The 72,089-nt window shown below is 47.0% G+C and overlaps 1 long non-coding RNA gene across 1 annotated transcript; it reads right to left on the bottom strand.

Annotated features, from left to right (window-relative positions):
• Positions 1-35,489: 35,489 nt before the first annotated feature.
• LOC109564726 (uncharacterized) lies at positions 35,490-66,008 on the bottom strand. Its single transcript, XR_002181531.2, has 4 exons — positions 60,518-66,008; positions 45,004-45,412; positions 38,654-43,141; positions 35,490-38,250 (listed from the first exon to the last, which is right to left on the bottom strand). It is a non-coding gene; the product is annotated as an uncharacterized lncRNA (long non-coding RNA).
• Between the last annotated feature and the right edge of the window lie 6,081 nt (positions 66,009-72,089).

The following is a 72,089-nucleotide window of genomic DNA, read 5'->3' as shown; positions in this document are numbered from 1 at the left end:
TAGACTTCATTTTAAGATGAAATAACGAGGTAATAGGAAAAGGAAGACAGGCGAAAAGCAGAATTATTATAAAATAACTAAAAACATAAGAGGTGAATTAAAAACCACTTTGGAAGAAGGTAATGAAAAATAAACTTGATGACCCTGAAAAACAAATCATCCAAGTAGAGAAAGAACTTGGCCAGCTCTCCTGGGATGCAAGGAAAAAAAATGGATAAAGAGATGACAGTTACGAGAGACAGACATGTAGGAGAGCTGAGGTACAAATGTTAGAGCTGATTGTGTTTGGTTGTCTGCTCAAGCAAACTTCCCCCACCCCCCCAATTCCCATGCAAACTTTTGGCAGGGTGAACCAAGAAGGAAGTTGGAGGTACCATATTGAGAAGAGGCAGGGCATCTGACCATTGGTATGGTGGTGCCCAGTTATACAGAGAGCTGGCAATTACACAAGCTGAATTTTTGGCACTCTGGCTACACCAGAGCCTGCCGGCTCAGTTTCAGCCTTGTGAATTTCATGTCAATCTGCAGCATCACGGAGGTATGACGCACAGGGCATGGCTGCCTGGAGGATGCTTATGCCAGTGCAAGGTACCAGGAGTTCAAGGAAACTGGGTCACTGTAAGGACCCAGAGCAGGCTCATGGGGCCAAAAGGGAAGTGAGCAGGCAGCAAAGACAACTTTCTCATTCTGCAAAAGGGGAGAATAGTACCAGGCAAGGAAGACTGGTAGCCTATGAAGAAAGAGCTTTGCTCAGTGGAGTTGCACATTCAGGACTTCTCTCGAAAATAAAGATCTGTCAGCCCAGAAACCCCAGCAGTTCTAATGAGGCTGGATTCAGCAAGCAGGTAAACTGCAGTGTTTGGGAGATGTAGAGGGTGGCTGCCACCTCAGCCTATCCCTTGTGTTCCCCAGAGCTCGGCCCCAGGATGGATTGTTCAAGAAAGTCTGCCCTGGATGCAGTGACCTCTGAGGCTCGGCTCCACCCCTGGAAACACACCTCCATGCCCCTGCTGGAGAAGGGGAGAAAATGCTGATTTTGCAGTCACAAATCTAAAGTTCTGACCTTGACATGCTTGGTGACCGTCCCTTAAGATCTTAGGGCAAGGTCTCCATGGGGGAGGAATCCCTCCAAACCTGGCCCCATCTCTCCATTTCCTTCGCAGAGTTCTGTGACATCAGACTGAGGCATTCAGTGGTAAAGTGCTCTGCAAAGAAGAAAGTGATCCAGTGATGGGGGTTTGTTGTTCTTTTCAGTCACTCGGTCGTGTCTGACTCTGCGACCCCATGGACTGAAGCATGCCAGGCTTCTCTGTCCTTCACCATCCTTGGGGAGTTTGCTCAAACTCGTGTCCATTGACTCGGTGATGCCATCCAACCGTCTCATCCTCTGTCGTCCCCTTCTCCTCCCTTCAACCTTTCCCAGCATCAGGGTCTTTTCTAACGAGTTGGCTCTTCGCATCAGGTAGCCCAAGTATTGGAGCTTCAGCATCAGTCCTTCTAATGAATATTCAGGGTTGATTCCCTTTAGGATTGACTGGTTTGATCTCCTTGCAGTCCAAGGGCCTCTCAAGTCTTCTCCAACACCACTGTTCAAAAACATAAGTTCTTTGGCACTCAGCCTTCTTTATGGTCTAACTCTCACATCTATACATGACTACTTGAAAAAACCATACCTTTGACTAGATGGACCTTTGTCAGCAAAGTAATGTCTCTGCTTTTTAATGTGCTGTCTAGGTTTGTCATAGCTTTTCTTCCAAGGAATAAGTGTCTTTTAATTTCATGGCTGCAGTCACCATCTGCAGTGATTTTGGAGCCCAAGAAAATAAAGTGATGGGGGTTAGGAGGATTCTAAGGACATAGCAAGTGGAAAGAAAGAAAGATTATTTTAGAACAGGGATAGAGGAGGAGGGAGTAATGTCAGAAAGCCAGCATCTTACTTAGAAGAAGAAAAGAAAAATTAAGTCTCAAAGGCTTCTTAGTGAGCAGGAAAGATTCCAGCAAGTCCTGACTCTGACACTAGCTCTGGGACCACCCCTAAGCCCTGTCTGTCCTGATTCATGTGATGTGTGTCGTCAGCTTTGAAGTGATGGCATGTGAGATGCAGAAAGAAAATCTCAAAGTTTTATGTGTGTGTATGTATGTATGTGTGTGTATATGTATAAAATGAAGGAAAAAGGGCAATTTTCCATCAGTTTGAAAACGTGGCCTGTCGAAGGAGGTGAGACTAAAAACGGAGTCCTTCCCCTTTGGCTGTACACCTGCAGACATAGCCTGTGCTCTGATTTCTTTTTCAATCCCAAGGACTATTTCTCTAGGCCAGAAGCAGTCCTTCAAGGGACACACAGCAGAACCAGACCTCACAAGAAAGGAGCCCAGGCCTGGAGGCAGAAGATTCAGGAGCAAATGCCTTTTGCTGTGTGTGGCAACAGTGTGCCTGCCCTGGGCCTCAGTTCCCCCTTCTGTAAGATAGGCAGGGTGGATCAAAACATTCTCATCCCTCCCATCACCCTTCTTTGAAAAACAGAGCTTTGACATGTGCTCACTGCTATGTTTAAAACAGATAACCAGCAAGGACCTACTGGACAGTACAGGGAACTCTGCTAAATATTATGTAATAACCTAAATGGGAAAAGAATCTGAAAAAGAATGTGTATGTATTAGTCATTCAGTTGTATCTGACTCTTTGAGACCGCCTGGACTGCAGCCTGCCAGGCTCCTCTGTCTATGGGATTTTCCTGGCAAGAATACTAGAGTGGGTTCCCATTTCCTTCTCCATGAAAAAAAAATTGAGGCATATATATGTGTAACTGAATTACTTTGCTGTATATCTGAAACTGACTACATTGTCGATCAACTATACTCCAGTATAAAATTAAAAGTTTTAAAAATAAAAATGGGATAACAGAGCTTTAGTGGAATAATTAGAGGAAGGAAATCTTCTGTCAAAAATATTTCAGTTGTTTTCAGATATCCTGCACAAATATATTTAATATTTTATAAGTGCATAAATGTGGTCATATGCTTGTGTGCTCATCTTTCTTACTCTTCTTTGTTTAGCTTGGCTCCTGTCCTAACTCTGAAAGATCTTGTAGGACCTTTTTGTTCTGGTGATCTTATTTCTGAAGCTAGAAAAATTCCAAGGAAAGGGAAAACGGTGCCATGGGGCCACAGATACCGTGGTGATAAGCGGTGAGTCAGGCTCCACGTGGGGTGTTTCCCGCTCCTCTGGGATCCTAATGAGTTTGCTTTCTCCTGCCTGTCTAGCCTTTCCTGCCCCCACTCTGACCATCACCCCCATGCTAATTCCAAAGCAGGTCAGAACTCAGATCTGAAAGCCAGGTCATATCTGAGTTTGACCTCTGAATTCCCTGTCTTTCATGGAAGCTGGGGACCAGAGAAACCACCAGAATCATTTGGTCTAGGCCTCTCTATCAAGGCAAGTAATCCATCCTCCCTGGAAAACAGCTACCTGTGGAAAGCTTGTCCCACCCAGCTTCCTGTAGGGAGTGGAGGTAGGTGCATGCCCAAGTTTTTCAGGCCAACTGGCTCATTTCTTTCCACCTTAGGACCCCCTGGAAGTTAGGATGCCCATATCTTGCCTCAACTCTTAGCCATCAGTTCAGCCAGGAGCTACTCCTACCAGGCAAGAGAAAGAAAGCAAAGCAAACCCCATGAAGTTCAGCTCAATGAACAAGCCATTCACAAAAGAAACAGAGTGACGAGGAACATGTGAACATATTTTACATCTTGGTAAAAAGCAAGGAAACCAAAATGAAACAGTGGTGCCCTTGGCACATACGAAAAGGGAAGAGGTACAACTCCGGAGAACCAAGGGCAGTGGGTGCCCATCAAGAGCAGCAGACCCTCTGTGTGGGGAGGCCCGGGGTTAGGATGGGTGCAAGGCAAGCTCACAGCAGGCACTCACCTCTGGACCCATCAGTTCTACTGTCGGGTCCCTCTCAACCGAATAATAAAGAATGGATTCAAATATCTGAATTCAGGAATACTCATTGAAGTTAGAAAGAACCTGCTTGTCCATCAAGAGGGGATTGGTTGGACTGATCACAGGACATCTGTGGAATTTTTTCAGAATCAAAGCGATACAAAGGTATCTGGTGGTGGTGCTGGGTGCCTGCTCCGCTCATGTCCAGCTCTCTGCGACCCCACGGGCTGTATAGCCCACCAGGCTCCTTTGTCCATGGAATTCTCCAGGCAAGAATACAGGAGTGGGTTGCAGTTTCTTTCTCCAGGGTGCCTTCCTGACCCAGGGATCAAACCTGTGTCTCTGATGTCTCTTGCACTGGCAGCCAGATTCTTACCACTGAGCTTAGTTCACCATTTCATTGCAGGGAGAAAGAAGGGTGCTTCAGAAGGGAGGGAACTCAAGATACCTAAATCTGTCCAAATGGATGACCTCTCTGCCTTCTACACCCAGATGAAGGCAAGCAAGCTGCTCAGGCTCACTCCCCTGCGTGGCTGACCCCACCCATTCAGCTCCCCACCCCTCATTTTCTCTCTAGCTCAGTCCTCAGCCATTTCCAGTCCAGATCCAAGGTTTGACTTAGTTCATGGGAGAATTAAACACTCCAAGAAGCACCAAATGGGTTGGTGAGGGAGAGGAGTTGGACACAAATCTAAGGTGGATATTCCCAGAAGGATGGGGCAAGATGAATGATGAGTATACTTGTTATATGCTAAGAACGCATTATCTCATTGAATTCACATGAGGATTCTGTGAGAAAAAAATTAAACCTGGGGAAAATGAGATGCACAAAGGTTACAGAACTTACCTAAGGTCATGTAGCTAAATAGCTGTGGTCTTGGAATCTTGAACCCAGTCAGTCTGGCTCCAGAGCTTACCTGTGTACTTGGTCATGATGCCACAGGAGAAACTCACAAGAATTCAAAGTAGTCTGTTGGGCTGCCTCCTGCAGAAGAAGTTTCAGGTGGATAGAAACCAGCTGCCCGGGCAGCTGTGAGTTCATTTCCATAGGGGCTGGAGGGTAGGGGGCTGGAGCCACCTCCTCTGATTCCTTCAAGGCTAGAGGATCGAGGCCTTTGGGTCCTAAGCCCTGTCACTCAGAAGTGAAGCAGGCTGCAAGGGTAATGGCCACCATAGGTCCACGAATGGAGAAGGAATAGGTTAGGTCAGGAGTGGGGGTGTCAGATGCTGATGCTCAAAGCAAGACAGACACCCACCACCAAGTGAGAAGGCAAGGCAGCAACACAGAGCACTGGCCCCAGTGACTCTTGCCCCAGCAGGAAGCATCTCACGTCCCCTCTGCTGGATCAGAAGCTGGGCTCAGGCTGAAGCCTGTCCAGAGCTGCCTCGCAGAAGGAAGTGAGCCATGGCAAAAAGCCGTAGAAAATATTAGTAGTGACATTTATCAGGCAACTTGTGTGCCAGACTCAGCACTAGACATTCTACACAGGTTCACCCTTTTCACTTTTAATCCTCCAAACCACCCTGAGAGGTCTGAATAACTAGCGCCATTTTATAGAGAGGCAGTGAGAGCTGAAAGAGGGGCAGTGGCTCACCCAGGGCCGCTTAGCTTCTGTGCAGCAGATCGCATAGACCGAACTTGCAGCCTCTCACCAGGCAGCCTCTGTGGGAAGGAGATGGGGCACCCCTCCATCAGGCAGGCCCTCTTTTCCTTCCCTATTCTCACCACCTCCTACCGAGGCATTTCCACTACACTCTTGCTCTTGTTCAAAGGTCAGCCCACTCAGCTCCATGCCCCTGTTGGCAGCAGCCACCCTGCAAGCCTGAATGATGCCTTATTCGTCTGCTCTCACAACCATGCTGTGAGATCAGGCAGGCCTGTTATCCCATTTTACTGTCAAGAAACTGAGGCTCAGGGAAAACAAAATGGTTAAGTATCAACAACCCATCATCTAGGAAAGGATGGGACAGACCCAGACCTCTAAACCCAGTGTCCCTCTGGTACACCTCACGGCACCACCTGTCAACTCAGATATGTTTATACCTCTGCAGACCTTCAAGCTTCTGTGGCTCACAATGGCCAACTTACAAGGACTGCCTGCATCAGGGCTCTGGTGCCAAGACCTGCCAGGATTCTGCAGGTCTCTCTGTGGTCGTCCCCTGGCCAGGAGCCATCTTGCCCAGTTACTGAGCAGGGACTCTCTTCCTGAGGTGTCCCGAGGCAGTGAAGATGCTGCAAGGCAGACCATGGAGTTGGTAGTGGGTGTGTGTGGCCCCTTGGGTGGCGAGTCCTTCTTCAGGGCTCCTGCAGCTCAGGAGGGCCTCTCTGATAGAAGGGTTCAAGGGGAAGACAGCTGTCCACCAGCACTGTGCCAGGCAGCCCCCACGGTCCCGGAGAGCCGTGGTACCGAAACCACAGGAAGGATTCCCAAGAAACCACAAAGGCCTGCAACTGGAACATCCATCTCTTCTTCAAGAGTTTGGTTTCTGTTGTCTAATGTTTCTCCCCCTAGGAGACAGCACAGGTTCACTTGGGATTTGTTTCAATCCCATTTGACAAATGAGGAAACCGAGGCTCAGATAAATAGCAAGCTTCCCTGATGTTTCAATGGTTAAGAACCTGCCTGCCAATGCAGGGGATGTGGGCTCGATCCCTGGTCTTGGGTAGATCTAACATGCCATGAGGCAACAGGGCCTGGGAGCTACAACTACTGAAGCCTGTGTGCCTAGAGCCCTGCTCCCCAACCAGAGAAGCCACTGCAATGAGAAGCAACGAGAGCTCACTGCAACCGGAGCAAGCCCTCTCACAGCAACGATCCAGAGAAGCCAAAAATAAATAAATAAGTGAAGTAATAAATAGCCGGTTAGGAAAGAGCTGGAGTGAATACAGATGGCTGCCAAGTCCAGAGTGACCCCTTCTGCTGAGTGCCATGGCTCACATTGTCCTTCGACCCAGGCCTTATCTGGAAGTCTCCCTGGCACAGACTAGACAGAGAATTTGGCTCTGCACCCACCCTTGTGAACGCTTGATTTGTACACCATCAATTTTAACTCAGAGACTCAGACTTCTGGAAAGGGTGGGGTTGAGGGAATTCCAAGACATTTGATTGACCTGGAAGGAATTTCAGAAGACAGTATTGCCTCTTTCAACTCTACCCACAGACAAGAAGGTCTGCCTGAGTCAAAGACTTGCTCCATCTCACTAGGGTGGTTTGTCCCAAGCCCTGTCCCCCATTCCTTCTTTCCCTCTCTGCTCCCCCTCTCACACCCCATCCTGAAGTTTCCAAGGGAGCAGGGAGGCCAAATTCCACAAGGTTTAAATCATAGTTCCATTTCACTCTGGTAATTGGCATTTTCAAAGAGTCACAGATTGTGAGAACTTGAAAGGACCTTATTGATGGATTTGACTGACTCCAACTTTTAATAGCTAAGGAAGATGAAGGCAGAGAGGGGAAGGGGGGTCACTGGGGTCAATCACTGGGTCAGCACAGAGTTTGAGCCAGAACTGGGAACCCGAGTCCCCTGGGCACCACCATTCCCACTTTCCACTCCGCATCACACGGTGCTGTCACTGGAACAATGCACAGGAAGCAAGGGGTTCAGGCACAAGCTGGGGACAAATCCACATGCCATCAGGGCTGCAAGGTCACGTCAGAGGAACAGGAGAGCCAGGACAAGTGGGGGAGGGGGTGACAGCCACACAGGCTGCTGTTCTGCCCGCTCAGGATTTCTGGACATTCTGACTTTAAGGACATCTATAAAATACAACTTTTAATGTGAAATATTCCCACTTTTAAATAGAGAAACAATTCAAGTTTAAAATGAAACACCCGAGACTAACTCACAACTGGCGATGGTGTCCAACTCCAGCTCCATTTAATAGCTGAGGAAACTGAGTCACAAAGAGACCACACACAGACCCAGGTCTGGCATGGCTGAGTCATTTCTGGGAATCCCACTTCCGGGTCACCTGTCCTCTCACCACTAATCTTGGGATGGCATTGCAATTACCTGGCCCCCGACCCTGACTTCTCCCAGGGGACTTTACCCTTGGCCCTCTATTATGTTTTCCCTGCGGCCCACATTTCCAAATCTCTGAGTATTTTTTCCCTCAACACGTCCCATTAAGACTCCAGAGTGGGCCAGAACATTCCGAGACCCATGGAGGCTGGGAAAGGCTGCAGACACCCTTGCCCTCTGCCAAGCCCTTCCCACATGCCATCCCCTGCCTCTGGACATTCTGCCCTCCGCAGCCTAGCTCAGAACAGCACAGCTGACACTCCAGAAAAAAAATCTCATAAAGCCAAATTAGGAACATGTCAGTGAAAGGGGAAAATGAGATCATGGCCACCCTGCCACCTTCCCCGGCTGGCTAAATCTGTCAGCAGGCCGTCAGTCGCCAAGTCTTCACTGACCCCTCCTGAGTGTCCAGTCCTGCGCCTGAGACCAGGGCATGGCGCAGTTACAGGAGGAGATGACACATAGCCTCAGAAAACTGGAGGAGAAAGTTGAGTGCTAAGATGAGCATTGCAGATAAGAAGGGTCTGCTGAGCTCCAAAACGGGGATGGCTAAAATAAACAATGGCACAGCCGACAGATGGGTCTGGAGCTATCTCGAAGAATAGATAGAATTTGTATAAATGGAGAGGAGGGGATATTCCAGGTGTCAGGCAGGCACAGAGGTGGGTGAGATGTGGTGGGTTGGAAGAACCTGGAGGCTCAGAGGCCCCAGCTGCCGCAGCTCTTGGATGAAATCCTTCATGGTTCTAAGCTCTGCTTCCTCATCCACAGATGGAGGCTTGGGCCAGATGAGCCCAACATGTTCTTTATTCTTGAGCCGAAAATCTGTGTTTAATTCTCCAAAACTCAGCTTACACCTGATCTATGTACTCTTGGACTGAATGAATGAGTCATCGAATGATTTAACATAAACATCAACCCAATGAAAAATGTGTAAGAACAGATACTAAATAAGAAAATTTTGGATTTACAGTGTTTCAAGACATTTCCCCATCACCCTCTGTGGCTTCTCCACAACAACCAGAGAGGCAGATAGCATGGGTTTCATTAATCCCATTTTACAAGGAAGGAAACCAAGGCATGGAGTATGTTGGAAGGGGTCAGTGACTTATCTGAGGGGTGAGTTTGGGAAGGACCTGAGCCCTGTGGCTCTACTGTTCTGGGCTCGCTCTCTTAGGGGCCCGTCTGCAGCAGCGAGCATCCCGTAGTCCCACTACTGAGCATGGGGTCTGCAGTCAGCCCACTGGGCCTGTGCCTGGGTGGAAATTCTGGCTGATTCAGGAGGGTTGTGAGCAGCCCCTCTGCCCGTGGGCCTGAGCCTCATACTCATGAATAGCACTTATCAGAATAAAGCTGAAATTTTGATCTCCCTCTGAGCAACCCTGCAGTCACCTCTCAACATGTCCTGAACTCAAGTGGGGCAAGAGAAAGGGGTGTTGTTTGTTGTTTCTCCAAAACCTCAAAAGAAATGTTAAGCAACTTAGATAATCGAAGACTGTACCTGGGGGTACTCTGGAGGTACCTTCATCCTCTTTCCAGCAGGAAGAACCCTATCAAAGAGGGATGGGAGGAGTGGGAGAAGTGGCCTGGTGGGCCAGAGACAGAAGACTATTCTCTGATCATGAAAGTCTGGGAGACTATAATGACTTAAAAGCCTATCAAATTCTATTCAGCAGGACTTACCAGAACCACCGATATGCTGGTGTGCATGGTGGATCTCCAAATAGAAATAGATAAACTGTGCATCAATTTCCAGACTTACTGGGGTACAGGGTTGTTTTTTTCTCATAGGTCAATATGAGGGTCCAGTGTTCCACCATTCCATATTTGGGGAAATATTGTTCCTCATAGACTCTTCCCCTCACTCCCAGGTCAAATTCATAACCAATCTCCTGCTGCCTGAATTTGGCTCTTCCCTGTGGCAAGGACTGTGGGATCTGTTCTCCCCATGGCCTTGGGAACATAACTAAAGACTGTTCCCTAGGCTGGAGGTGGGTGTGGCAATGGAAAAAAATTCTATCAATGAGATATGAGGGGAAGTGGTGTATATAAGTTCTAGATCATGCCTGTCCTTAATGGAGATGGCATTTCCTCAACTTCCACTTTTCCTCTTTCTATAAACTGAACTCATGATGTGATGGCAGGTGCTATAGCAACTATAATGGGCCGTATGATGAAAGTTGCTGATAGAGAAGGGCAGAGCAATAAGACAGATGGATCCTGGGTCTTCAAAACCATGAAACTGCTATATTTAATCTGGTCTCTTAAGTTATTACTGCTACATGAGGGAGAAATAAATTGCCATTGTTACTTTGGCCTATAGCAGCTGAACTCATTAAATTTGTGTAACTACTTCTCATCATTCTTCAAAACCTGCTCAAAGGCCACTTCTCTCAGGAAGTATCCCCTGATTATATACCAATGACATCTTGCTTCACACACCGCATCATCCATCCAAGAATGTGCTGCCTAGACCAAATCTTGATGCACTGAATTCAATTTTATTTAGTGTTATTTGTTCCAATATAGAGCATGGCACACATCAGGAAGCGTGGAAAGATGGCTATTGATTTGGGTTATGTGACCTTACCTGATTCACAGTTGGTTTGGCGTCTCTTTCATTGGCATAATACCTTCCAGATAGTTCTGTATGCCACTGCGGGGGGGGGGGGGGGGGGGGGGGGGGGGGGGGGGCGGGGTCAAGTCACAGACCTCTGTTGCCAGCATTCACAGCATATGACACTCAACTGAGACCCAGAGATCCATGTTACCCAAAGAAACCAATGGGAAACAAGGCCAGCCAGGTGGGGTGTGTCAGGGACAGTCCCGGCGCCGAGCCCTTAAATATGACCTGATGTCAGAGGACTGTGTGACACGTAACCCAAGAAAGGTCCTGCTATAACTGGATTCTTCCGACATGGAAAAATGAGGCAGGCTGGCTGCCGCCACCACGAGGAGGTGACAAATGTCTGACCTCGGGTGTGAGGATGACCGATTCCATGCTGTCACAGGGAGAAATGCACACCTGTTCCCGCTGGAACACAGTCAACCCTGACCAGCCGCCCTCGGATAGACCAGCTGGAGTCCTGGAAAAAAATGGATTGTGTTAGCTGTTACACAACGAAGCTGTTGAGCAGCTGCTCAGGATGGAATAGTCTGCCTCATCAAGTAGTGAGCTCTGTGGAACTAGGGGTAATCAAGCCAGATGACCCCTGGTGGGGATACTTTAAGGAGATTCTGGCCTCAGGTTTGGGAAGGGGATTACACTGGATGACTTGAGGCTTTATGATACTGTGGTTTTTCAAACTATGGTGTGAGTCTCCTCTCAAGTGACTTCATCTCAACATTTCTCCCTGGGAACTTACATAGTGCCTGAAGTTCCACCATTAGAGCGTTATTCATTGGAAGTAAGGCATCACAATTTCCTGAAGATGCCTGCTAAATAAAGGGATGTTACATACTGTTACACTTGCTGATTCTGTGAACTTCTTTAGCAGATCCTTCTCCCAGATGACTAGGGGCAATGGTTACCAAACCACTGGTCACCACAGCAGGCGGCCCTTATCATTCAGAAGGCAATGTGCAGCAAGAGTGTGCTTGGGTATGGTTGTGATGAGAGAGCAGAGGGCACAGGAGGAGCTGAGAAAGCAGAAGTGGCTGAGTACACCATCAGAAACACTCATCCGATGCACAGCTTGACCCACAGTGACCCCGCCTGCTCCAACAGCCCAGCTTCTGTAAGGCACCTTACTCTTCTCAAAGGAAGGCCAGGACCAGGAGTCCGGAGCCCTGGCCACTGCGGCTGGCTGGCTGCTCCCTGGCAGTGGGCCTCAGAAATGTCTCTGCTTCTCCCTGCAGAGCCCAGCTCCTGCCAATGCCAAATAAGAGGAGACACATACAGGTTTCCAAAGGTGTTTTCCCCGTGATGGGGTCTTGGGCCAGGGCCAAGGCACCAGGGCTGGCTTTGGGGCCACCCAAACCTAGTAAAACCCAACTCTGCTTTTCCTGAGTGGTGCAACATTAAGCAAGCTACATAGGCTTTACTGAGCCTTAGTCCCCACCTCTGAAAAATGGGAACAGCAATACTAGATCCAAGAATTAAGATGGTGAAATATGAAATTACTTCACATCAACAGGGTGGGTGATATCACTTATCCATCATGTCATTTTACTACTTAACACCTCAGTAAGAGAAGATAGGCTCCACCCATTAAAGGCAGCTGAGACTTGGATTCAGAGTCAGCTGCTGCCAGCCTTTGCCCTTTTCCCAAAGAGCCAGCAGCTCTGAGCTCCTGACAGCTCAGACCTTGGCCCTCTTACTTCCTTCTGGTGGCCCCATTCAGAAAAAGCCTGGGTGGCAATGGGGCTGTGCCTCTGGCTGCGGGCATGGGAAGCCTGGCCCCCCTCCCAACATTCTCTACCCTCACTGGTCATCCTCCCAGAGTGGCCTCCAGTGGCCAGGGTCTCTGCCCTCTGGGCCCATGGGAACCAGCCTGGGACCAGATGTCAATGTTTTCAACCCCACCCCTTCCTTTCTCCACTGCCCCTCTGCTCAGTGGTGGGTAGTCAGGCAACTGTGGGCTTGAAAGCCTGCCCGGCCACTAACTGCCATGTGCCCTAGGCTGGTTCCTTAGGGGCTCTGTGCCTCAGTTCCTCATCTGTAAAATGGACATGAGCAGCACCATTTCCCAGGGGCTCTGTGGAAATCTAAACGTGGAAGTCAGTGCCCAGCGCCTCACAGGCCCTCTACAAGCGGGAGTCGCCTGTTTATCCTTCCCGTCCACAGCTTACAGCATTGATTCCAGGAAGAAGCGCTATTTTTTCCCCTAATTTTTCAAACCTAAGTGCATATTTTAAGAATAGGACCGCAGAGTCATGTGTACTTTTCACTTAGATTGACGAATTTAGCATTTCACCACTTTTGCTTTCTCTCTATTGATACACATCACGCTGTCTATTGCTGTGACTATTCTCTTTCCCCTTAACTACTTTAGTGTTTTCTAGAAACAATGATATTTTCTTATACATCTACATCAACAAACTAACGATGCAACAGAGGTGTAATGCTCTAATATGCAGCTTGCATCCAGATTTTGCCAATTGTACCTCTAATGTCCTTTAGAGAAATTTTTTTCTTCCTGATCCATGATCCAATCCAGGATCAGGACTATGTATTTGCCTGTTCGGTCTCCCTAGTCTGGAATAGTTCCTGCATTGTTCTGTGTCTTTCTTGCCCCTGGTAGAGGAAGGTGGGGGGAGGAGGAGAGGGAGGGAGAAAGAGTAAAGAAAAACAAATCCATGAACAGGGGCTTGGTTAAATATGTTTCAGAACATTCATATGAAAGTTTTTTGACCAATAAAAATGTTTGAATAACTAAAAATTTTCCAGTAACATAATATTAAGTGGGAGAAGACAAAAACAAGCTATTGATACAGTATGGTCTCAGTTTTATAGGGACACATACATGCAGAGCACAATATTGAAGGAAGTAACCCAAAGATGTTTACCTCAGTATAACTAGAATCACATGGGATTTAAAAATTTTAATGTTTATACTTTCCTATACTATTTATGTGTTTTACAAGGATATGTGTTATTTCTTATAATTAGCCATTTTAGAAATTGAAGGATAATATGAACACAATAGGGCTTCCCTGGTGATTCAGACGATAAACAATCTGACTGCAATACAAGAGCCCCTAGTTCAATCCTTGGGTCGGGAAGATCTCTGGGAGAAGGGAATGGCAATTCTTCAGGAATTCTTGCCTGAAGAATTCCATGGACAGAAGAGCCTGGTGGACTTCAGTCCGTGGGGTTGCAAAGAGTCGGACACCACTGAGCAACTGACTCTTCCACTTTACTAACTTCTATAAACAAAATCAGAGGTACTCATCCTTCCTGGGAACATACATCTTTTTGCCTTAGCAGGGGAGGCTATGGTGAGGACAGATCATGTATGGGAGATGGCAAAAGTATGGGATGGAAGCCAGGGTTTGGGGAGAGGGGGGATTAAGTGGGTTAGGGAGTAGGCTAATTACGGAGGGCTGGGCAGGGGCCATCTCTGACTTCTCTGCCACATAAGTGAATGTCTATAAATATTTGCTCCAGACCCTTAGAGAGGAATTGTCAAAGATCTTGAAAAGAAGCCACTTTGCAGAAAAAGGATCACAGATGACTTTTAAACAGATGAAAAGATACCCAGCTTCAATTATAATCAAAGAAATGCAAAAGAAAAAAGCGCTATTTTTCACTTAGCAGGTTGGCGAAGATCACAACGTGTGCTGAGAACACAGGATGACTAGCCTGAAGGGAAGCGGGTTCTGCCCACCCTGCAGAGTGGTTTGTAGTATCTGTCAGAACTGAAAACACACGTGCCCTTTGATACGGCCACTCTGCTTCTAGGAATTAGTTCTCAGAAGTAATTGTGCATTGCTCATCTGCAAAAGGGGGTGTGCAAGGGTGTTTATTGTGGTGTTGCTTATCTTAGAAAAAGATTAGAAGTCACATTTTCAGTAGGGGTCTAATTAAATAAACCCTGGTGCCTTCATCTGCTGGAAGACTGTGCTAAAATACATTCATCTCAAAGACAGAGTTATAAGTGATAAAGTCAGGGTGAAGAACAAAGTTTACAATGTGCTATTTTTGTAAGAAAAAGCATGTACATTTATCATCTGATATTTATAGCATATTTCTGGTGTCCTTGGGGGTATCTGGGTATTTGAGGACCTAAATGGGAATTAACATTCATTATTTACACTTTCATGTAAGTGCATGCGTGTGTGCTCATGTCATGTCCAACTTTGCAACTCCGTGTATTGTAGCTCCTCTGTCCATGGGATTTTCCAGGCAAGAATACTGGAGTGGGTTGCCATGCCCTCCTCCAGGAGATCTTCCCAACCCAGAGATCGAACCTGCATCTCTGTGTCTCCTACATTGGACCAATTCTTTACCAACTGCACCACCTTACTATTGGGTTATTTGATTGTGTTCACATGTTGTAGTTTCAATTTCAATATATAACTTGAAAATAAAGACTTACTGAATTAGTAATTGGATTAAGAAGCCACAGCAAGGCATTTCGATGTGACAACAGGAGCCATAGGGAGCCATTGGTGGCTTTTGAGCAGGGGAGTAGAGCATAAGAGTGGTACTGAACAAGGGGGACCCAGAAGAATGGCAGAGTGGCAGGGAGAGGCTGAGAGTAGGGAGAGGAGCCTGATCAGCCAGACGAGCCCAAGGCATCAAAGTCCCCAGGCAGGCAGGCTGGACCCAGGGCATCTGGGATCAGGGATGGAGGAAGGGTTACTCCTTGAGTAGCCCGTCTCATCCTATTCAATCTGGATGTTTTCTGTCTGTTCCCATGCCCCCATTATACTCACAACTTTCCAGCTGATGTATGGAGTAATTCTCAGCTTTTCAGGAGTGCAGATACTTACTTTTTAACTGTGGTCTCAAGTACCACTCTACTCTGACCTGCTGGGATAGATTCCCTCATCCTCTCCCTCCTGACACTCCCTGTGCTCCTGTCAGGACCCAGCCTGCTCTTGTCCTTCATGCAGCCCTCACCTGAGTCTCACCTCTGAGACTGCTCTCCATCACACACACGGGGCTATCCCTCTTGCCTGACTCAGTCCTCCAGTGAGCTCTTAGGCCTTCTGTGAGATAGATTACACATGACCTTCTCCTTTATCCCAGCTCCGCTAGGCTCCCAAGGGGTTGTGATGTGTCTTAAGCCTCAGGAAGAGGGTGGAGAGGGTAGAGGGAAGCCAGGGTTTTAGGGAAAGGAAAAAATCCTGTCCTGCTTTACTATACCTTAATAGGTGTACTTATTTTAATATCAAATGTTTTAAATTATTTACCAATGAGTAAAATGAGTGTTTTTAGAGATGCTCCAAGCTGATACATTTATCCCATAGTCCAGGGTTTCTCAAACTCGGCACTATGGATATTTTTGGATGATTGTTCTTTGTTGTGGGGGTTGTCCTGTGCATTGTAGGAAGTAAATCAGTGTTCCTGGCCCCTACCTAGTAGACGCCAGCAGCACCACCCGCTCCAGTTGGGACAAACAAAAACGCCTCCATGTTTTGCCAAATGTGCCCTGGAGGCAAAATGGGCCTAGTGAGAACCACCCCTTATAGCTGGCACGTGTTGCCAAGCACAGAAACGCATGCTGATGGGGGGAGGGCACGGTCTCCCTTTATTGGTCTTCACCTGAAGTCATAACGGGGAGTTTCTGACATTGTGGGGAAGGCAGGCGGCAGCTGGCAAAGTGCCCTATAAACTGCAGCTCAGAGACGACCTCAGCTTTGCCACTTGCTCCCTCTCTGAACACTAACCTGGAAGCCTGGCCTGAACCACTTTCAAAACTCTGAGATTCCCAACCTACATCTAACTACATTCTTTAGGTTCTTTGGGTTTTCACCCTGAACTACCAACACTCTGCTTCTTAGACTCTTTTATTGTTAAGTCTACAAGGGCAATAAAAAGCCTCAAAGGGTTTCCGGGACATCAAAAACAAAGGAGAAGGGGAGACCTCCAACCTTTGTATTTTGTTACACAAGTGAATTAGACACATATGGAATATGTTTCCTTCTAGCTGGGTGCTATTTTAAGATTTAGGAGAAGGTCCTTAAAATATTTCCCAGCCCTTTATGGCTGCCTGCGTTTTTAGAGGAACTGGCTGTCACATAGGAGTTGCAGTCACCAAGGCTGTAGCCCAGGATTCTGAGAGAGTTGGTAGTTGCTTGACGAGGAGCCCTGGTCATCATGACCCAGGACATCCAAGAAGATGGGTATTGCACCTTTGGACTGGAGTGGTCAGGGAGGGCTTTGAAAGAAAGAAGAGCATAGACATTTTTATAGTTCTCAACAGTCTCTGAACATGAGATACACTTTCAACTCTCAGGATCTTTGCTCAAGATTTTCTCTCTACCTGGAAAGCCCTATCTCCTTTGTGTACTTAAAGTGAAAGTGAAAATCACTCAGTTGTGTCTGACTCTTTGCAACTCCGTGGACTATACAGTCCATGGAATTCTCCAGGCCAGAATACGGGAGTGGGTAGGTGTTCCTTTCTCCAGGGGATCTTTCCAACCCAGGGATCAAATCCAGGTCTCCCCAGTTGCAAGCTGATTCTTTACCAGCTGAACCACCAGGGAAGCCCAAGAATACTTCATTGGGTAGTCTAACCCTTCTCCAGCATATCTTCCTGACCCAGGAATCGATCCACGGTCTCCTGCATTACAAGCAGATTCTTTACCAGCTGAGCTACCAGGGAAGCCCGATAGTACTTACTGCCCCCCTTAATCTTCCAAGAGTACATCCATATCACTCATTCTTCTTTCCTAATGAAATACTTGGCAAGTGAGCAAATATATGTATTAATCTAAGAAAGTATGTATGTGTGGTGAAATGTGTGTGTGTGTATATATATATATGCCTATAAACAATGAAATACATATATTGCAATGTGGTTTACAGTGATGAAAAAGTGGAAATACACTGAAATGTAAGAGGGGATTAGTTAAGAAATGGCAGTATAGTCATACAATGAAAAATCACTCACTCATCAAAAACTGAAGACATGGCTGACTATTGATTAGATGAAAAAAGTTAAAAACAGCATATATGATCTGATATTTTAAAAATATATGCTACAAAGAGGATTCTGGGAAATTGCAGAGTAGGAAGTACCAGGAGTCTTATCTTCCCATTAAGACAACAATTGCAGAAAGTATATAATGTAACTATTTTGGAGCTCTGGAGGTTTTTGAAAGCTTGCAAATTCCAGGAGAAGGGTCTGATGGTAAAATGCAGTTAATCTTGAGCAATGTCAGCTCTTAGCTCAGCAGTGGCTACCTATCCCCACCCAAACCCCCGTGGCAAGCCACTATACACATGTACCAGGAGGAGCTTGCACACCGTTTGTGAGAGGACAATAAGGACCCTGTCCTCAATCAGGAGTCCTATTCTGCAAAACTGTCCTTCAAAAATGAGGGAGAATTTAAGACGGTCCCAGACAAACAAAAGATTCATATACCATGGATCTGAACTGATTGCTGCTTCTGCTCATAGAGGTGCAAATGCAGAGGTGTGCTCCCGTTGCTGTTGCACCCCCTGCCATTGCTGCAAGTCTCTCTACCTCCAGCTGAAGCAACATCTAGGGGATTTACAGGGACCAATGCCTCTGCGCTCTCTCTCTCTCTGTTTTTTGGTAACCAGACATTAAAGACTAGGATATTCAAAAGCATTGTATTTACAGGGGAAAGTAGAACAAACTTTCACTGAACAGACTCAGGGAAAGGCATAGGCTCATAAAAGACCTGAGAAGACCTTAGATTTATACCTCAGACTAATACTTAGTACAGAGAGAGCCTATAACAATAAAAACAATAACAAAAAGTAAACAGTAGACCTTAATTGGGGGATCTAATTCTCAGTTACCACATTATTAGATTAAATTTCCCGTTTTCAACCCCCAAAATCACAAGACATGTAAAGAAACAGAAGAGTATGGCTCATTGAAAGGAAAAAATAAGCCAACAGAAAATGTCACTGAGACCAAAAGAGAGTTACTAGACAAAGACTTCAAACAACTGTATCAAAGATGCTCAAAGAACCAAAGGAAGACATGGAGAAAGTCCAGAAGACAATGTGTGAACAAAATGGATATATCAATAAAGAGACCAGAAACAAATTCCAGAGCTGAAAAGACATTAACTGAATTGAAAAATTCACTGGAAGTTTTTAAAGACATATTTGAGCAGGCAGAAGAAAGAATCAGTGAACTTGAAAAGAGAGTAATTGGAACTATGGAGTCTATGGAACAGAAATAAAAGTGAGCAGAGCCCAAGGGATCTATGGGACATCATCGAGCACACCAACACATGCATTATAGAGTCCCAAAAAGAGAAGAGAGAAAGGGGCAGGGATTATTTGAAGAAAAAGTGGTCCAAAACATCTTAAGTTACATGAAAGACATCAATATAATTTCAAGAAGCTTAATAAACTCCAAGCAAGATGAACTCAAAGAGACCCATACAAAGACATATTGTAATCAAACTATTGCAAGACAGAGAAGTTTAAAGCAATAAGATGGAAAGTGATTCTTCACAAAGGATCTTATAAGATTATTAGAAGATTTCTTATCAGAGACTTTGGAGACCAGAGATATTGTGCTGACATATTCAAGGTGCTAAAAGAAAACGAAACAAAGCCCTATCAATCAAGAATTCTATATCCAGCAAAACTGTCCTTCAAAACTGAGGGAGAAATTAAAGCATTCCCAGATCAACAAAAATTGAGAGATTCTGTTACTACTAGAACTTCCCTGCAAGAAACATTCAAGGGAGTCCTGCAAGTTGAAGTACAAGAGCACTAGATAATATCTCTAAGTTGTACAAAGAAATAAAGATCTCACTAAAGGTGAATGTATGGAAAATTTTAAAAGCTAGTATTATTGTAACAAGTTTCTGACACCACTTTTTATTTTCTCTATGACTTAAAGGGTTAAAAAATTTTAAATTATTAATCTAAAAGCTAATATTATTGTAACTTTTGGTTCATAGTTCCATATTATGCTTTCTATATAATTTGAGACCAATGTGCTTAAAAAAGAGTGGGGCTTCCCTGGTGGCTCAGACAGTAAAGCTCTGCAATGCAGGAGACTTGGGTTCAATCCCTGGGTCAGGAAGACCCTCTGGAGTGGGAAATGGCTACCCACTCCAGTATTCTTGCCTGGAGAATTCCATGGACAGAGGAGTCTGGCAGGCTACAGTCCATGGGGTCGCAAAGAGTCAGACATGACTGACTAACACACACACACACAATACACTAAAAAAACAACTATTACTGTGGTTTTAGATACACAATGTATAAACATATAATTTTGTAATATCAACTAATCAAAAGAGTGGTGATGGAGTTATAAAGGGCCAGAGTTCTTGTATGTTACTGAAGTTACGCTGGTATCATTTCAATTTGGAATATTATAAATTGAGGATGTTAATGTAATCCCTACAGTGACCACAAAAAAAATAGGTATATGCAAAAGGAAATGAGAAGGGAATTAAAACATTTCACTATAAAAAACAAACCACTAAATAGAAAGCAAGATAGTAATGAAGGAAATGGGGACCAAAAAAGCTATAAAACATACAGGAAAAAGATAGCAAAAAGACAGAAGTAGGCCTCATTGTCAGTGAGATCATTAAATGGATTAAACTCAACAAAAAAATGCAGAAACTGGCAGAATGGATTTAAAAAACATGACCCAACAATATACAAAAGCTACTTTATATCCAAAGATGCCTAAGTCGCTTCAGTCGTGTCTGACTCTGTGTGACCCCATAGAGGGCAGCCCACCCGGCTCCTCTGTCCCTCGGATTTTCCAGACAAGAACACTGGAGTGGGTTGCCATTTCCTTCTCCAATGCATGAAAGTGAAGAGTTTCGTCGCTCAGTCGTGCCCGACTCTTAGTGACCCCTTGGACTGGAGCCTACCAGGTTCCTCCATCCATGGGATTTTCCAGGCAAGAGTACTGGAGTGGGGTGCCATTGCCTTCTCTGATATCCAAAGATACAAATGGATTAAAAGTGAAAAGTGTAGAAAAATATATCATGCAAATAGAAACCAGAAGAAAATGGGAGTGGCTATATTAATAAAAGTTTCAATATATCAAGAAGATATAACAATTATAAACATTTATGCACTCAATAATAGGCCATCAAAATATGTGAAGCAAAAATTGACAAAATGGAAGGGAGAAATAAATACTCCCATGATAATAACTGGAGCAATCAATAGTTCACTCTCAAGAATGGGTAAAACTACCAGATAGAAGAAAAGTAAGGGAACAGAACTTGAACAACTTAATAAACCCACCAGATCTTACATGTGCTTTAGCCAACAATAGAATACATATTCTTCTCAAGTGCACATAGGACATTCTCCAGGACAGATCATATGTTAGGCCACAGATTTCTCAATAGACAGAAATATAGACATTACACAAAATATCTTTAAAATGAGGTGAAGTTAAAAATAAATAACAGAAGGAAAACTGGAAAATCCACAAGTTTGCGGAAATTAAATGACGTCCTCCTAAACAACAAATGGATCAAAGGAAAAATCACAAGGGAAAATTAGAAACTATTCAGAGGCAAATTAAATTTTAAAAATACAGCATGCCAAAACTTGTGGGACATAGCAAAAGGAGTGTTAGGGAAGAAATTTATAACTACAAACACTTACATTGAAAACAAAAAAGATATCAATATCCTAACTTTACAACTAAAGGAGCTAGAAAAAGAAGAATTAAACCCAAAGCTAGCAGAAGAAAAGAAATAATGAAGACTAGAGCAGAGATAACATAGAGAAGAGAAAAACAATAGATAAAATTAATGAAATCAAAAGTTGGTTCTTCAAAATGATCAACAAAATTGATATGATCTACCAAGACTGAATAACAAGGAAATAGAAAATTTGAATAGACTTAGATATAATATTAAGGAAACTGACTCATGCTGACAGGCGTCTAGGAGAAGATGCAGCTAGACGTGGTTCACGCTGCTGGTTCCTGGAAGCCAGACCTTAAAACAGAGAGGCCTCAACCTCAGCTGATGCTGCTCCTCTCCACTGGGAAAAGTTCCACAAGGCAGGATACATCTTAGAGCTCTGCCGTCTCGGACTCCCAGGTCTCTTGTCTCTGCCTAGCCTAAGTATTGGTACCCTACCTCTGCATAGAATAAGTAGCCCCTCTTGGGTGTGATATGAAATGAAGCCATACGTTTCCCCATCTCAAGCCCTGGTGTTCCCTATTACTGATGGACTTAATAGAGGCAAGCATTACCCTCCCCATGTTTATCTCTCCAAAGACACATTCCTCACGGGAAGGAAAGCACATTAATGCCCATGGATCACAGTGTTGTGATATTGGCCGATATTGACTGAGATATTGGCTGGTCCTGCTCCTTACCCTTCTGGAGGAACCTGGGCAGGTGAGAGCTCTGGCACCTGGAGCCAGACAGTAGAAAGAGCACGGTTGGGGAAGGACAAGGGGGGAAGTAAAACTCGACTGATGCCATGATTGGATCTGCCAGGACCTTGCCTCCTGGAGAATCACAAAATCTTAGACTGTCAACTAGGAAGGATTCTTGAGTCCAACACCATCATTGGACAGATGGGGAAACTGAGAATTCACGTAGGCAAGAGAGATACCATGGCTATCAGTGGCAGAATCAGGACTAGAACCTGGGTGTATTGCTCCTGGCCTGGGGTTTTGCTTTTTTATGAAGGCTTTCTAGAATTTTAAAAGCCTGGGGCAACAGGGAACTTCAGAGATCATCAAATTCAGACTTTCTTCAAAGATAGGTATGTTCTAGAACTCCACCAGCCAGTTCAGACAAAAGGACTGGAGCTCTGACCATCTCTGGAGGAAAAACCTACTGTGAGATTTGCATACAATTGCTGCAGGAGACGCAAGTTTAATCCCTGAGTCGGGAAGATCCCCTGGAGGAGGACATGGCAACCCACTCCAGTATTCTTGCCTGGAGAATCCCATGGACAGAGGAGCCTGGCAGGCTACAGTCTATAGGGTCGCAAGGAATCGGACACGACTGAAGTGACTTAGCACACACGCACACACAAAGGTGACAGCAGATTAAAAATCTGACTAAGCTTACTTGCTGAGGGTCTACTCTAGGCTAGAAAGTTGATGGAAATTCCTTCAACCTATGTACTCTAAACTAGCTCTTGAAGGCCATTATTTTCCCTACTTTATAGTGGAAGACACTGGGGATCAGAAAGCAAGCAATTTATTCAAAACCACAGAGATAGGAAGTTGAGAATATGGGATTTGAACCCAAGTCTATTAGAATCAAAAGTATATGACTGTTCCATCAACTGATCATCGGTTCTTTGTGTGTGTGTGTGTGTGTGGGTGTGGGGGGGGGCGGGGCGGGCAGGGAGAGGGAGGGAAGAGGAAGGGGAGAAAGAAAGAGTTTGAAAAAGCGAGAGTGAGTTCTACACTCTTAAGGTCCCTAATGGTGGGAGAGCTGATACTAACAGGCTGTTTGTACAGTATTAGTCTAACCTATCTTCCAGCATCTGCCCCTGCTTTCATTGACTGGCTTCCCCAGAACAGGTCAGCTCTCCTATGACGCGCCCTCTCAGTACACTTCTGTGTTTCCCTTCCTAGCATTCGTCACAGTAATGATTCATTTACCCACGTAACTGTTTCTTCTCTCCCTCACTATACTGTAAGCCTCAGAAAGGTAGGAACTGTGTGTATCTTGGTCACCACTATATCACTTTGCACCTAGCACAGGGCCTGCACAAAGTGTGTGCTCATAGTGTTTGTTGGATGGACGGACAGATGCATCACTGATGCATGGATGCTTGAATACTTGGAGGAACAGATGAATCCCAGCTCGCTGGAGACCTGAAATGTGCAGCGACCCAGAGCCCTAGGCCTGGGCTCCTGGCTGACACTCCCAGCAGACCAAGACTCTATCTCTGTCCCCCAAACCCTGCCTATGTGGTGAGTCATCCTGTTTCTGAAAGCCACAGGCTTCTTTCCACAACGAGGCTGCCCAGAGGGGCCTCCAGGCCTCAGAGTGTCAGAACTCTGCTCACACACACAATGACTGCCAGCCCCTTATCACTGCCGCTCCATTGATGTGCTCTTTGTGAGTCAGAGCTACTGTTGCCTCAATCCTGTTCCTGTTTCAGCAGCACTCTGACATCTTTAAAAGAAAAAAGTCGGAAGTGGCAGGCTTTGTCTTTAGACTAAAACTGCAGACAGTCCTTTGATTTGAATACTCCTTGATTTGATTACAAATGGACTTGGGGTTGAAGGGGACAGTGATGTCAGAGAGACAATGAGTGGGCCTCTCATCTACGGCAAAATGAAGGGAAACGCTCCAGGACTTTGGAAGAAACCATCCCTAGCTTCTCTACTCCAGCAGATTTATTGTATGTGCCCCCCTTCTGGTCAGATGAGGGTCTGTTGTTTCTTGACACACCTTGAACTTTCTTCTTTCTTTTCTTGCCTACACATTTCCTCTTGCTAAGAATGCCACCCCATCTCCCATCTCTACTGCTCACTTATCCAAATACTGGGCATCCTCCTGGGTCCCACTGAACTGTCCCTTTCTCTTCTAAGCCTCTTCTGATCACTAGAGTCCCACCACCTCATGACCTACTTGCTCTCTGAGCTCTTGTCATATTCATGTCCCCTGTAGCAGTTACTCAAGTTTCATCTAATGACGTGCATTTTGCAATGTTATGTTACAACTTGAAGAAAGTCAGGATATCTTGGGAACAATGGCACTCTTGGAGCCAAAAGACAGAAAGTAGAATCCAACTCAGCTACCTCCTTCTTATCTGATCTCAGAGAAGTTATTACTTCAGTTTGTTCATCCCTGAAGATGGATTTTTTGGGAGAGTTTTGAATATGAAATAAGATGATGGAAGTAAGTATGCTTTGTGACTGCACCTCGGCTCACATGTGGAGGGATGATCAGCACCATCATCATCTTCATTCTGCCCATCGTTTCCAGCATCATCAGGATTATCATGCAAGTGCTATTTCACATGTGCTATCTTCCAAACTGGATGGTGAGTCTCTCATAGTTAGAGACCCCTCTCTTCCTATACCTAGTACAAGACTAGCCACACAGTTGGCATCCAGTGACGTTCTCAATCCACCGATAAACTCAGAGGGAAATAAATGAAGGGAAGCAGGTTGTATTTTGACAAGGATGCCTTTCAGAGATCCTGTCGTTTTAGTCCCTCTGTCTAAAACAGAACAAATGGAAAGCAAAGACATTTTTAGTCAGACACATCCCTGCCTAAAAAGGAAGGTCATGAACATTTTTGCCACAGTCCCAGACTGCACCAGGATACTTCCAGTGCAGTATCCTGGAATAATCTCTTAATCTCATCCAGCCTTCAGGAGTCCTGAGGAAGCGGGTAGAGGAGCCTAAGTGCATCAGCATCCCATTCTACAGTCAAACAGGAAAACTCAGCCCCTGAAGCAGGCTCCTCACCTTGGCTTTGATTAATTTCAGGGGGACACTCATTTCACTGAGAGAATTTTCTACCTCTAATTGAGAGAGAGGTTTTATAAATGTTACTGTTCCTCAGGGTGTCCTTGCAAGGACCCTTCGCCACCCCATTTTACACATGAGAGGACTGAGGCTCTGAGAGGCGGGATGATCTGCCAAGATCAGACACAGGAGAGAGGGCCAAGGTCTCATTTCCCAATGCCTGCTGAGCACACTCGAGGCCTGTGGGCTGAGCCTCCTGCCGGGGTGTGAATCTCTCCCCGTGTTCTCTGGTTCCCCCATTCTCAGGAAGTTCAGGTCAACCACATCCTGCCACGTCCTTGCAGACAAGATAACGATCCTCACCACCGCCATTCTCTGTCCCACCACAGCCCAGCTCAGCCCAGAGAAGACAAACAGCCTCCCTCGACTCTGTTGACATCCACTGAATGTCAGAGCTACCAGAGACCAAGTTCTCTGCTCCTCAGGGTGTCCCCTCAACAGTTGACTGAGACACATGAGAGCAGCCCAGAGCCCCAAGCCATCTCTGGAATTTGAGACAGTGGAGCCAAAGTAGGGCGCTCGGAATCTGTATTTTAATAAGCACCGTGCATCCTTCAGTGAGTGTTCAAGTTTGGGAGACCACTAGTCCAACTCTCACTTTCAGAGAGATAAACTGAAGTATAGAGAGAAGGGCCTTTGCCCTCCCAGCCCAGAAGCACAGGGGTGGTTGCCTCTGGCATGCCTGTTGAATCTCTTGAAAGGGACTACTGAATCCTATTGAATTCCCACTTCCCTGTTAGGGAAGCATGTTGCAAAACTAATTAAGCCAGCTTGTGATCTAATCCACCCAGCTCCATAGAAGCAAAAGACAGAAAACTTTTGTGGAAGGAAAGAAAGGTCTTTGGAGGCCCTCCAGAAGAACTCCCTACATTCAAAGTTGAATCCACAAGCAGACAAGTTGGAAGGCGCTGTCTTTGGAGTGATCTGAAACTGGCCTCCCATCCAAAGGCGTTGACTTTTTAGCCCAGAAGTAGGCAAACTACTGCCTGCAGGTCAAAGTTGGCCCGCGGCCAGTTTCTGCGAAGTTTTGTTGGAATGTATCCACCTCCACTTGTTTATGTATTGTTTATACTGCTTGGCTTTTGTGCTAAAAGGCAGAGTAAAGCCTAAAATATTTACTATCTGGCCCTACACAGAAAATGTTTTCCAACTCCTATCTCAGCCCATCAATCACCCGGCAAAGCTTCATTCCTGTAGCTGTTCCAGTAGATCTCTGGTTCCCCCAGTCCTGTATTCCCAGGACCTAGCAGCAGAGTGCATGGCATAGTGTAAGTACTAGAAAAAACTGTTAAATAAGAGAACCATCATAATAAGCTATTTTACTTCCCATTATACAAATGAGAAAACCACAGCTTTCAGAAAAGGTTGAGTACACAGTCTAAGCTCTCAGAGGTAGAAAGGGCCCTCAGGATTAGACTCTGTCTTGATCCAGAGTACAATATTTTCCCCTATATACTTGAAACAGGAGTCGGGCAGAATCTTGCCAGAAATCTGCAGAAATGGCACAAAGGGTCAGTCTTTCAGAAACAGGGGTTGGAGAGGTAGAAAGACCCAAGGCAAGAATAAAGAATAATCAGAAGGGATAAGAAGACCCTGCTTCTGGTGGGAAAACAATTCCTGGAGATTTTCTGACACTAATTCATACTAGAGTGTTAGCTGCTTTCTGGACCTGCTTTCTTAACTGCTGCTGCTGCTGCTACCTAGATGGGAATAAAGGAGATTTTTCACTTGTAGGCAAAGGAGAGCTCTTCAAGAAGTGCCAAAAGAAGAGATAAAAAGATGTCAAGCATGCTTGCTGCTGCTGCTAAGTCACCTCAGTCGTGTCCGACTCTGTGTGACCCCATAGACAGAAGCCCACCAGGCACCCCGTCCCTGGGATTCTCCAGGCAAAAACACTGGAGTGGGTTGCCATTTCCTTCTCCAATGCATGAAAGTGGAAAGTGAAAGTGAAGTCGCTCAGTCGTGTCCCATGGACTGCAGCCTACCAGGCTCCTCCTTCCATGGGATTTTCCAGGCGAGAGTACTGGAGTGGGTTGCCATTGCCTTCTCCATCAAACATGCTTACCAGAATACAATTTAAAATGAGCCAGGCTCTGGTCTAAGTGGTGGTGAGTCCCTGAGAACGTTCATAGAGAGCACGGATAGCCACTTGGCAGTGAGGCTGTGGTGGACATGCCCACCGCAGGAAGAACCTGGGCCCAATGACCATGAAGCCTCTCTCAGCTCTGAGCAGCTAATGACATGGCTTGAGTCAGCCCCGACACTCTCCCCTTTCAGCTCATGGAGAGTCATTAAATGTACAGGACAAGCTGTTTTGAATCTGATGAAAGCTGGCTTGATGAGGGTCACTTGGCCTAAACAGCCCTAGAAAGTAGGGAATCCTTTGGGTTCTCTGATTTAAACCCTTTGTTATCTTTCCCAAGTAAACCACACCCACAAGGTATCATTGACGTTTTATAGTCTCTTTCGCTTCAAGTGGAGTGAGAACATAAAACTGAATGTCAAAAAATTCAGTTTTACAGGGTTTTCTCCCCCCTCTAACCTTTGAAGTTGTATCACTTACAACTAATTCACCAGAAAGTTGTTGAGCTATCACATGCATTGATTCTTTTTCAAGCACTCAACTTAGCTTATGAAGAAACAAACTCTACTTTTACGCACTCATATTTCATTATAGAATAATAATTGAGCTGTTTAATTAAAGTGATAGGAACAGGTAGAGAACAAACACAAATAACAGCTGATAAGCACACACAAATCCACTGATGAGAACAGATGTGCCTGGGAAAATCAGAGAGAACCTTCTAGCTTCAAGGGTTTGGTGTGTTCTGGGTAGGGGCACAGGGCTTGCTGAGGGGCATGGAGAGCCTCCAGCAATCTGACAAAGTGGTTAATTGTTTAAGAAGGTTCTGCTGTTTAACCACACATGCTGCAGCCCTTTGTCATGGGCAGAGCACTGCCCCGTGTGAGCCTCATGACCCTCTGAGATGGGCAGAGGAAACTTACATCTAGGTAAAAAGAGGGTCAGGGACATGAAGGGACTTTCTCAAAGACAAAGGCACAGAGATGATCTCCTTTATGTCTGTAGTGCTGGAACCCAGCACAGAGTGGACACCTGAAGGAGCAAAGTCCACCGTTTACAGGGCAGAAGTGGGAGAGCTGGGTGGGCACAAAACCTGGGAGACGTGCTTTGAGATGCCCAGTTCCCCTAGCTCACCGATAAAGCATTTGTGAAAGGCACACTCTATGCCACACTCCATGCCTGGCCTGGGTACAAAAGAAGGAGCCTATTTAAGGCTCTGTGCATCCTAATTCTTATTCTCCTCCTCAACTTTCCTGTGGCGGGGTAAGGGGGGAAGCCAAATCCTGCTGCCTCCTTTGGTGTTACTGTTAAATTTCTATTGCAGAATGACCTGGGAAGAAACAATTGGGAGCACGAGGCTTACGCCAAGCTCCTCAGAGGAAGGCTCAGCTGAGTGCCCCCTATCTGGCTCACCTTCACCCCTTCACTTCGACCTCATCTTTAACTTCCAACTCCAAGACTTTCCGCACTTATGCAAAACATCCTGGACTGTCTCCACAGACCCCCCTCCTCCACCAGCTCTAGGGGAAACCCTAAACCTCAAAGTGAAAATAAGGGGCCCATTTGCCCCCAGGAAATTAGACACAAACAAGCCTGGGGTGAACCGCTGGGCCAAAACTGTTTCTCCGGATTAGTCACAGTTACCCATTCACCAACGTCTCCCCAGCCCCCCACCCGCCTCAGCAGGCTACCCCTTCAGCCCCAGCTCATCTGGAAGGCTGGCCTGGCCACCAGCAAGACCAGATGAACAGCGGGTGAAGAGGGGAAGCTGGGGGAGGGACGTGGCCTAGGAAACCGCAGTGACCTTCCATCTGGGTGGGGCTTCTCATTTCTTCTTTTATCCTCTCGCTAAACTGTTTGAGAAACGGCTTGTCAGCACCTCCGCTTCCTTCCTGCCTACTAGGAGGCTTTACAGGCTTAATAGGAGGAGGGTGGTGGCCCCAGTCCCGTCTTCACTCTCTAGGGGAAGGAGGCATTGTTCCTGTGGCTTCTTTATCAGCAAATATTTATTTAAAGCCTGTTTTTTGACAGGTATGCATTAACCATGGAGCTGATGGTTAGTAAGGTGAAGACATCCAATAATCACTAGATAACACACTCGCCCCACCAAAGGCAGGGGTTTCTGTCTATTCGCCTCTTGCTGTATCATCAAGGCCGGGAACAGTGCCCGGCATATAAGTAAGCACTTCATAAGCATGTGTTGAATGAGTGAATGACAAAAACAATTGCAGAGGTCATGCTGAGTGCAAGAACTGAACCTATCCGGGGCCATAAGAATGTGTCACTGGTCACCTTTGGGTCCAGGTAAGGCTTCTCTGCAGAAATGATGACCCAGCTGAGATTCAAGGAGCAAGTAGAAACTGGCTAAGGGAAGGAAGCATGGTGGCAGGAAGAGAAGTCTGGGCAGAAGGAGCAGCATGGTTGAAGGTCCAGACACAAGAGGACACAGTTCCTGAAGGGCTGAATGGAGGAAGTCATTGGCGTGGAGGATGGGCAGGAAGGGAGGGTTGGATCGAGGTGATGCTGGAGAGGACAGGAGAGCAAGCCCAGCTGACTCGGGAGAGGACTCCAACTCCTTCCTCAGAGCAATGAGGAGCCACTAAAGCATGTTCAGCAGGAACTGATGTGGTCAGACTTGTATTAGCATCACAAGTTGAGATGCCTCTGGAATAATATGTTTGGGAGTGTCTGGGTTTATAGGAGAAGAGGGAGTTGGTGAATTCACCTCGGCTGTGATTGAAGTTTGTACTGATGTGTTTCCAACCTGCTAGAAGCTTACCTTCACGTCACTACATAATGTGTTCTATTTATCAAGTACCAATAATGTGTGACTACAGGTTAAATGCCATTCTAAGTGCTGGGCAAACATTCACTCATTTCATCCTCAGGGCAAACATTCACTCATTTCATCCTCACAGTGATCTTGTGGCATTGGTGCTATTATTATTATGTTTAGGAGATGAGACAACTGGGGTGGAGCATTCAAACTGAGATCACAGATGGCAGAACCAGAGTCTTCCTCCATCCTGTGGGGCACAGAGGGCTCCAAGTCTCAATGGCCCGGAGGTGGGGAAAGGGAGGAGGCTGGCCCAGGAGCTGCAGTGGAGGAGAGGGGTACCTGGGGAAGCCAGATGGGCCTTGAATGAGGGTCAGTCAGCTGTCAGGATGCACAGCACCAGTCACACTAAGGTGAGGGGAAGAGATGGAGCCCTGTGTCTGGGCCACAGTGGCAATCCTGGCATCTCTCCACATCATCTTAGGAATCCCTTCTCTTGCTCTGCCATTGGATCACCTATTTCATGGGACCTACATCTGCCTCTTTCTCAGTGGACTCCTTCATTTTAGCAAAACACCCCCTCCAGTAGCATTGTGAGACAGGGAAATGGATGGCAAATTTGGGGGGAATTTGCATTTTTAGCAATGTCTTAACAGCTTCTGCTGGAGCGTGGTGTGGTTGAGTATGGATTCTGCATTGCAAATCACGTTTCAAAATTTTGAAGACACTGCTTTTTTGCTTCTGGTTTTCAGTGCTTCTACTGGAAAGCCCACACTTGATTAATAGTTTGGCTGGGTATAGAATCCTAGGGTGTAAATCATCTTCAAAGACAGTTGTTGAGAAATCCAATGTCATCCCATATCCTGATCCTTTATACGTATATTGGTTTAGTTTTCATTTTTTCCTTTCTGAAAGTTTTCAATATTCCCTTTAGCCCTGGTTTTCTAAAATTTCACAATAATATGCTTTGATGTGGGTATTGAGCATGAGGAGGATTCAGACAAGGAGACCCATGATTTCAGTTCTGGGAATTTTATTTTTGTATTATTTCCTTGAATACGGCCTCCTTTGTGTTTTATCCTTTTTTTTTTTTTCTCTTTTGGGGACTCCTACTATTTGGATCCTTACTATCCTGGATGGATCCTGCAATTTTATTCTCTTTCCTATTTTCAGTCTATTTATTCTTTTGCTTTACTTTCTCACTGTTAACCTCATGTTCAAAATATTGTGTTATTTAAAACTTTTTTTTTTTTCTCGTCTTTTAATTTTCATTTTCAAGAGGTCTGTTTGGTTTGATCTTCCACTGTTTCTTTTTACATTCTGATTTTGGCTTTGGATATGGAGTATCTTCTAATCTCTCTGATATTAAATATTTTTTTGAAGTCCAAAAAATGTATTTAGGTCACTAAAGATCAGATGAAAACCTCTTGTGGGGTTGAATAGGGCTTATCAGTTGGTGAAATTCACTACAAGGTAATCACATGGGAACTAACCACTTCATTGAGGGAACCCCAACCATTAGGAATACCCTCACTTGTAGATGGGGGAGCAGCCACTAAGAAAATAAGCAGCTCACTCAAGTTCACAGTGAGCTGGGGTAGCTGAGATTCAAACCAAGGACGTCTCACTCCGGAATCAGTGTTCTAAACCACTGTGCTACCCTGCCTCACAGAACTGCAGCAACAGCTGCTGGCATTTATTAGGTGCTTTTTGTCTACTAGGTGTGGTTGTAAACCCTTAAAAACATGAAATCTATTTAATCCTCACAACAACCCTTGGAAGTAAGTACTATTACTAGACTCATTGTTGATGTTGACCTGAGACACCGAGAAGAGAACCCACTGGCCAAAGACCACACAGCTGGTGTCAGAGGCAGGATACAGTCCAGGGCAAGTCGTCTCTAGAGTCCTCTCTCCTTGGATTCCCAGAGACTCAGTTTCCCCATATGAAAAAAATGGCCATGTGATCCCCCTGAGTTATTCTGAAAATGAAATGAGAGAATACATAAGAAACTTGTACATAATAGAGTCTCATCAAATGTTATTTTCATTAAAAAACATCCTCTGCCCCTCTCCCCATCCCACCCAGTCTTCAACTCCTTTAAAACCAGAAGCTACAGTGCGCGGCTCTGAAGGTTTCTCCTGCCTGTGAACTTCCACGGTTCCAAGAGCTGGACTGCAAAGTAGGGGACCTAACTCGGAGGAGTGAGATGGGGTGGGAGTGGGGGTGAGGATGGAAGGCTCCCAGGCCCCCAGGCCTCAGGGATAGAAGACAAAGATTGGAGGTGGGAGCGAGTGTGACTTGGCACAGACTGGGGCCCGGAGCATCACTCCTGCGTTCCCAAATAGCTGTGAAGTTCAAATAACAGACTCCAACTGACACATAAAAAGAAACACATGTAACCACTTACAGGCCAATTAATATAGAGGCGGGGAAAAAGCCACAGGGCGGGGAGGCTGCTGGGGTTGAAGTGAGCAAAAGAATGATGGCCGTGCTTCCGGCCCCGGGCTGAAATGGGCTATTATGTGTCATCAGGAAACTTAAGAAGGGGGGAAAAAACAACCTCTGATCAAAGTCCCTTTTGTCAACTTCTAACAGATTAATAGATGACAGATTTTGCACTTAGAGCTCTACTGCAAGGTCAAGGGCACTGAAATGGGGCTTGTTGGGACTTTTTTCTTCTTTCGTTCAGCTTCTAGGTTGCAGAACTCATCATTCTGACAGCCTGCCTGCCTGAAATGGCTCGAAGAAGGTTTGCCTTTCCCAGAGCTTTTGTGGGGGAGGGCAGGGAGCAGGGGGCGCCTTTTTAGTAGAGACAAGCCAGGCTTGTCTCCCGTTCACAGCCCCTTCTCTACTCGGGCTCCTGCTCTCCCTGCAGCCCCAAGCTCATCATGCCACTGCCCCCAGCCCCCCTCTAGTGGCCTCATGGTGGCTCTCCATGGACCGCAGAAGGAAGACACACTTCTAAAGCTGTCTTCTAAGTCCCTTAGTGATTCGGCCTCGCCCTCAATACCCCAGTGTGTTTCCTTCAGTCCTACCAGATTACTTGTAGCTCCCGAAATGCCCCTTGCCCTCTGCCTCGATGTCTTGGCCTTTTCTGCCAACTGTTTCTTCTTCCTGTCAATTTCCTAGACATACATCAAAGCAGTGCCCGTATCAACTCCTTTGGAAAGCCCATCTGAGCCCCCTGCCCTGCCCTCCCAGACAAAGGAGGTATTCTAAATCTCTGTGACTCCCGGATCCTTCAAACACACAGCCTTGGGCATTTACCTTATTATAAGGCCATTTGTGCTCTTAGGCTCATCATCCCCACTTGGCTGTTTACAGAGACCAGCATGCTGCCCGTCATGGAACAGGGGCTTCCTGTTACATAGAGACAGGTACATGCTGGATAATTCACCCAGGTGTGAGAAATTGTGAAGGAAGTCCTTAATATCACCCTAATAACCCCTATCCCTGGCAGAACTCGTGACTTGCTGCGAACCAACAGGCCAGGATAAAGGTGATGTGGTGTTCCCCCTTGATTTGGTTACATTATCCAGCATGAGTAAAGGGCTGCCAATTTCACGACGATGTTGCTTTATAGAAAACTCTGTGCTGACATCCTAGAATGAGACATCCTCCTTGCCTGCTTGATGAAGGCAGCAGCCATGTTTTGGAAGACACATAGCGAGGAACAGAAGGTGGGCAGCTCTAGGACAGCCTCCAGCTCCCAGCCAGCAAAAAGCAAGGTCCTTGGTCATACAGCCTCAAGGAATGAATTCAGCCACAACCTGAGTGAGCTTAGAATTGGATCCATCCCAGCTGAGCCTCCCAATGAGAATGCAATCCAGCCAAGACCTTGACTGTGAACCTGTGGGATCTGACACAGAAGACCCAGCTAAGCTATTCCTGGTCTCCTGATCCATGAAAACTGTGAGATAATAAATGTTTGTGTTGTTTTAAGTTACTACCTTTGATCTACTCTGCTACTCAGTGGTTAACAAACTGATAGATGGCTCTTAAAGACACATGCTTTGGGATCTGGAAGTCCCAAGTAATCTGGGGGAAATTCAGTTTCACTCTAATCAGTCAATGCATTGGCAGGAAATTTTTGCCAGCCAACTCATAGCAAGACTTCAGAACAAGGGCTTGGAGAGTGAAAACGGGGCTAGGCTTGGGGAGAGTGAGAGAGAGGCTTAGAAAAATGAGAGTCACACAGTCAGACAGGGAACAGGTAGAGCCCTGGGCCTGAAGTCAGGTTCTGGGTTCCAGACTTTGCAGATGGTTTGCTAGTAGGCTTTGGGCAAAGCAGCCTCTGTCTGGGTCTCTGTGATCTCATCTGCAGGCCAAGTGGTATAAACAGTCTGAGCTCCACAGCTCCCTCTGGCTCTGGCTTTCTCAGTGAATGGCAATTCAAGTTTGCCAAGGAACTCTACAGCTTAGAGTATGCTCAGTCTTTTACTTGTTCATTCATTCATTCCCCTTTCAATAACTCTTAGGACTACTAACCACGTAGAACATACATTTACTAACACCATTAAAAGAGTGACATACAATGAGTTAGGGGAGAGGGAAAGAAAGCTATGTGGGAATCCCAGGCTGAAGTAGACATCTGCTTGCATAGCTGTTCCCCACATCTCCTTAGGGTGGGGCTCCTTTTCCCACCTATGGGAGTGTCATTTGGTCCAGATTTGACCAATCAGAGTACCTCAAGCCTCTGGCCACTGTAAATGGTTCAAAAATGGGCATACACACCAAGCAGGACCAATCAGAATCTCCAATAGGACTTTGCTGCCAGAGGTGGTGGGAAAGATTCTCTTTCTTCTGGGGTTGCTAAGCTCATAGAATATAAGTTTGGGATAGTTTGGGGCTGCCTTGTGGAAGAAGCCTATCTGAAAGGGATCCTTGAATCCAGCTCCTGAATCCAGCCCTCTCTGAAGTCATCTCAACTTACTTGACCTGATAAATTATCTTTTTATTTAAAGTAGTTGAGGTTGGATTTCTGCCACTCATAACCAAAAGTATCTTCAATGAATGTAGATGTTATTTCTAATAATGAATGCGGTTATTTCAACTGAGCATGTAATTGAGCTCTGGGTCTCTTGGAAGCCAAAGTGAAAGGGGAACCACATTGCCTCACAAAGCTCCCCTCCACTGATATAACAAACCCAAAGCATCAAGAATGAGAGCCTTCACTGAAGAACTCGGGCCTTTTTCTCATGGACTTTTGCATTGGTGGCCCAGAATGACATCTCCCACAGCTGTTTCAGAAATGACGCAGAAACATTCCTCATATGGCTAGCTGCCTTTTGGACTGAATCTCAACCAAAGACCAACCAGAAAAACCAAGCATCTCGGGGCTCAGGAAGACTTCCTAGACCTTCACCCAACAAGGCAAATGGGCCATGAGGCTTGGGGTCCTGCCATGAGTTGTCCCTGGCCCCTCCTTCCATTGCCTCCCCAGAAATCTCTCCTCCAACTGCCACCCTGAGGTTGGACTGTAATCCGTCATTTCTTTGGTTGGAAGGTTGGTGTTTCCTTGCAAGGGACCACAAAGCCATATTACTTTCAAACTTAAATAAACAAACGCTTGAATCTGTGTTTTATTGGTTCCATACCATCTGCCATCTGGTTTGGGGGAGCAAGGAAAACTGTGGTTTTGTTGATTTTATATGTGTGTGTGGTGTGTGTTGTTGTTGTTGGTTTTTTGTGTCTTTTTTTTTTTTTCCTTTTCCCTGTGAAAATTCCCTAAGGTTGAGCACTGGCAGCAATATGGGCTGGTTAAAAGCCACCTAGTTTCCCACGTCTTAACTCAGAGCTAAATGTTGGAGGCTGGTCTGGGTCCCCATATGCTAAGCAGCCTGTTGTGTGAAAATGAGATCTATACATATGCAGAGCCCCACAGCCCGGCTCCCAAGATCTGAAGAATTGTTATAAGCGAACCACAAGAAGTGCTTACTTAATGCTGACAGGCTGCACCCAGACCAAAGGCTAGAGCGGGGCGAATGGAAAGGGAACAGAGGAAGCTTGGTGTCTGAGCACCCCGGGGCTGTCAGAAAAGACAGCCCCGCCTTCAAGACCCGGGGTTGCTGGAGATCTCGAACCTGTAATGACTTGAAGGAGAAAATACGTCCCAGACACTGAGTGGGAAATAAGTCCCAGCCTGCCTGGAATCTTTAATCTGGAAAATGCAATGGTTGTTGGGGGTGGGGAGGGGGCACATCCACGGTGGAGGTGGAGTGAGGGCCACCATCACCTCCTCTTCTGTTGGCCCAGCTGTCTCTGGCCCACAGAAACCTGAAGCTGCTCAAAAGGGCTGGGATGGGGAGGACTCTCAGAGTTTCTGTTTCTACATCTTTTAAGGCAGGTCTCCGGCTTCACCATCAATAAAATACAGACTTGGGGATGGGTCCCAGGACCCATGCCAGGCAGGTGATGAAAATGAGGGAGGCTGGCTGGGTGGGAACCCAGGGACATGTGCTAAAGGGCAGCAGGGACTCAACTGGCCCCAGCAATAGTGGCCACACAGGGCTGGGCTCCTGGGTGGCCAGATGGCCCACGTTCTCAGAAAAGGCCCAGAGTTTTGATTTGAAATCAGTGTTTCAATGCTGACTGCTATTGCAGTTATTGAAAACAATTCAATCAAATAAAACCTGTCTGCAGCCCACACAAGGCCCCCAGGTCTCCAGTTGATGACCACTGTGGAAGAACTCAAGGAGACAGTCTTTGGAGAAAGCCAGGAATGAGGATCATCTCTTCCTATGCAAGGGCAGGGCCTTGCACAGGCCTAAGACCACACAGAGGTCCTCCCTAGTGCTGGCCCCTCCAGGCTTTGTCCACAGAGGCTTGGAAGGCCCCGCTGCCCCTGCCATCCCACCCAAGATGTCCTCCCTACTTCCTCCTGAGTCCTGGCAGGTGATGAGATTCCAGTGGCAGCCCAGTCATGCCAGGGACACAGCAACTGCCCGGGGCACTCAAGCTCTGAGCATCCCTGGTCTTTCTGCCTTGCAACTCATTCCTGGAAAAGCGATGAGCTCTGCGATCTGCATGTATGACGCTCCTGCTGCACACACCCTCTGAGTCTCCACAGTTTGGTCACCTCCCAGTCACTCTTTTATAGTATCACAACTTGGCAAGTGGGTGACCTGTGAAAGTGAGACACAGCCATTCAATCTCCTGCTGGACGTCGTCTCTCTTGACACGATGTGAAACAGTCCTGTCTCAGGAGCTAAGGAAGTTTTAGTCCAGTTTTTCTGAGTTTTGTTATTGTTGTGCTTTCTTTATAATTAAGGTGTGGAAAATTCTAGATTCAGTTGAAGTTCCTGATAAAGAAACAGTTCAGATTTTTCCCAGTAACAAAATCTGCATATTTGTATTTCAAATAATGTAGCTGAAGCAAGGCAAAGTCCTCCTTTTTCTCTCTTTTGGCTTAATGAGCATCATTTATCCAGTATGAAATCTTTATACTGTATGTCCCACATGTTAGGAACATAGGTATTTTTTTAAAAAAAGAGTATATGTACATTAAATCTTGATATGATTTTTTAAAAAGGGCAGGCAGGAGCCCTGATCTCCCATCAGCTGCCGTCTTGCTACTCGGTCCTGGTGAATCACTCACTCCTCTGAGCTTCATTGATTCCAACTGCCATCTGGACAGAGGGTGTTAGCTGGCCCCCTCCTTCTCTCCTGCAGAGCGATTGTGTGGGGTAGGGAAAGGGACAAGCATGTTAAGAACTCCCTTACCAAAAATTCACAGGCAAGCAGACACCATGCCATGTGGGCACAAAAGGCTCACAGTCTTGAAGTCCGCTTCTAGAAATAAGAATAGCCTGTGAGCTCATGGTGGCAGAGGGTAGGTCCTGCTACCTTTGGGTCCCAGAGCCTACTATGACAATTGCACAGACTCTGCACCCAAGTCATCATGGAATTTATTCATGTAAGAATCAGTTGGAATGGGTTGACATTGCATTTCACAACCCTTCCATCCCCTTGAGCCTCATACCAACCCATGAGGTAGGATGAGGTAGGCACGGCTGTTCTCCAAGCAGAAGTGGGAAACTGAGACCCAGCAAGTTCAAGAGGGTTGTTAATGGCAGGTTGCAGAGAGAACCACAGCTAGATCTCAAGCCTCCCCACTTCTGAAGAATAATCCTTTTGGAGCTGTGGCTCTCAGGGGCTTCTCAAAGCTTTCTGGGGGTAGATGGTCTGGAAGTGAAAGTGCTCTCTGAGAGACATAGAGTTAAAGAGAGTAACTAACTAGCTGATTTGGTGTTAAACTAAATCCAAACTTATACCATATTCTAACATAGAGGTAAGGCCAGGCATCGAAGATTTATGAACCTGTGGGACAAATGGGGGAAAGAGAGGGAGGAATGAATTGAAAGAGTAACATTGAGACAAATGCATTACCATATATAAAATAGCCAGTGGAATTTGCTGTATGACTCAGGGAGCTCAAACCTGGAGGGCGGTGGGAGGGAGGGGACATATGTACGCCCGTGGCTGTTTCATGTTGAGGTACAGCAGAAGCTAACACAATACTGTAAAGCAATTATCCTCCAATTAAAAATTAAAACAAACAGAATCCGTAGGAGACAAAATCAGAATGAAGGGAACTCTATTGCTCACTGAATTTTGTTTTATGTTCTATGACCCACATCACTATATGATTTTTCCCAGGGTTAAGCCCCCCCGCCCACCCCCATCCCCACCCTTACAAGAGGCGCACCATATTAACACTCACCAGGTACTTGCCCAGGTCTATGAGTGTCTATCTGGGTCCCAAAACGTCTTGGCATGTTGGGCAGGTCTGAGAGGGAGTCCTGGGCTCCTCAGGTGGCCATGAACCCCAGGTCCATGAAAGGCGAGTCGCTCTGACACACGCACACTTGCCCGCACACTTGCCTGCACACGTGCATACACACCGAGAGGAAACCACATTCGGTCTGGGCTGGCCCCGAGCTGAGGAAGAAACTTCGAAGACTGACTACCCCACTCAGTAAATCAAGATGTGGGATTCAAACCACTTCCTCCCCCAGCTTTGTGTTAGGAACATCATCCACCTGCTTTGGGGCGGTGCTCACAGCCCGAGAGGGAGGGGAGCCATCCTCGCATGATGCTGACACAAACACCCATGCAGATGCCATGTGACTTACACAGGGAAACAGCTAGTGAGAGGCAGGGCTGAGAGAGGCAATCAGATCTGCTTCTCCCACTGGAAGAGACTTCTGTGGACCCCACCCTGCACAAACCCCTGAAGACTGAGGTCCATAGACTCTGGTCCTTGGAGATGTCCAGGCGTCTGCCCAGAATTGGACAACAGACTTTCCTGTGCTTTCATCTTCCCCATCAGTTCCAGCTGAGTGTCTGGGACACTCCTCGACCATTTCCTGGGCTCATTTCCCCAGAAGGAGGTTCTGGAACATCCTCTTAAGTGTGATGGCCTTTCATGTAATTAGACACCCCCTTGGGAGTGAAAATTAAATTAGAAGGCCCAGACCTACATTTCAGAAAACATCCCACAAAATCATGGGTTGTCAGCCAACAGTGAGACCTCCTTAGGCAGAAGGGTTTTTCTATCATGGAAGCCCTGCCCCTTCCCGTTCCTCCACTCTCCCAGATAGAAAGGCAGGAGTCTTGGGTCCCGGGGAGTCATGGGCCCTTTGGGTCAGGCACTGAAGCCACTGAGCCCCCTTCAATGTGATCCCAGCTCCACATTCCCTTAAGGGGCTTACATAACCTCTGCTTGACCATCTCCTGCCACAGGGAGCTCACTACCGGTCTCTGATAATCTCACAATTCAGAAAACATTAGGCATTGGGATGTGCTTCCTCCTCTGAGCTGCCATCTGCCTCCCTGTTCATGAGATTCACTGGCAGTTCTCATTCTTCCGTGTGGGACACACAGGATGAAGCAAACAATTCCTCAAAACTGCAACCACAGCCTGCAGCAGAGGCAGCCATTTCTCGTCTAAGATAGGACTCTGATCTCTGTATATGCTTGCGTTCATTACATCTACCAGGAAAGTCCTGTTTGTAAGATGAGGAAGTCTGGACAGAGCGAGTCTAAGGCCCCTTCCAAATCTGTCCTTACGTCCATGCCAGGGAAGACACGGGCAAGAACTCGAGGTTTCTGAAAGCCAGCAGCTTGGAAACCAGGAACAGAATCTGCATTTCCTGGTTACTGATCTGGCGTGTGATCTCCACCCATGGGGACATGAGAGCATCACAAACATATAAACACAGCCTGAGATGAGGAAGACCACTCTCATAGTCAAAGGGGAATGAAGGGCTTCCCAGGTGGTGTAGTGGTAAAGAACCTGCCTGCAATGCAGGAGGCACAGAAGATGTGGATTCAATCCCTGGGTTGGGAACATCCCCTGAAGAAGAGGGTGTCAACCCACTCCAGTATTCTTGCCTGGAAACGCCATAGACTGAGGAGCCTGCTGAGCTACAGTCCATAGGTCACAAAGAGTTGAACACGACTGAAGCGACTTAACACATAGAACTTCCCACAGCCAAGGAGATAGGATTGGATATGGTCCAATAAGTTTCCATGGAGGAAGAGAGCCTGTCACAAGAAAGCAAATCAGGAGGACAGAAAGAGCTTGAGCTGAGATAAGGACTCCCATCCCAGCTCAGTCATCAACTGGCTAGCTGATCTTGAGATGTTGCTTGACCTCCAGCTCCTTGATTTCTTCCTCTGCTAAATGAGAGACATTGAGACAGCTGATCTCTAAGCTCAAAAGTCAGAGAATAAATAGGGAACATAAAAGTGGGCCAAGAAACAAGCTTGGCATTTGCTCAGTTTTAGTAAAGCTGTCCACAAGACTGACAGTCACATGGCACCAGACAGATATGAATGAAGCTTTAGGAAGATGGGGACCACATGTTTATTATCACTGAAGCCCAGTGCACAGGCGAAGGCGGCCATTCCTAAAGGAGAGAGTGTGAGTGTTAGTGTGGTAGAAACAAAGGCTAGAGTCTAGGTCCAGGGCCATCATTGTTAACCAGGAGCCTTAAGCACACTGTGTAATCTCTCCAAGCCTTCTCTTTAACACAAGAGCAATCCCTGCTACTGCCTGGAGCTATCATGAGGCCGAAAAGAGCTGAGTGCCTGGCACACAGTAGGGGCCCAGCGGCCAACTATGGAGGCCGAAGTTGGCCATATGTGCACCTGTGTGGGAGGAATAAGCCTTAGTGAAATTCTGGAATCTTGCATTCTTTAGCTGCCTGGAAGGACCTTAATCTTGCATGTGGCTCAGAAATACACCCATCTTTTTCTGTCTGTCTCTCAGACACACACACACACACAGAAAGAAAGAGAAAACAGCAGTTGGCCTGGGGCATCCCCGGGCATTGGAAAAACGTGCAGAACAAGTACCTGATGCAATAAATCAAACTGTGGGATCCAAATCCAAGCCGGGGTCCAAGCTCCAGCTCCAGCTGTATCAGAGGCTGGGCCCTGCTCTCTGTTCTGACAGCCAGTGATGCCGCCAGGAGGTGCTAGCCAACTCCCTGGGCCACTCCGGAGGTGGCTGACCCTTCTTGGGAGCTTGGGAGTGGCTGAAGTGAGAGGGAAGAGAGAAGTGGGCTGCTGGCCATGGGAGGTTTGGCTCAGCTTAGCCAAGGAGATGGCGAGAAAACCTGATTGTGGCAAACCACCCCAATTTCCTCAGTACGAACGTTGGAAGGGATCGTAGAAAGACACAAAGATGTGTTCACTAGAGGCCCAAGGTGGGGTGAAGACTCAGATTCTAGTTGCTGTGTGGCCCTAGGCCAGTAACTGCCCTTCTCTGGGCCTTGGTTTTATCATGAAAAATTGAGGACTTAGGCTACAGGAGAGCCTCTAGGAGCCTTTTCTGCAGTATGATTTTGCTACATTTCTCTCATAGCGTTGAGCTAGCCTGCTTCTTAAAGGGCTTCAGTTCAAAAAAGCAGTTAACTGAATGTCAATTGCATGCCAGGCACTTGTGCTGAGCACTGGTTGGGCCAAGAAGAAAAGTCATGGCTCCTGTTTCAACGCTGCCAAGGAGCTCACAGTCTTATGAAGGGAAGCACATATTTAATCAAATATGTATAATATAAGACAGTACACCCCACAGTAGCAATCCATTCTCCCAGGGAGACTGGGGAAAGATCCACGGAACGGAGGGATACCTGGGTGAGAGTCTGAGAGATGAATAAGAACTTTCCAAATTACTGAAGGCAAAGGGAACAGCAGAAACCAAGTCAAAGGTTAGTTTCAGTGGGTATGAAAACTCATCTATGTGGTTATAGTGTGAGAGGGATGGAAAGCCACACTTTTATCTCTCTGGGAACAGAGTGTGGAGGCCATGAGTGAGAGCCAGAGAATTTGTTCTTTACCCGGTGGGTGATGGGGAGCCATAGAAGAGTTCCTGGAAGGGGAGGAACAAAACCAGTTCTGAATTTTCAGACCATTTATGTTGGTAGCACCATAAAGCTCACAGATCAATACACCCCTGCCCATGGATCAGATCTAATCCACAGCTTTTTTTTTTTTTTAATGGCCTGTAAACTTTTTTTTCTTTATGATAGTTTTTTACTACAACTTGATTGAGATATAATTCACATACTTGATGTATAATTCACTCATTTCAAGTATGCAATTCGATGTCTTTTAGCATACTCACAGAGTTGTCCAACCATGACCGCTATAAATTTTAGAACATTTTCATCTCTTCAAAAAGAAATCCTCTTCCTTTTGAATAAGCTAACACACCTCATTCCCCCACTCACCTCCAGCCCTACTTTCTGTCTCTATGGCTTTGCCTGCTCTGGGGATTTCATGTAAATGGAATCTATAATATCTGGCCTTTTATGTCTGGCTTCTTTCACTAACCACAATGTTTTCAAGGTTCTACCATGTCACAGCATGAATCAGGATCTCATTGCTTTTTGTGGCTAAATAATATTCTATTGAATGGATATACCATATTTTGTTGATCCACTCATCAGTTGACTGGAGAAGGCAATGGCACCCCACTCCAGTACTCTTGCCTGGAAAATCCCATGGATGGAGGAGGCTGGTGGGCTACAGTCCATGGGGTCACACAGAGTCGGACACAACTGAAGCGACTTAGCAGCAGCAGCAGCATCAGTTGATAGATATTTGTGTTGTTTCCACCAGAGAAGAATATGCAATATAGATTCGTACGGCTTCCAAAACCTAAATGGCTACTGTCCAGCTCTTCACACACTAGATGCAGAGCCTAGAGAACAAGAAGACAGGACTGGAAGGACTGACAGGTCAGGGACTCTGAGAGTTCCCAAGTGAGATATGACAGTGGCCTCAACCAAGGGAAAGGATACACATTTGTGGTGGCCAAATCAGCTGCACTTGGAAACAGATCAGATGCTTGGGTATAGGGGTTTCTGAGGAAAATCCATTTACCATAAAAAAAAAATCCAGTTCAGATGGAGTGAGTCATCTGCAGTGAAGTCACTGGCTGATGGCAAAGCCGAGCTAAGAATCCACTTTCTTCTTGCACACAACTCATGGACTTGTGAGATTTCTGATCACCTTTCATAGGGAAGTGGCCTGAACTGGTGGCCTTGACCTTGCAATATAAGGCTTCCACCTCTAGGCTAACCAGGACAGGCATGCACTCCACACTGGCATGGTATCTCAGAGAGAGTGGCAGCGTCTCCTTGAGCCACCTGCAGTGTTAATATCTCATGTGTCCCTCAAAACACCTTTGCAAACATCTCCCAATCAAGTGGCTTCATTCTAGGTGAATGAATCGGTCCCTCCTCTGCTGTCTTCCTCCAGTCCTGCCTCTAGTCCTGCCTTCAATCCTGTGAGCTCTTCAGTGCTCACCACTGTGCTGAGACCAACTTCTGCTCAGCTACAGGCAGAAGCAGCTACGGTTTCCCTACCAAGTTTGCTTGGGAGACCAGGACACATGACTCCTGCAAAGCGACAGGGTACCAGGACCTGGGGTCCCAAAGGAACCAGGACAGAGTCTTCTCTGCCGAACTTGTGTCTTATTACTGTGCTTTCCAATTTTCTGCAGCTTCTCTGGATTTCAAAAGAATCCAACACTGAGCTTGGTACTTAAGGCTCTTCCCCATCCCTACCTAGCCTCCATACACCTCTCCAGCCACATCTCCTTCCCTTCCCCACATCTACACTCTCTGCTCCTCTCTCACTTCTTGGTCCCCAAACTCACCACACCCCTCTCCTGACCCTGAGCCTTCCTCCTTCTCTTAGCATTGTCTGGCCCTTCTGCCATCTTCAGCCAGAAAACTCCTGTTCATCCTTCAAAATCCATTGAAATATTCTGCCTCTGGGAAGTCTCTCCCTCTAGCTCCTGTTCATAACGTCGGCCATGCTGAATTGTGACAGTCCCATTCTTCTGTCTTTCTCCCCTACTAGCCCAAGCCTTTTGTCGTTCTCCCAGCCCATGGTCTGGGCCCTCTAAATATTTGCCAAGTCAGTGAGTGAGCCAGCAAACATTCAGTCTGCTTGTCCTTCAGTTTGAAGGGGAATTTCATTTTTGAAGTCCCTCTGGGTCTTTCAGAGGAAGCCGCTTCCAGCCTCGCTACTTTCCCTTCTATTGATCTTGGGATTTATGGTACTATTGTTTCCTTTTATTAGGCTGTAATGGCCTCCGTTAAAACATGTTACATGGAAATAGGCTAATTAAGTATGTCAAATAAGTCACCGTCCCACAGAGGGCCCAGCCCTCCCTGGGCAGGGCCACGGTGCCTCGCAGCAGAGAGAGACAGGCAGGGCTCAGGGAGAGCGTGTCCTCCTCACCCTTGTCTCTCAGAGTAAGGGAGAGCCCCACCCCCCCGGCCCCCACCGTGTGTCTGAGGCCTCACTCTATTGCTCTGGGTGCCTCCCGGAGTAGGTGTGAGATGCCCCGCTGGGTGTTCTCTGTTCAACAGCACGAGTCAGAGTTGAAGCATCCATGCTGGGGGACCACACGTCCGCTCCTCAGCTTGTGCCTAGCTTAGATGCCTACACCCCTCACAGGAAGAGAGACTGGGTGCACATCTGCGTTCCAGGAGAACCTCTAGTGGCAGGCCTGAGATGATCAGACTCTGGTAGGAAACCTGTCCCACTCACCTCTATCTGTCCGTTTCCAATCCATGCATGTTTGCAGGAAGCCGAGCTGGCAGGAGATGCCCCAGGCCTTGGAGGCTGCCTGGGAATGCTTTTGAGGCACTTCGGATAAGCTCTTGGGCTAGTGAAGAACAGACTCCAAGACAGTTGTGTTCTTTCGACACACAGATATCATGCTGGGTTCTTCTGGTCCATGGGGAAATGGAGGATTTGATGAGATTCTCACGAGAAAGAACCCCTTAAGGAAAAGGACTTTAACTCATATGAAAACTTTTCAATTTTGCTCTGCCGTGGGGAACACCTCATTGACTGCTGAATCTGTTCTTCTGGACTCAGTCAAGTCCATTGCCTTACCCTCCCTTGAACTTCTGAAGATGAATTGTCTCCATGAGTCCGTGACAAAGCATTACTCCTGTAAAATGGAGAAGGAGGAGTCTGTGCTCAAAGAAGTTTGCAGGACCCTGTATTTACAGAGCTAGACAGGCTGGTTTACTCGGAGCTTCTCAGAGCTCACACCAGGTTCATGTAGGGTTTCCAAGTGTGGCAGGTCCCAACTTTTTACTATACCCTCCCAATCTTGGAATCATATGTCCTTGCCCTTTGTCATATGACCTTGCAGCGTTTCCCACTAGATTAAGCCATGTATATTTCTAGTTCTCACTGATGTTCACCTTCGTCACATGACTGACTCTGGCTGGTGGATGGTGGGTGGAAGTGGGGTGTCTCAGAGCTGAAATGGAAACAGGCGTGGCAAGTGTCTGCTGGCTTTCTCTCCAGTTTTCACCACTGCCATGAAAAGAGCACAGCCCTGGCACCCGCTATCCCAGAAGGTAGCTGGTGGAGAGACTTAAAAGCAAGCTGTTCAGCACTATTTACAACAGCCAGACATGGAAGCAACCTAAATGTCCATCAACAGATAAGAGAAACTGTGGTACATATATACAATCAGATACTACTCAGCCGTAAAAAAGAATGAAATAATGCTATTTACAGCAACATAAATGGACCTAGAGATTATCATACAAAGTAAAGCAAGTCAGAAGGACAAACACCATATATTAAGTTTCCCTTACATGTGGAATCTAAAATATGACACAAATGAGCTTACATACAAAACAGAAACAGGCTCACAGACATAGAAAACAAACTTATGGTTACCAGAAGGGAAGGAGAGTGGAGAAGGATAAATTAGGAGTATGTATTAACAGATACAAGCTACTATCGTAAAACAGGTAAGTAACAGGGTCCCACTGTAAAGCGCATGGAACTATATTCAATATTCTATGAGATCTTCCCAACCCAGGGATCAAACCTGGGTCTCCCACATTGCAGGCAGATTCTTTACCATCTGAGCTACCAAGAAAGCTCCTCAATATTCTGTAATAAACCATAATGGAAGAGAATATGAAAAAGAATATAGAGAGATAAAACTTCGCTATACACCAGAAACTAATACAATGTTGTAAATCAACTATACTTTAATTAAAAAACAAAAAAATAAAAACTGGCTCCGATCAGAACCAGAGCAACTCCAGGCAGCCCCTAGGCCTGGGGAAGAGAAAGCAGACTTGAGATGGTTGGTTACTTATCTGTAACTGACTATATGAGTTTCCTACTGCTACTGTAACAAATCATCACACACTGAGGAGCTAAAAGCAGCACACATTTATTCTCTTATAGCTCTGGAGGTCAGAAATCCATCAGTCTCACTGGTCAAGTCAAGGTGCCATCTGGACTGGTTGCTTCTGGAGACCCCCAGAAGAGAACCCCTTGCTTGCCTTTTTCAGCTTCTAGCGGTCACCTATATTCCTTGGCTCATGGCCCCTCTTTCCACCTTCAAAGTCCACCACTCCAGTTTCTGCTTCTGTCACGACATCTCCTCCTCATGCTGATCTTCTTTCCTCCCTCTCATAGGGACCCTTGCTATGACATTGGGGCCACCTGAATAATTCAGAATCATCTTCCCATCTCAAGATTCTTAACCTCATCACATCTGCAAAGTCCTTTTTGCCGTACGAGGTGACTGTCATAAATCCTGAAGTGCAGGATGTGGGTCATTTGGGGGTGTTACTCAGTTCATCACCCTGAATGATATAAAAAAGGCTAAGAATATATGAAAGTGAGGTATTAGTCCCTCAGCTATGTCCAGCTCTTTGTAGTCCCACAGACTGTAGCCTGCCAGGCTCCTCTGTCCATGGGATTCTCCAGGCAAGAATACTGGAGCGGGTTGCCATTTCCTTCTTCAGGAATCTTCCTGAGCCAGGGATCAAACCTGGGTTTCTTGCATTGCAGGCAGATTCTTTACTGTCTGAGCCACTGGGGCAGACCCTACGTAAGAATGTGTAGGTTTTCCCTAAATTAATTGAATTTTTTTTCCACATCTCAGAATATCTCCTCCCTTCTCCTGAGGATGCCAGTTTTGGAAATTGGGCCTTCCTCGATTATTTACCAGTTCTGTCGCTAATCTGCAGTTATTGATAAACGGGTACCCCAGTACCTACTATAGGATTATAAATTCCTACAGGTTCAGTTCAGCCACTTTCTTTGCTTGGTGGTCTTCTCTCCTAGTCTGTAAATAGCAATAACGTCATCTGTCAGAGTTGAACTGACTGAATTATAGGAAATAATTTTGAGTGTGTTATATAGGGACTAGCCATAACTTCTAAATAAATGGCATTTGCCTTCCTTGCCTGCCTGGGCTGAAGCAGAGAGAAACTAACAGCAGGCTGCCATGGTGGACAGAAAATGCTCTTTGGCTGGTGGAGGTAAAAGCTCCCTGACACCCGCATCCCCGCTTTGTACCCTCGGTTTTTCCTTCTGCAGTGTTAGGCACGCAGCATGCACTGTCCTTCATCTCTCTGTCCTGTCCTCTCCTAACATATGGAAGACCCAGGGGGAGGTGAGCAGGAACGGGATTGCAGGGGTTAATGAGCCTGACTCACCACTCAATAGCTGTGTGGCTTTGGGAATAGTCCTTGTTTTCCTGGGGCTTTGTCTTCCCCCTGTGCTAACACAAGACTGGATCAAGTGCCCCATGGCCTCTCCCTACCACATTCAAAACCCTCACATCTGTGACTCTCCCTTTTCCCACCGTTTTGTTCAGCCCAGGCTCTGGACCCCATTGGTACTGAAGCAACATTTGGCAAGGAGAACACTGGCACCCCTTTTTGTGCAATCAGTTCCTATTTTGCATTTTAGTGGGCTCCTTAAACCAAAATACCCTTCAGAAACCTAAAGAAAAAATGGCAAATTACCCAAACTCCAGAACATAAGGACATATTCATAATCATTGGGTTTCCAGGGATCTCAAAACCCCTATGCAAAGCAGATAAATAAATGCCCCCTGGGGAGTCCTGAGGACCAGAGGCAATGGTAGGTTACAAACCCACTGGAAAGTTCCAGTCCGGAAGCCCACCAAACCTTTTAGAGTCACCAATCTCTTCGTGGATGATCAACACCCTTATTTCATGAGAGGATGACCAAGAAAACGGTTAAGCCCCAAAAGCTTCCATTCCTTGATTCTGCCTGCTCTAAAATCTGGGATGATTCCTGCTATTAATATTTTAAGCAACTAATTTGACATTTTTCCATTTAATTAACTTGCATATATATGAGAACAGGGTGCTGAGAGTACCATGACATTTAAACAAAGTCATTTAAGTTTGCCTGTTTCTGGTCGGGGGCGGACGGTGTTGCTCTTTTCTTTGCCTTTTTTTTCTTTTCTCTCCATTTCTGTTTCGCATTCCTGATCCTGAGGCTGGCTTGTTAGCTCAGAGAAATGACCAAATTTCTCAAAGCAAATGTGCCATAATCTCAACCTAGGTGACGTGGGTGGGCCCGGCGCTCTAGGCTGCGGAGCTTTTAAATTCGATCCTGCTCTTTTCCAAGCTTTTGTGCAAATGGCGTTTGAATCAGAGCAGGCCCGAGTCACAGGCTAATGTTTTCCGGTTGCCACACCAACCCTGGGTTGGGGGTGGGGAAGGGGCGGCGGGCATGCCCAACATTTATCAAACGTCACCATCTCGGCAGAAGAGCTGGGGTTTCAAGAGGCAAACAATAATTCCGTGGCGATTTTCTCTTCCAAATGACAAATAATTGCTGTCATATTATCAAATGATTAAGAAATAAAGGAAAATGGACAAATAGAGTTTAGCCATTGAGGGATGGTGTGGGGGGGACCAGGGAGATGCTCACTCAGTGTTCCGTAATTGAAAAATTGTACCCTAATTAGCTCCCACCCCAGAAAATTCATGAGTTCTAGGCGCCATCCAATCCCCAGCCCGCCAAGTCACAGAACTTGCGGCCCTTCAAGTTGAGTGCTGGTTTCAGAAGGGGTTCGCCGTCTCCAAATGGTTTCAGAGAGCGAGACGCTTCAGCTCGCACAGCCCTCAGAAAGGATCCATTACTTCATACTTTCATCTGCCATAATTAATCACAGATTTTTCTCTGCCTATCAGCTTCTCCGGCTGCTCTCTCCACGTGAACCTGGGCACTCCTGGCTCCAGCTTCTCCGTGGTGGTCAGCCCAGCCAGGCTCGGACGTGCCACAGAAACTGCATTCCCCGGATGCAAAACGGCACCCCCCAATCCGAGGCATCTCAGCGGGAGAAATGGTCCTGCATTTGAAATGAAACCACATTTGCAAACTAAACTCACAGGACTCTAGAGATATTCCTCGTCTCTGTTTCTACCCACTTTTGGGATACTCCCTGGGGATTTCTAATGAGGCTGTCAGACTTCAGGAAGAATATAAGAGAAGGAGCGTCCCCATTCTCCCCCATCCCCTCCCCCTGGGCAAGGGTTTCAACAAGCCCAGCTCCATGACCTCATTAGATGCGTGACCCTGGGGAAGAGACTTGGTCTGTCTGAGCATGAGTTTTTCCTTTTATAAAATGCAGCTAATGGTGCCTACCTTTCCAGAATGTGATGGTGTATGGTTGCTAGCACCGCCTCTTGATCCTTCTATATGAAGTTGGGATAATAATCTTACCTACCCTCTGGGATTTAATGACAATTGAGTAGAGACTGCATTATATGTTCCTTGCACAAAGTTAGTATCCAGTAAATATTTGAATTGAACTGAACTGAATCATACATAATTGGTTGATTCATTCATTTAATCCATCAGCTAATAGTTGTTAAGTGACTGTTTTCTGTCAGACACATTATTTGGCATAGGATATACGAAGGGGAATGAGACAGACTTGATTCATGCCCTTGGGGGCTTACATTCTAGGGGGGAAAACACTCAAGAAAGACAAAATTTTTAACAAAACACAGGTTGTAAAAATTCTATTTAAAAAAATAGACAAGAACTCAGATATAGGATAAAGAGTTGCATGGTGACTTTTAAATGAAAATCTAGAGGCTAACGAGAAATCATGTGAGGAGTAATAGAGAAAAGCCTTCCGAGCAAGGGGAACAGTGTGGGAGAAGCAGAGTGAATCTTAACACATTTCAGGCGCCGAGCACAGGCCATTAGTCAGGGTGAATGGTGCTAGTTGCTAGAGCACATCTGCTGCTGCTAAGTCGATTCAGTCGTGTCCGACTCTGTGCAACCCCACAGACGGCAGCCCACCAGGCTCCTCCGTCCCTGGGATTCTCCAGGCAAGAACACTGGAATGGGTTGCCATTTCCTTCTCCAGTGCATGAAAGTGAAAAGTGAAAGTGAAGTCGCTCAGTTATGTCCGACTCTTAGCGACCCCATGGACTGCAGCCCACCAGGCTCCTCTTTCCATGGGATTTTCCAGGCAAGAGTACTGGAGTGGGGTGCCATTGCCTTCTCCATAGAGCACTAGTAAGCCCAAATCTTAGTGATTTCAGCCAGTAAAAGTTCATTCCTCCTCCTTGTCAGAGCCCATCAGGTAGGTAGTCTTTCAGTGTTTCAAAACCTAAACTCCTAGTTAGCTGTTCTGCCGTACTCTAGGATAGCAGTCCCCAAACTTTGGGGCACCAGGGATCAGTTTTGTGGAAGATAAATTTTTCCAATGAACCGAGGGTGAGGTGGATGGTTTGGGGATGATTCAAGCACACTTTATCTAGTTATTGTGTACTTTATTTCTATTATTATTAACATCAGATCCACCTGAGATCATCAGGCATTAGATCCCAGAGGCTGGGGATCCTTGCGCTAGGGTCTCCTTGGAATTGTCCACCGCATCTTCCAGTTGCAGCCAAGAGCAAAGAGGAAAAGCTCCTGGTACACTCTGGAGGCCAAGCCTGGAGGCGGTGTATGTCACCTCCACTCATGTTCCATTCACCAGAACTGAAGTGCATGGCGCTGCCCGACTGCAGAGGGACTGAGGGTAGAGTCCAGCTACATGACAAGCAGGATAATAAACAGGTTAGGAGAACACATGGAATTTTTCTGCCTCACAAAGTGCGTAAGGGTGGGTGGTGAGACATGAGTTGAGAAGTAGATGGCCGGGTCATGCAGGTCATCGTGTAAACCAGGGGAGGAAGTATCAGTTGGATGCTGCCCCGAGCCATGACGGACCAGACATTCCAGGATATTCCATCCACACCAGTTTGCATCTTATTCAGTGAGAAGGGGAAGCCAGTCCACATCAATGATCTGATTTTAATATATCTTAAGAGCTGCTCTGAGGAGATGGTCCCTTCGAGGTGTCCTGCATTCAGGTGATGGGGGAAGAGGATGGAGGGAAAGTTGACAGATGTGGAAATGTCATCCCCATTGGACCTGATTTCAGTCTCACTGGCTAACCAACATTCAGACCCCTGCTGACCAACTAGGGGTACCGAACAAGGCTCCAAAAGGTTGGAGAAACAAAAGCACTGGGCAAGGCAGCTAGCTGTGAGGATTAATTCCAGAAATGACCACCTGGACCAATAGCTTGGAGTCTGTTTCCTCACTGGACCTTGGCCTCCTGGCCCAGTGCACCAGCAGACCCTCTCCAGGTCATGCTTTCAGTGGCAGGGAGAGAGATTAACACTCCATTAGGTTGGTTCCAACTGGTCCCAGTGCAAGTGGCCAGAGGGCAGCTGGGAGGCGGTGGACAGTCTGTGCAGAGCATGACCACTCCCAGAGCACAGCCTCCAAGTTGTTCAGTTTAATCTTTCCAACTGGTCTGGGAGGATGGAGTTACCATTGACTCCATTTTACAGGTTGCTCCTGTGACTTGCCCGAGGGCTACCCTGTGAGTGACAGCCCCAGGATTGAACACAAGTCTTCTGTTCGTTCTGGAGCACCACCATGGAGTGCTCCACTGGCAGGATTCATCCAGGCTCACTTGGAGGCCAAATGATGAGTGAGGATCTGCCTGGGTCTCTTCACATTCCATGCTTCCTGTCAACATGGTGGTGGCCTCCTTGAACTGGATCCAGCCCTCTGTCATGATGCACCAGTTGTCCTGCTAAGCAATGCCTTTGGACAAGTCATTGGCTTACCAAGCTGACTGATCTTTAGAATTACCTGGCAGCCTTTAAACATACACCATCCTGAGATACCCCGGATGTATTGAAACAGAGGGCCTGGCAGCTGTGCTTTTAAAATCTCCCCAGGTGCTCAGATAAAAGCACTATGGCATTGCCAGTGGGCGTGTGGGTGGGTTAAGTGAGGCTCAAGGAGGAAGTGTTATCAGGTAGTGAATTAGTGACAGAGTCAAGAGAAGAAGATGGGCCTCTTGCCTTTCTCACCTCTTTTTCCACAAGACTATACTGTTGCTTTGTAAGCAGTTATGGGAAAATGCATCCTTACCAACAATCTAAAATGTCACAGCTGGACAGGAGCTTTGAGTTTATCTTTCCAACCCAGTGGTTCCCAGTTGCCCATTGGACCAGCCGTGTCAGTGCTATATGAGATGCTTGTTACAACACAGGTTCCTGGCCTCCCCCTGTACCTACTGTATCAGCACTGGGGAGATGCAACATTGGAAACTATATTTGTAAGTATCTTTGGTGATTCTGATATTCGCCTTGTTTGGAAACCATAGATCCAGTCCTTCTCGTTTTATAGTCAATTCAAATCCAGTCCTCCAAGAGAAGTGATTGGCCTAAGACCGCCTGGTCTAGAAGTCGAGTTTTCTGGCTCAGTCCAGAGCTCTTTCCACTACTCCTCACGTATCTGAAAGCCCAGACGTGTGTAGGGGCAAGAGAGGGAGGTGGTCAACCAACAACATCCAGAGAGACAGTTATGCTGAAAGAGCTACATCAGAGAAACATCTAATTAACTGTTCATAGCAGGTTTTCTTCCCCTGGTGATCGATGCCTATTCTCCCTTCTCTTGCTAATACCTCCCCTCACTCATCCTAATGTGATCAGTTATTCCCAGAAATAAATTATGCACACAATGTACAGTCTATTAGGTAATCAGTGGGACGCTGGCCCAGCAGCCAGAAGGCAAGACAGGCTGTCTGGAGCGACAGCCAATGGAAGGGGCAGTGCAGACCCAGTGGGTGGAAATCTCTTAAGTGGAAAACCCTCCAACAAGGAAACTGGGCTTTCAGACATGAACTTTCAGGCCAAACTTGAAAACAACTGGAAGCATCAGTACAGCTCGATTCAGGCTACAGTTCCCCAGGCCAGCCACTTCTCCAAGACCTCCCATCTCCCACACCTCCAATCCCTGCAGGAGTTCTGTTTCTGATCCAGCTGACACTACAGCCAGCTTCTCAGATCTTGGTGTGGTCGTGGATCACCGGGAATACCATCAAGATGGAGGTTCTGATTCGAGGGTCCTAGATGGGGTGGGGGGGGTGCTGAAACTGCACTTCCTGACAAGCTCCCAGATGATACCAATGCTGCTGGTCTGAGCAAGAAGGGCCTAGAGATGAGCGTCGGCTGAGCTGGGTGGTCAGCTAAGTCCCAACCACCAAGTGTTCACTGCTTGGTCCTTTCCCAGGCCAGTCTCTTTGAATGTGCTGTTTCCTCTGCCTACAGTTCCTCCTTTCTGCTTAGAAAACTCCTGTTTGCTATTGACATTCTGGATTGGGCCATGTCTCACCCCTAAAATCTTCAGTGACCCCCTCCTGCTTCAAGTAGACTTAGGGGAGATGATACTTTCCTATACATCAATACTTAACTCTTTTGTGACAGTAGTTCATCTGTCACTCAAAGGCCTGGGAACTCTGAAAATTGCACGGACTCTGCTAGCCACCAGGCACCACAGGGCCTGAGAACTTCTGAGAGATCTCTCAAAGAGTTTAATACCCAAAACAAAATTGGATTGGATCCAAGACCTGAAGGGAAAACTTTGCAATAGAAAAGAATAATGAAAACAATAGAAAAGTTTAACGAAACATCTACCAAAAAAAACATTACATCAACCTCATTAATGGTTTCATTGAGTATTCATAAAAATTTTGTTATATTTGACAACGATGTGTAGGTTAGATTTTCTCACTTTGCAAGAATTCTTGAGTACCTCGATCATTGCTGAGAAATCAAAGCCAAGTGTAAATTGAATGAATTACTGTGGCCAAATAATTTCAAAAGCAAGATTAGAAAAATAATTTTTTTAAACATAAAAAAATATACTTAATACAGAATATGGGTGAACTTCAGCAAGTTTGATATGTTCAGGAACTTACCAAACATACTTCCAAAACATGTGTTTAGGGCTTAAGTGTCTGAAAACCATCTTGATGTCTGGCCAAGGGGAAGCACACAAGGGATTTCTCCCAAATGAATGGGCGAATAGATGGGAACCCAAAGTGAATCTGAAAAGTGCAGAGGGGGGAGGAAGGGAAGCAAAGCAGGCAAAACATAAAATGTAAGCCGAAGTTTTGAGAACAACAAAGCCAGTCCTCCTCAGCAAGCCATCCACTAAGGCCCAACTGGCTGGCAGATAGATGATAATCGCCCCCTACTGGCTGGAGGAGTCCTGTACTGCCCACAGACGCTGGCTTCATTTATTTGTCATTGCTGCCTTTCCAATGCCGAAAACATCAAAGCCCCTTGGAATCGCCTCAAAGAAAGAAAGCAGTGGTCCCCGAGGATCAAGACGCTGCCTCTCCTCTGGGAAGGGGGCTCAAGGGGTGCTTTATAACTGACTGTGTGTCAGACATTCTGAATGGATCCAAACCCATCTTGAACCGATTTTTACCTTCCTCCTGAACCACCTCTTGGTTAATGTGTTCCATATGTTTCTTTCTCTGAGGGAAAATAGGCTTACTTTTATTTCAAAGGGCATCATTGAAAAGTCACGGGGGGACAGGACTTTGTTCTAAGACAAGCAATACTTGGGAAGTTCTTCTAAGGAAGCAATCAGAGATAAACAGAAAGATTTATATGCAAGATGTTCATTGCAGCATTATTTATAAGAGGGAAAGATTGGAAACAGTCTAAATGCCCAGCAACAAGGGGGTCGTTAGATAAATCATGATCTACCTACACAATGGAAGATGCCACAGCCATTAAAATTCATTTTTGAAAAGTCTGTTATAGAAACAGCCAACCTTTAGCAAGCCCTTCCTAGGTGCCACGTGGAGGTATCTTGGTATTGTATGTTTCAACTTCTCACAGCCCTATGCCAAAAGCAATCTTTGTAATTTCCCCTTTTGATGCACAGGGACACTGAGGCACAGACAAGCCCAGGTCACACAGGTAGAGATGAGCACTGAACTGGCACCTCTGAGATGCACTGTCACGCACGGCAGGATGCTGCCTCTCTCTAACAGAGGTTCATTGATATTCTGAACCTGGGTAGTGGGAGATGTGTGTGCGTGCTAAATTGATTCAGTCTTGTCCAACTGTTTGTGAACCTATGGACTGTAGCCCCCCAGGCTCCTCTGTCCTCGGGATTCTCCAGGCAAGAATACTGGAGTGGGTTGCCATGTCTACCTCCAGGGGAGCTTCCCGACCCAGGGATCCAACCCACATCTCTTAGGTCTCCTGCATTGGCAGGTGGGTTCTTAACCACTAGTGCCCCCTAGGAAGTCCAGGGAGTAGGAGAGGGAGAGGTCTATTCTTTCCCAGGTCCACAGCAAGCTATCATGAAGAAGGGCAGATGGGAGCTGCCTGGGAAGTGATGACATCTTGGCCAAGCTGTCCTCAAAAGAGGAGGAGTAAATTCCCAGAGCTGGCAAGACTTGGGGTCCTTTCAGAAAATCCTGGGGAGGCAGGGATGGCTAGCACATCAAATGCATTATAATTGTCCACTGAAAACCAACAAAGAAACTGCAAGGGACTGGGCTGAGGTCCTACTCTGGGTGTCAAAGCAGAGTCAATAGTCCCTGAAATGATTAACAGCCTTGAGTCCATCCAGACACCATGCTGAGAGCTTTCTTCTAGAAGCCCATTAAATCCTCAAGCTACAGCCTCTCTTTGGGCTTTCATTGTTCCCAATTCACAGATGAGAAAACAGACACATGGCAGGCTTAAGTAAATTGCCTGAGATCTTAACTGGTAGGTAACAGTGGCTGGAGCAGAACCTGGTGATGCAGAGGCCAGAGGCCACTGGCTTAACTGCTTTGTGACATCCTCTCCTGGGAGGTGGGCTGTCAGCGCGGAAACAGGAGCCCACGTTCACCCCCCAGCAGCCACTGCTGTTTTCTGTCCCATTGGCTACAGCTGCCCTCCCTGGCTTTTCAAGGAAATCCTTCTCCACAAAAATGATTGTAGATCCTCTTGATTTAGGAGAACTCACAGGAAGCCAGCTTCTGGCAACAGGTAAGAAGGGGAAATGGGAAAGCATCCTTATATTCGGGGAAAACAATCAAATGGCTTCTGGTCCAAGAGCATGGTGAAACCTAGAGGCATCATCTGAAGCAAAGGAACTCTCCAGTCCCCACTCCCCCAGAAGTCCCGGGCCCCTCCTCAGCCCCAGGCTGCTGGCCACTCACTGGTTAGCCTCCAGTCCAAGCCGCTCAGCTTCCTCCAAAAGCTGCCCTTCCCACAGCATCCCTGGGCTCTGAATCTGCTCTCCAGGCCTGCAGCAGAGGAGTTCAGCCCCCACCCCAAAGACCAGCTCCCCCAGAATCTTTCTAAGTTGATCCACTTCAGTAGCAAACATGACCATATTCCTGAGTTTTACTTTCCCTGTCTCTGTCTCTCTTTCTGAAGAGGTAAATTGAAGTCTCTGTGGATTCCAGCCACTGTGTATCTTGAGAGCACCCTTCCCAAATGCCCTTTGACTGACATTACTGAATGTGGGGCTTCCCACATAGCTCAGTTGCTAAAGAATCCGCCTGCAGTGTAGGAATCTGCCTGCAATGCAGGAGACCTGGGTTTGATTCCTGGGTTGGGAAGATTCCTTGGAGAAGGAAATGGCAACCCACTCCAGTATCCTTGCCTGGGAAATCCCATGGACAGAGGAACTTGGCAGGCCACAGTCCATGGGATCAGAAGAGTCAGACATGACTTAACAACAAACCACCACCAGTCTCCAAGGTAAGGGTCTACAGAGAATAGACAACATTTAAGGGCTAATCCAGGGCCAGTACCCCTCTCCTAAGAACCACCCCCAACACCCCCATGGGGGGCAGGTCTCTGGGGCCATGCTGCCAGGAGATATCCCCTTTGGGGGCATTATCCCGAGGTCCCCAGACTGCTGCCTGATCTCAGCCAATCAGACACTCCCCTGGGAGTTTAGAACCCAGATCCTCCCCTCCACCTCTATGGGACACTGGGCAGTGGGAAACAGGAGCTGGGGCAGCTCTGTGGTCCTGCTAACAGAGGAAGCTGGCTGGAAATGGAAAGAAAAAAGAGGAAGAGAAGCTTGGGGGAGTGAGGCGGGAAAGATACAGACATGACTTTGTAGTTCCTGATTCTAGTTCCTCAGTGGCAGGGATGAATTTTTCACCCTTGGGTTTTTTTGGAAATATGGGCATATCCTTCCCATGAAGTCATCAATTTCCTTAAGCAAACAGTAGTCCTTTGCAGCCAAGGGGCCCCAGCTAGACCATCAGGATTCGAGGAGAGTTTCCTCAGAGTGAATGAGATGATTGGATGGCATCACTGACTCAATGGACACGAGTTTGAGCAAACTCTGGGAGATAGTGAAGGACAGGGAAGCCTTGTATGCTGCAGTCCATGGGGGTCACAAAGACTCAGACATAACTTAGTGACTGAACAACAATAAGAATCCTCCCAGAGGGCTGCTCTGAAGATCCCGCCCTGCAAGGAAGTTCTCAGGGCCCTGGGCCCCCGCTCTGTGGATCAAGGGTGGGTTGTGTGGGGAAGAGCAGAATCTGTGTGGCGCTCATGCTAGGCCCCATCTAGACATTCTGGCATCTAGGGCTTCCGCAACCTGCCTCCCCTCGGCCCACTCACAACTGCCTTACTGGTGGCAGAGCCTAAGCAATCCTTTCCCTTGTGCCTCTCATTCTCAAACGCTCCCTGCTGCATATGGGATGAAGTCCAAGTTCCCTGACACAGCGTTCATGTCCACTTCCTGCAGCCCCATCACCCACACCACCCCACCCCCCATTTTCTACTTTGTGTCTTGGTTTTCACCTCCACGCCTTTGCCGATTCTGTTCCCTCTGCCTGGACTTTCCTGTGCTTCCTTCTTTGCTGTGCTCATCTCCTCTTGACTTTCAGGAAGGCCACTAATTCCGCACACATCGCTTCCAGGAAAACTCTAACTTCACAGGCTGGGCTGAGGGCTCCTCCCCTGCCCTCCCATATTTCCTGATCTTGCTTAATTTATCAAAACTCAGACCAGATTTTCCTTCCTTGATTTCTAAGAAAAGACAGTGGGCTCTGCAACGGCTAGGATCACAACTTATTCTCTGGGTCTCTCCGGTGCCAGATTCAGTGTCAACTGGCTTCTGTCCACCCACCCATGCCACCTTCTGGCTATTCCTTCCAACCAAGGACATAGATTCCCAAGAGAATGCTCATCACCTATCCCTGTTTTAGAGACGACAGCCCTGAGGTTCAGAGGGGTGAGGTTCACTGATGCCCTGGTGCACACGAGTTTCACACTTCCGTGCCTCCGTGCATGCTGTTTCTTCTGCCCTGGTTCCCTGTGAGGACTCAGTTCCTCATTCTGCCTTCTTCATCAAGATCCACCTCCATGTCCCCCTTCACCTGAAGCTTTCCAGGAGCCTTCCTGGACTTGTTGCCTGTGGCCTCCTGCCTCATGCCCACAGAACACCTCCGTCTGTCTGTGACAGTCCCTGGCTGCCACACTGGGCTTCAGACCCACCCACTTGCTCATGCCTCTCCCTAGTATACAGTGATCACTAGATTATTCAGCTCCTCACCAAAATCTGGCGTATACTAGGTGCATAATTAAAGTGTGTTGACGGGAGAAGGAGGGAAGATGATGTTTGTAAAGCGTTTCAGTTGAGAAAGCCTAAGACCTAACTGCCGGAGAAGGCAATGGCACCCCACTCCAGTACTCTTGCCTGGAAAATCCCATGGATGGAGGAGCCTGGTAGGCTGCAGACCATGGGGTTACTAAGAGTGGGACACGACGGAGCGACTTCACTTTCACTTTCCACTTTCATGCATTGGAGAAGGAAATGGCAACCCACTCCAGTGTTCTTGCCTGGAGAAGCCCAGGGACAGGGGAGCCTGGTGGGCTGCCGTCTATGGGGTTGCACAGAGTCGGACACGACTGAAGCGACTTAGCAGCAGCAGCAGCAAGACCTAACTGCACCTGGTTCCTCTACAGCTTCTAACAAAGGGCTGTGGGCAGATGAGAGAATCAGCAAGCATTTCTAACCAAATTCTACACACCATAACTTTCTTCTGTGTTTGTGATGTTTTGAAAGCACTTTTGCACACACTGACTTAATTTTTATAATCATCATGAGGGAGCCGTATATTTTAATTTGCATATGGAAGAGCCACTAGAATCGGCCTGTAATCCCAAGCCTTACCCACAACATGTACCATGTCTAAGGTCAGAGACCAGCTGCCCAGATATGTCCACATATGTGCTGCTGTGTCTGTATCCTTGTCCACTCGTGGTCCATGCACAGCATAGTTACATGATGCGTCCAGATACAGGGAATCCTTGACCAAGAAGTGGTCCTTTTCTTGTAAGCTCAATGCCCTGGCCCCAGTAAGACTCAGCCACCCTCTACCTTGTAATCCTGTCCTGCAATTTCCTCCCCTCCCTAACCTCCCACCATAAAGAAGGTCCCATGCCTTCTGTGTCCCCCAGGGCACCGTGCCAGCCCATCTCAGATGTCAGCTGGTGGGTACAGCCAACCCCATATCCCGTTTTGCCTTACTTCTTAATTAAGCCTCCACAGTGCAGCTCAAGCTGTACCCCAGTCCCTCCAGTTTCCATAAGCATATCCATGCAGCTGAGCCACCCTGGTCAATAACATCAGACTCCTGCCCCTGATAGCTCCTGCAGCGAAGACTGGGTCCTGGGGAGGACCAGCCTTTGCTGGGGTCAGTATCTGGGCTAGGGCAGCATGGCAGACTGGCACGAAGGAGTGAGACCCAGAGGAGTGCAGACACCTCCTGGGGTGCCCTCTCCTAGATCAAGCCCAGCTTCCCCGCCCCTCACCCCACCTCCTCACTGAGCAAAGAAACAGTAATGACCAAAGCACCCAACCATGTAGACTTTTTCTGCATCTTGCCTTGGAACTTCCTGACCTCGGAGTTACTCTTCCAGACGATGACGGTGTAACATGACAAGCCCAGAAGTCGTCACCCCACCACTGCCTCCAGTCCTCCCTGCATTTCAGAGGCCAACCTTCGGTCAACTGTCTCTTCTTTCAAGAGAGAAACCAGAGCAGCTGCCAGCAGAGGGGGAGGGACCGTTGAGGCCTGGGTTTGAAGCCTGGCTTTGCCCACAGAGGGCTGTGCTTCCTGGTTCAAGTGGCCCCATTCTTCTGGGCTGCAGATGCTCCCCTCACAGGAGGGCGACGGCTGCCTTGAGCCACCCGTTTCCTCTTTCCTTCTAGTCCCACTATAAGCATAAACCACAGTCCTGGGTTAGCAATAAAGCTCAACGCACAGACAGAAAAGGTTCCTCCCTTTCTGCAAAAATAACAAAACAACAAAAACAGCAGTGTTTCTACTTAGTGAGTGCCTACTCTGTGCCAGGCATGTTTACATACACAATCTCATAACAATCGTCACAGCAAGGTGAGAAGGTGGAATGTCCCCATTTTAAAGATGGAGAGTAAGTGCGGAAAAATTCTGTCTTCTTCATGGACAGATGCACAGCAGCTGATAAGGGACAGAGATTTCAAACTGAGCCATGTGTCTGCAGAAACAAGACACTTTGAAACTCAACTTTTTTTTCTGTATCAATCTGACCAGCTCAGCTTTCCCTTCTCCATGGAACATTTAAAAACTGTGATCACATACTTGGACACAAGAAAAAGAAATTTTTTTTGAATTTAAAATTGGAGGTTTTAACAGGCCACAGTCAATTACTATAATCCAAAAATTTTAAATATAAAACATAATGTGGCTGAAAATATTCTTAACTACTTGGAAATTAATAAACATTCTTCTAGATACCCCATGGATCAAAAGAAACATTAAAACTGAAATTAAAAATCATCTAAAAAGAGATGAAAAGTGGAACATTTTATTTCCAAAAACCTATGAGATCTGGAAAAAAAGCTCAGCTCCGGGGGAATATGTACAAACCGGAAGACACATCATAAGAAATGAGAAAAGCAAACAGAAAAAGCAAGTTCGAAATGGGAGTTAATCAATAGCTGAAATTAATAACATGGAAAATAAGAGAAAAGAAAATACACAGATTCCACAAAATCAGAATTGGCTGAAGAGACTAACAGGATTGCAGGGCTGGGTGAAGGGCCCAGTTCTGCAGGTATGTCCATCAGGCCAGGCCCCACTGGTCAGCGACGTGGCCCCTGCCCCTGGGCTCCTGACCCCTGGGCTAGTGGCTGCCTTCCACCTGGACATTACATTCAGTCTGTGGCGATCTGACTGCCCACCAGAGGCTCCTTGGACTGGAGACTTCAGCATTTCCTCTCAGAAATAAAACCCTTCCATCAGGGCTTATTAGGCAAGCGAGTCAGTTTTGTGTTTTCAGCAATGAAAGCTGCTGTGGTTTTGTTTTCTCTCTGTTGCCAGGAGTCGAGAGGAAGTCTGTGGTTAGACATCTTCGGGTGGAGACATATACAAACACAGTGGCTAGAAATGAGCTCCCCGGATTCAGTTCTCCCAGCCCCGTCAACAGGACTCATGAAACTGAGCAAATGAGAAGAAGGACGGGTGGAGGGAGGGAGCCCTGAACCTCTATCCCTTGGCCCCCCAGACCTGCAGTGGCATTCACGCTTCTGCTTGCTCAGCATTCACCCAGCCTGACTCTGTTTCCCATTCTGACATTAGGATACTGCATTTCATTATTTCCTCAAAGGATTTACTGATTTGCCTTCACCCCAACCCAGCGACTGAATGTTAAAGGATCCCGTGAATTCAGCACCCATGGCAGTAGCAAAGCTATAACAGGCACTACTATCGGCTTCCATCCATCATGGATTCTGGCTTCTCCTTTTCCTTTCAAACCCTGGATTTGATCAGAGTGATGGTGTGCCTGGCCACAAATCCTCACATCCCCAGGCTCCTGTGTATAGAAGCTGGCCTTTTGATTACAGTTTTGGCCAGTGAGTTATGGCATTTCTAAGAAAATGCTTACACTCCCACTATAGGCACCAACTCTTTCTCCTTCCCCTTCTTTTTCCTGCTTGGAACTTGAACATGAGGCCTGGGGGTGCAGCAGCCACCTTGTGCTTACAAGGTAACTGCATGAGGATGAAGTTAGAACAGAGAAACAGAAAGAAGCCACGCCCTCCATGGCATTATTAGCCTTCTGCCCTGCCCTATACGACTCACCAGGAACTTCTTATTTCATGAGAAAAAGAAAGCTTTGGCTGGTAAAACCCCTGGAGCTGTCTGTTCTGTTACTTGCAGTTGAAGCATTGTTACTTGAAATGAGAGCTTCAGCTTTCATAGGGTTTTCCAAACATTTTCATCCCATCCTCTACTGGGTCCTCACAGACATCCTTTAAGGTGGATATCAATGTCTTTCCTCCCATTTTCAGATGAGCAAGCTGAGGTGGGTCAAAGAGTTGAGGCCTCCACTCCATCATTCTATCCCCTGGTCCCTGGCTTTTCCCCAGAAAACCCCACTTGCCTAGAAGCAGTTCAGAGCTTTCCCCTCCCTGTAACACCTCCCCCTACACAAGCGTGCAGGCTGAAAGTGAAAGTTCCTCAGGGACCAAGGAGCGTGTGAACTGATTTCAGCCCTAGCTTCTAGTGCCCAGAATAGATGTGCTCTTTTGTTTTAAAATTCATCACTTGGAGTCAAAGGATCTGAGTTCAAGTCTGACATCTCATCCTCATTTGCTACATGATCTTGGGGGGGATAAATCTCTGAAAATCTCCCTGACCATCTGTACAATGAAAATGGCAGCACTTCTTCTCCTGAGGCTACACTAATACAGTCGCAGATATACGATCATGTATGGTACAGGATAATCAGCTCGGAGATAGTCATCTGTGAGCACTCAGGATGTCAGGGAAAATGCTTTGCGCATGATAAGACACCAGTGTCCCCATTATGGGGCTGTTATCACGATGGCTTTGGTCTGTCTCAAGGCTCCGACTCCACCCACGGCTTGGCCTTCCTCGAAGCTGACGTGTAGATTACAGATATGCTTCACCGGCCTTCGGGACCACTCACCCCTCCCTGTTTGTCAACCTTAGAGTTGAGAATGCTGATCTCATGAGGCTCGATCTTTAAGAATGGATAATGTCAGAGTTCTGATACTTACTTGCTTGTTAAGCCAGGCTATTGCTATCTGATTTCATAAGTTTTTTACTTTCTTAGTGTCCAAAACGTATCTATACATCCCCTTTAGAAAAAATAAAAAAAGAATTAGAGTCTATGTTGGGGACTCTCGGAGTTGGATGGGATTTGAAAGTCATCTGGTCCATCCTGTGCCTCCAAACCCAACCCCTCCCCATTCAGGGCTGACACCCCCTCTTCATGCTCCCCTCTCATCAAACCCAATGGACACAGAACTTCCACTTGCTCACATCAGAGGCAAGTTTACCGCCCCCAAGGCAGTCCATTTCACCTCCTAACATCCTCTATTCGAATTCTTCCTCCAACAGGCACTCCTTGGCAGACATGAGGATGTGTTCTTGACAAACCTGTAATCCTGTGCATGCTTGACTGTGTGGGATGGTGACTGGCAGAGTCGGTGGGGGACGAGGAGCCCATGTGAGGTGTTACCAAACAGGAAGCGCCATCTGTGCTGGGTGATGACAGTAAGAAAAAGTGTCAATCAGCTGCCCTGGGGGGCTCCAGAGACAGCTTCTTGTTTCAGCTACATGACAGACCTCAAGAATGGCAATCACTCCGTTCATTCTGATGTTCTGGGTATTCATGGGGCTAGGCTGGACCATGCTGCAGTAACAGCATTGAGCTCTCAGGGGCTTAATACAATGCAAGTTTATTTCTTGCTTCTGTAAAGTGCAATGTGAGTTGGGAGAATTGTCCCCATTTTGCATGCCATCTGGAACAGAGGGCTTCCAAAGTCAGCACAGCCAAGGGGGAATGAGGAGGAGGCATACCAGCTCTTAACTGCCTGGGTCTCAGGCTCTCAGTCAACAGGAGCCACAGGGCCCCCACCTGGCTGCAGAGAGGGCTGTGGGGAGGGCAGCAGAACCCTGTAGTGTGGGTGAATGCTGTCTCTGCCAGCACATCGAAGGCTATGCCATCAAAGAAATGAGAGTCAGCTCTAAAAAAAAAAAAAAAAAAAAGGAGCCCAGTGAGGTGTAATGGGAAGGAAATACACAAGGTGACGGGAGGGGGGACATTATGGGTGAAGAAGGGCCTCTGCTGACTGCTGTTCATGCAAGTAGCTATCACATGGCAATCTGTGGTGGGTTCATGTGCATGGGTGGCCAGGCTCTTCCACCCACGGTGACCATATGCTAACGCAATGAGGACAAGCTTCAGACATAGAGTGTACCCAGCCTCTCCACCACCTCCCATTGCTACTTCTCCCATTAAAAATGTAGTTCTTGCCTGCTTTGCTTCTCATCCAGCCCCCTAAGAAGAGTTTGAGCTTGGCCATCCCAGATCCTGGGAGAATAGGGATGGACAGACAGCACTGGAGAGACTGAGCTGGGGATGGGGGGAGTAGCTTGATTTGTTCTACTGTTTGCTTGTTTTTAGAATCTTATGAGGTTTAGTCATTCTGATGCTGTCTTTGGGTACTGTGGAGGCATTTTACTCTGAGAACCTACTCCAACCATCTCAGACAAATCTAAATTATGTAAGCCCTTTCACTGATCTGAAGCACATGTCAAAAATGCTCAGGTTGGGTACTACCTACTACAGAGACCCAGTGACAATATCACTGGAAAGTACAGAAGGAGGATCCCAGAGATTCAATCTGATTCATCTGAAATCTCACCTTAAGTCTGAATGTACACTAGCAAATGCACCTTTGGTTCTTGTAATGTTTCCAGATGAAGCCATCTCTGAGACTTAGAAAAATTTTTTGAATCAGTTCTGGAGCCCTTGTTTGTGGTGAGAAATTGGGGTCAGCAACAGAATGGAAAGAAAACCAACAAAGAATGAAGAGGAAGGGAGACGGAGGGACTAGCAAAAGGAGACACAGAGGTTAAGTCCATCTAGTATATACAAGGGAGATGTGGAAGGACAAAGGAAAGGTGACCTGTTGGGTGGATTGATGTCAGGAGGATTTGGGATGCTTTGGTAAAGTGCAAGGTTCTAGAGATTTGAAGCCCAAGGTAATTAGAGGAGCAAAAGGAGGCCTCATCCTTTTTTCATGTCTTTGAGAGATCTGTGTGAAAGGCTGAAATCTCTTCCTTTCATTTCCTTGCTGGACTGTGCTTCTTTGAATGTGACAGTGTAGAGACTCGGTCACAAGGAATCCCTGCATTTACTCAGGGTACATTAATTTAAGCATAAAAACATAGGAAGTAGCTTATTCCCAAGGCAGGTAAGGCAAATGCAGAAAAATGAAGAAGTGGTTATACTTGCTCAGAAATATATTATTAGCACACTTTGGACAAAGGATGAGAGGGATGCAGCAATAGCCAGCAGCCCCCTCCCACCCCAGCCACCAGCAGATAGTCGGTGCCCCTTTCCCCCTGAGGTTTCCAGGACTGCATTTCCTGCATGCACCCTGATTTAAGAGTCTCTCCTCCCTCCCCGTTCATTGCCCTCCACTTGCCGCAGCTACAGTGACATTAGCTTTGCTGGCTGCCACCTCCCACTGTTGACTCATAAAGACTTCCTGTCAACTAAAAACCCAACATCTTTCACTTGTGCTGTTGACCCAGGTATCCCACATCCTGTATGTGTCCGGTGGGTATTCTGAACCCCAGTGTGAACAGAGGTCTCTGAGGCTGTTAAGCTTGGTAGGCACTCAGCGTAGCCCAGTGTTCATTTCAGCCCTATTGAGGCCTTTTTGGGTCCTGCCTCTCACCTTCCCTGTATTGCCCACCCCTTCCACCTTCTCACAAGCCCCTAGTCACAAGGCAGTTCAGCCCCATGGGTGACTCAGTGCCCCAGGCTTTGGAGTCAGACCCATCTGGGACCCAGATCTTAGTACATCAATGGCTATAGGACTCACCCTCTCCTGGTCTATAAAGGAGTAATTCGACCTTTCTTACCGAAATGTTATGGGGAGTAAATAATCTATGTAAAATACTTACAGAGCTTGTTGATACTTAAAAGATTCACAATAAATGTTCATCCTCTCCCTATAGCTGTAATTCCAGCATAGTCACTGGTAAAAGTGTTGAACAAGATGTGCTCAAAGATAGAGCCCCTTGACACGCTCCCATCTAGGCTGGTCAGCCAGGTATTCATGATGTAGCTGTATTCATTCATTCCATTTCCACAGGTGGATACACTGTGGGAAAGAAGGCAAAGTCTGCATGTTTTGAAAATAAAACCTAAGATCTCTGAGGCATTTCCTATCACTAGCATAGGACCCTCAAGAGCTTCCCAGGTGGTGCTAGTGGTAAAGAATCCAGCTGCCCATGCAGGAGATGTAAGAGATGGGTTCGATCCCTGGGTGGGGAAGATCTGCTGGAGGAGGCTATGGCAACCCACTCCAATATCCTTGCCTGGAGAATCCCATGGACAGAGGAGCCTGGCGGGCTACAGTCCACAGGGTCACAAAGAGTCAGACATGACTGAGGTGACTGAGCATGCACATACACACAGCTCTTCCTAAATCTTCAACCACCCTCCCGGCCCACCTCCCTCTCTGCCTTATTTCTCCAAAACGTTAGGTTCTCTTTCATTCTAATTTTTACCCCACCTTTCCAGGGCACAGCATAATGAAAAATGCCACTGGCCATCAGGAGACCTGATTTTGAGTCCCCCCAGTTCACAATCTGGCTATCAAGTCACTCACACACACTGTAACCCAGTTTCCTCGCTTTTAAAATGAGAGGGTCAAATTAGACATCAATAGCATCAACCTCCACTGGTTGCATGCCTGCTCTGTTCCAGGCAGGTCAGAAATGTCATTTATTTACACAAGTTCAATACCCTCAAGGAGACATCATGGTATCCCAGGGAGCAGACGCCATGCTGCAGGCGTGGGCTGTGAACTAAGGCTGTGCAGCTTTATCGCCCCTACTCTCCATGCAGCTACATTTTGGTCTGAGATAAGTAACTTAACCTCCCCATGCCTCAGCTTCCCCTCTGCAAACAAAGGTGGTTGCAAAGATTAAACCAGATCTCCACATGGGGTCTTTAGGGGCAGCCCTGCGTGAGTGAGTACCCCAGAGGATGCTCACATCAGGGGCCTTCTCAAGGCTAGCCAGCTAAGGCCTGTGCAGCCTCAAGGTTGTGCCCAGTCTCCTACAGAACACCGTCTCCTTACATGACTTCAGAGAGCCCCCCACGAGCAGCTCTGGCCTTGACTGGAGTGGTAGGCTGACGGCCGGGTGCCCAGGAGGAGAGGATGTCAGGGTAGAGGCTAGAGATCCTGGAAGCTAAAGCTTCCCTCGTGCACGGTAGACCACCAAGACCCCAGCAGGCATGCCCACATGCCCCCCTCTTGCACACACTCATACCCTCACCACTGGAGTCGTATTCTCAGCTCTGCCAGCTCCAAGGCCCCATCCAAAACCCCAGAGCTGCTACAAACAAAGCTTTGAGTCAAGGATCCTGTCAACACACCTACCTGGGGCCCCAGCTGCTGCCAGATTCTGTGAAGGACACATGGGAAAATTCTCTTCAATGTCACATTTGTTGAGCACCTGCTATGTGCCAGGCCCTATGCAAGGCACTGTGCACTCAAAGACAAACAACCCAAGGTCATCAGACTCATGCATAAGTCTGGCTCATGGCAATGTGGAAGACCTGGGATCAATCCCTGGAGAAGGGAATGGCCACCCACTCCAGTATGCTTGCCTGGAGAATTCCACGGACAGAGGAGCCTGGTGGGCTACAGTCCATGGGGTTGCAAAGAGTCGGACATGGCTGAGCGACTTTCACTTCACTTCACAAAGCAAAGAATACAGACCAAAAAATGAGTTCAGAAATTTTCATCAGTACAGGGGATATGAGCAGAGTTTTAGAGTCCTTAAGTGTCCTCACTGTGGGGACAGGGTGGGGATCAGGTTTCCCAGGAGGGAGAAGCAGCTTCAGACATGCATGGGAGTAAGAGACGCTGGGCCGACCTCCAGCTGGCTGGTGGGTGGGGAGGGCAAAGATGAGAGTTGAGGCTGGGGAGATAAGACAGGGGCTTGGCCTTGTCTTATGTCAATGGGTAGACACTGAAGGACATTAAATAAGTATAGAGGGAGCACAGGGAGAGTTTTGAATTAGATGCCTGGGAAGACTTTGTGGAGGAGGTGGTTTCTGAGCTGGCCCTTAAGTAATGGTCAGGACTTTGGGAGGTAGAGATGGAAAGGAAGGCCTTCCAGTGTGAAGGCACAGAGGGCATGGAACAGTACACGTAAGGCCATCGGGGGACAGCCAGGGCCAGTAAGGGATAGTGGAGGAGACATCAAAAGAGGTAGCAGTCAGGCTGTAAGTAAGGGCTACTGAAGATCACGGGAGGGAGAGAGCATTTGGGCTGGAAGGCTCAAAGAAAATCTTATGAAGAGAATGAATGAATCACTTATCAGTCAGTCCATGAGTGGGCCTCGATTTGAACCATCAGGTTTAACAGGCTTGAGTGGGTACAGGCTCCATACCAAGCAGACCACCTCTGCCTGAACCACCCCATATCCCTTGGTCCTGCCCTTTCAACATACCCTCTCCAAACCTACCCATCTGGAGTCCCATCTCTTGGAACACTGCTAGGAACCTCACAGTTAAATTTTTGAGCTAATCAAAATCCTAGATTCCATACAACCGAAGCCCTTAATTTTGCACTGGAGAACACAGAAGCCCAGAGATGGGAAGTGAATTATCCAAAGTCACACAGTGACACTTTGCAGTATGAGAGCCAGAAACAGCAGCTGGAATCCCAAGGGTCTGCCTTTTTAGCACAAGACTTCTCGGAGGTGAGATTGCCCATAAGGATCCAAAGGAATGAATTTATGATGGTGATGCTTCAAGCAATACAACCAATTCTGGGGAAACACCTGGGTACTACAAATAGACCAGGTGGGTAACTTACCCTCTCTCCCAAATTGGAAGCTGGCCTGAGTCTTAGGTGCAGAGCAGGAAGGGGTGAGGAGCTGAAAGTTTCATGTAATTTGTTTCAATTTCCACATAAACCATATAGGAAAGGAAATATGAGCCTTATTTAGCAAAAACTGAGATTTCAGGAGTTTTCCCAGGCCTGAAGGATCCAACTCTCCCTCCTGGAAAGAGGATGCCATCACCGTCAGCCTCCCCCGCCTTCCCCATCAGCTGCTCTTCTTTCGGGGGCCTGAAAACCCCACAGGGGAAGGTCTGTTCTTGGCCAGGTCAATAACAGCCCATTAGGAAGCCTCTGTTTAATAAACCATTAACGTTAAATTATTGAAGGGAAAGGAAAGTACCATGAAGGTTCAGGTCAACAGGAGTAGGGAGCAGGAGGATGATGAAAGGATATTAATTGAATGTCCGTGAGTATGACATTCTCTTGGGTGTGACTGTGTGGTTTTTATAGCAACCTCAGAAAAATCCAGGTCTTTCCTGTTACAGAGCAGGAAACTGAGATTCAGGGGTATTTACTGACTGTCAAGGATAAACAGACATTGAGTGGAGTTTAACTGAGGGCAGGCTGGCTCTTTCCTCGGCACGATGCTGCCTAAAGAAGTCAGGATGGAGAAGACAAGGGGATGGAGGGCAACTCAGGGGAGCTAAGGGGGGTCAGCAAGAGGGAAGAGGGGAGGGGAGAAGCCAGGAAATCAATTCTTAGGAGTACCTCAGTGTCTCTCATGACCTTCGCTTTCCTCCTGAGGGTTTTCTAAAAATAGTTTTTGTTGATTGATTTATTGCTGTGTTGCCTCTCCATTGCTGTGAGCAGGGTCCGCTGTCTAGTTGCCGTGCACAGGCTTCTCATCGCCGTACCATCTCTTGTTGCGGAGCACAGACTGGACACAGGGGCTTCAGTACTTACAGCAGGCAGGCTCAGCAGTTGCGGTGCAAGGACTGAGTTGCCCCGGGACATATGGAATCTTCCCAGACCAGGGATCGAGCCCACATGCTCTGCCATTGGCAGGCAGATTCTTAATCACTGACCACCAGGGATGTACCTCTTCCTGATGGTTTTTACCAACCCTCATAACATGAAGCTGGTCTGTTAGAGGCAGGAAGTAGGTAGCAGAGGAGAAACAGAACAACCTCTCCTTTTCCTGTATCCATTCCAGTTGCTACCCTTCCCACCTGGTCCAGCCAATCAGTGCTCACAGACCTTGGCCAAAAATGCCCTTCCAGATGCTGGAGAACATTTTCATGATGCTCCTGTGGGAATAGAAGAACAAGGGAAAATAGAGCTAAGATGTTAGGATCATTTAACCAGACATTGGATTTCAGGATTCTGAAGTCTTTAGGATGTCACTGTCCATGTGACTTCTTGGGACACTTTGCAGGGGAGTTACAAGTGGCACAGCAAACACCCCTCAACAGCCCCTGACCCCTCTGGGAGCCAGGTGGAGAGCTGCTGGGACAATCAGCCAGGCAATTCTGCCTCCTCCTCCTCTGGGCCCTTCATCCTGTTACCTTGGAAGGAAACCCTACACATGAAAGGCTGGCTGCCTACATAATGGACGGGGAACCAATGTGGGCAGCATGAAAGGCTGTCCCTGCCTTCAGAACACCCCTCCAGGAGGAGTCCCAGGCTCCTACCCAGTGGAATATGGAAAGTTTACCCATAGTATATGCTCAGTAAATGTTGGTTAAACACCTAAGCAAATGCATGAACAACCATCTAATGATCTGATTCCCCAACTGAATAAGCAGGTCAGGCTGCCATAGCAAAATACCATAGACAAAATTTTTCAGGCAACAGAATGGTATCTTCTGGAGGTGCTGTTGTGGTCAGGTTTGCAGATGACTGCCTTCTCCCTGTAGGTCATATGGCCTTTCCTCGGTGTGTATATGGGAAGGGAGAGAGCTTTATCTTTCTATGGGGCCACAGTCCTATTGGATTAGGGCCCCACCCTAACCTCATGTAACCTTAAATTACCTCCTAAAGACCCTGTCTCCAGATGGCGTCAACTAGGGGTTAGAGTTTTAACATACACATTCGGAGGGATACAATTCAGTCCACACCACCGACCAAGGAAGGGATTTAGTAATGATGTCATGAAAGGCCTTCAGCATTTAACATTCCTCTCTAGCAAACCTAGCAAAGGTTTCAGCACCTGGGAATCCCTTAAAGAGTAGTAGTATTCTCTTGAGGCTGCCATCCATGACAAAGCCATGCTGCAGAGCCTGCTGGGGAGGTACTGTTTTCATGGCTAGTGGAGAGGGCCTGGAATTCTCAGCAGGCTTCCTGCAGAATAAGGTCCCACAAGGGACTGGAGGGGCATGGGTGTTACTGAAAGAGCACCTCCTGAGAGCCCCAGCCTTCTCATGTCTCGCTGCTCTGCTGTGAAGCCTTGAGACCACTCCCCAAACAGGGTTTCAATTATTCCATCTGCAAAATGAGGAGGTGGATCAATAATTTCTAAGAATCTCCCACTGTGCTTGCTTTACCTATTCCCAGGAAAAAAAGAGTCAGGGAGCCAAAAGTAAATC

The sequence above is a fragment of the Bos indicus genome, chromosome 10, assembly GCF_029378745.1.
Source record: "Bos indicus isolate NIAB-ARS_2022 breed Sahiwal x Tharparkar chromosome 10, NIAB-ARS_B.indTharparkar_mat_pri_1.0, whole genome shotgun sequence".
Classification (NCBI taxonomy): Eukaryota; Metazoa; Chordata; class Mammalia; order Artiodactyla; family Bovidae; genus Bos; species Bos indicus.
This window is presented reverse-complemented; position numbering and strand designations above follow the sequence as displayed.